The sequence below is a fragment of the Durio zibethinus genome, chromosome 21 (assembly GCF_047325235.1).
Source record: "Durio zibethinus cultivar Kanyao isolate XHJ-2024 chromosome 21, ASM4732523v1, whole genome shotgun sequence".
Lineage (NCBI taxonomy): Eukaryota > Viridiplantae > Streptophyta > Magnoliopsida > Malvales > Malvaceae > Durio > Durio zibethinus.
Window position 1 is genome coordinate 14,878,125 of NC_143182.1, and position 72,089 is coordinate 14,950,213.

At 31.7% G+C, this 72,089-nt stretch overlaps 1 long non-coding RNA gene and 1 pseudogene across 2 annotated transcripts in view; both read left to right on the forward strand.

The window, feature by feature from the left end:
• The first annotated feature begins 16,005 nt into the window (after positions 1 to 16,005).
• On the forward strand, positions 16,006 to 41,786 carry LOC149512935 (ribonucleoside-diphosphate reductase large subunit-like; annotated as a pseudogene).
• A 23,594-nt stretch (positions 41,787 to 65,380) lies between these two features.
• LOC149512936 (uncharacterized) overlaps positions 65,381 to 72,089 on the forward strand; it is a 12,867-nt gene continuing 6,158 nt past the window's right edge. Inside the window, exons 1-2 of one of the 2 annotated variants that reach the window (XR_016331441.1) lie at positions 65,381 to 65,539; positions 69,281 to 69,396. This is a non-coding gene — a long non-coding RNA (uncharacterized LOC149512936). The remainder of the gene's footprint in view (positions 65,540 to 69,280; positions 69,397 to 72,089) is intronic. The other variant, XR_016331440.1, reaches the window with a different exon arrangement.

Below are 72,089 nucleotides of genomic sequence, written 5' to 3' on the forward strand. Positions count from 1 at the left end.
GAAGAAAAAAAAATAAAAATAATACCAGATAGAAATTGAATTGGGCTTACCCTTTTAGGCCAGGCCCAATTGATCTGGGCCTGGACCCAATTGGGTGTCTACAATATAAAAAGAACCTTATTTGCTGAGAGGTAAATTTCTAATAAAATGAGTTCCCAAAAAGTTTTAAACTTAACAAATAAGAAGTGAATGTGTGCAAAAAAAAGAAAAAAGAGTAGAAATAAAAGGCAAGAAACAAAACAAATAAAAAAAAACACAAAAAATAATTGAATGGCAAGTGTGGAAAATGAAAAGAAAAAAATCCCAAAAGGAAACTTATACATGATATGGAATGATCCTTGGTTTGATTACCCTTAAACACATTTTGGACCTACTTATCCTTTCCTTCTATACCTTGAACCTAGCCTAGTTACATACTCTAAGAAGTCCATTTTGATTAAGCATAAATGCTTAAATTAAAGAGCTTTCCTTCATGGAATCACCATATAACCTATAAGTCTTTTGTCTTCTTTCACTATCCAGCTACATGTTTGAATCATTAACCCATTTTGGATAAAACTTGGATTATTAAGTGCATAATGAAACAATAAAAGAAAAAACAAAAAAAAATGAAGAAAGAATGTGGCTCTAAGGTGAAAATTTCAAACAAGGCAATTTAAAGCAAATTTGAAATTCAGAAAACTAATCTTGAGATATAAAATAGGAGAAGCCGGTATGAAGCCACCCAAAATTTTGAAAGATCCAAAAATGTTGATGTCCTAGAAGTTTAAATTCCATTAAAGGAATTGATGTTGAAATTTTAAGTCTTCTTCCCATTTTAAAATGACCTTCCAATATTTTAAGCCTACGATGCCTGCTCTTGACATTTATCAAAGTGCCAAACTTGGAAATTAAAAGAATGTTAAGGTTTGATTACACTTCAAAATGACTTCAAAAATTTAAATTTTTGATGAATTCATGGATGCAAAAATTTTAAATTTCATTCATAAGGCTAGATAAAGGCTAGATAAACCTTGATGTGATAAGCCATTCAATTTGTTTGAAAATGAGAAATTGTCACCCTTTTCATCCATAATAGATAACACCAATTCTCAAGAGACTTAAAAGTCATATTTTTTGAACATTTTATTTTCTTTGATCATGAAATTTAGTTATTAAGGGCAATTTTGTTTGTTAATTTTGAGTTAAATTGTTAAGCATTTTTGAAAAGAGTAAAGAAATTAAATTTGGTGTAAAAGAAAAATTACATTTGGTAAGGACTATGTCAATGCAATATGTGTTTTAATTTACAAAATAAAATATTTTTCATTGAAAAATCAGTCTTTTGAAAAAGTAGATTTTTCTTAAGAAAGAAAGAAAAAATATTAACCTTGGTGAGAACAATTGAAAGTATTTTGGGGCAAAAAAAAAGGTGAAAAAGAGAATTTTTTTTTCTGAAATGAGAAGATATGTTCCATTAGAAAGCACTCAGAGAGTAACAAGAACATAATGGCTTGTTTTCTTTAATTTGCTATAGGATATAGAGTTAGCACTGATCATATGCATAGTGCATGGTTTAAGTTTGAGAATTTTAATAAAAAGTGAAAGTGAAAGGAGAATGGAGAGAAAGACAGGATGAAGAAAAAAAGGAAAAATAAAAGAAAAAAAAAGAAAAATGAAGACTCAAATTGAAAAATACTTAGGTAGAAAAGTACTTTTGTTGAAAACAAAAACTAAGGCAAGGTAAATGAACTCAGCAAATAAACTCATAATGAAAGACCAATTGCATACAGAGATCTTACGAAACTAAGCTAAGGTTGGATGAACTCAAAATGATTTAGAAACTGATGGAATGAGTTATTGAAACAAAATTTTGAATAAGAATTCAACTTGAATGAAGAACATGAAATAAGGATCGGTACCCAAAGCTTATACATTAAAGATAGAACTTTTGATAGCACACTAATGTCACCATAGAGAAGAATCAGTTGATTATGAAGACGTGAGTGTTGAAAGTTGAAAGTGAAGGAACATAATGTGGTTACAAAAAGAAAGAGTCTTCACAGCTTTTTCTTTTTAACCACACTTAATGGGTGTATGACATTGATACTTGCATTCAGGACATGACATTGAGTTTCATCAATATTTGCATTTAAGACATTCATTGCATGTAGGAAGAATAGAAATATCAACTGTTGATTGAGAAAAAGGAAAAAAATTTTCAAAAAATAATTGAGATTTTTACTTCTTAGATAAAAAGAACTTCTTAAAATATGATTTTCGATACTCGCTTGAGAAAAATTTTTAGTATAAAGTTTTTAAACCTTGATCAAGGAAAAATTTATTGACTGATTAAACACTCAAAGTAGGAAAAATTGTTAAGATATGTTAAACATCAATCACGGAAAATGATGATTACGAAAAAATCATTAAGCCTTTTATTAAAAGAGCTCTTTCCAAGATAAAATTTTTATTTTTTATTGTGAATCTTTGAAATCTCAAAAACCTTTCGATTTGAATCCCAAACCTTAAATGTGAATCTTGAAGACTTTTGATATGACCCTCGATGTGAATCTCGATGACCTTTCATGTGACTCTTGAACTTTCAATGCGAATCTTAAGACTTTTGATGCGAATCTCGATGACCTTTTGGTGTGAATCCCAAGCCTTTGATGCAAATCTCAAAGATTTTTTATGCAACTCTTAATGTAAATCTCAAGGACCTTTTGATATAAATCTCAAATCTTTGACTTTTATTTTCTTCAATTGAGATCTTTTCAGATAAGACTTTTAAAGTTTCAATGCCTTTTATTAGAGGAGCTTTTTTCAAATAAGATTTTAAAGTTTCAATGCCTCTTATTAGATGATCGTTTTTAGATAAGATTTTTAAAGTTTCAATAGCTCTAACTAGAAGAGCCTCTTTAGATGATAGTTTGAAAGTTTCAATACCTTTGATTAGAGGAGCTTTTTCTAAATGAGAATTTTAAAGTTTCTTAGCCTTTTTTTAGAGAAGCATTCTTAAATATCAAGATTCGTAAGTCTTTCAAGTTGAGTGATTTTAGTATCGAGATTTATAAGACTTTTAGGCATAGTCTCTAAGTTGTTTAAGTGTAATTCGTAAGTTTTCTGAGTAAAATCCATTGGGATTTATAAGACAAATATGATATTAGTTAGAAATGTTTATTTTAACAAAAGAAAATGTTGAGAATTTTTAAGATTTTTAGATAAGAAAATTTCAAAGTCCTCCAAATAGGATTCTTAAGCCTTTCAAGCTAAATTTGTTTTAGCATCAAGATTTGTAAGACCTTCGAGCATAATTCTTAAAATCTCCAAGCAAATATAAGAATGATTTGTAAGACCTTCGAGTATTATCATCAAAGCCTTTTGGCATAATCTCTAAGCTATCGATTTATTTTCAAAAGTTATAGAGCATCTAATAAGAGTAGTCTTTCGATTTATTTTCAAAAGTTGAGGAGTCTCTAATGAGATGAGTTTTCAAGAAAAAAATCCAAACAAAACCAAAAACTCAAAATAAATTAAAATTTGAAAAAACAAAGAAAAAACAATAAAAAACTAAAAAAAAACAAAATTTGAAAAATTCCTGAATCGTTAACTCTAGAAAAAATTATTACCTGTGACTTTACCTTATTCTTGATTTTTAGTAAAATGCAAAGATAAGCAGTTGTAGACACCTAATTATGTCTGGTATGAGTCAATTATAATCCATTTTTGCATTTGATTTTGATGTTTAAATTTGCCCCATTTTGAATGGTTATTGAATTTATTTGATGTAAGTTTTACAAAAGTTTTATTTTAGATCTAGTTTTTAGGTCATTTTTATCAAATTAGTTTAACAAAATAAATTTTGAAGAGGACTATTCTATATGGGTCAACAGTTAATTTTAAGTCATTTTGTAACCTAAGGCCCAATTATAAATCCAAAGCCCAAAAAAAATCTAATTTTTTTTAAGGTCGAAGTTTTCTTTAAGATTAATTAATTAGAAAAATCAAAATAAAAATTGCAAATTAGAAAAAGAAAGTTGTTTGCCATGATTAAGCATGGTAGCAACTTTTTTTTTCCCGTACACCTCCCTCCAAATCACTTCTCATTTCTAGCTCCTTGTTTTTCCCTCCCTAATTGACCATTTAACTCAAACATCAATTCAACTTATTTCACCATCCAAGGCACAACAAAATCCATTGCCCCAAGCTAACAACACTCTAAAAAGCAAGTCCCCAAGCCAAATCCTCCATTTTTCCTCTATGAGTAATTAGGTTCTCTAAGGAACCAAAAACAAGAACACAAAAAGAGGGAGGGCCATTACCAATTCATGGTGATCATCATATTTACCACCATTAACAACCCATCTTCATCCACCCAAAAACCCTAGTTGAGATCCCTCATTCAAAAGCTATCTATTCAACCCTTAACCCCATTACCATCAACATCCAAAATCTCAAATTAAGCCCATTTTTAGCCACCACACAAACTATCATACCCTAGCACCAAGATCACCATCACCAAACTCCATTCTCCTCAAATAATACCACTGTGAACTACCCATGACAATAACCCACCACTAGCAACACCACACAGTCGTACCTCAAGCCCAAGCCCTCACTCCATCACCATCGATAACCCCTTACCAAACCCCTCACTACCTTCATTACCATCATAAAACTTTTTTCTCCATTGAAAAACACCTAAACCGAGCTAAAAAAAACCACCCATTTAGTCAAGAACCACCTACTGTCAACACTAAAAAAAAAAAACCAAGAAAACCAACACATCTCTTAGGTGTGGGGAATATAGTGCCAACACTAAATATATATTTTTAAACAAAAGTAAAGCAATTCAAAATCCTACAAAGAAAAGATTAAGGTTTAGGGAGATTTTGTAGTATATCTTTTGGACATCTGTTTCATCTCAGTTCAAGAAAGAGAAGAGGGTAAGAAATGACACCGATAATAGGTGGTAAAGTCGACATTAAAGGCAAGGGAGATATTTCAAGTTTCGTGATTTTTGTTAGGGTTTGGGGCTTGAAATTTAAAGGAAGGGAAAGCCAAAGAAAGAGGAAAGGCATATAAAAAGTCAAAGCTAGTGGCGTAGAGAAAGTGGATGGTTTAGAGTTTTAAAACCAAAACTTTCATGGTAGATCTAGGATGATTTAAAAAGTTTAATAGAAAACTAAGTTGAAAAATGGAAAAAATGCACTTCCTTTGTCAGCACACTAGCGTAAGACCATCTAATTTTGAAAGGGAACCACACAATAGGTATCTTGGTTCGTACCACCACATATCTTTCATACAATTAGTGGCTATTGAAAGGTAAGTCCACCACATACAACTACCCATACATCTAGAGGTAGTGAAGCCACCCATTGATCTTTTTAGCATATAAAGCGCGAGGATAACATTCACTGAGGGCATCCACTTCTTCAGCCCATAGTAGATGAAGTAAGTGACCATTATTGCCTAAGCATTCGATGTTATCGATAACGCTGTCAGATGTTATAATGGTTTTGGGGATCATTAGACAAAAAACTTAAAACTTTCAAAAATAGAAGGAGTCACTACCAATTTTTTTCAAAGATGTGATTAGTCACGTAAAAATTTATCTTTTTAATAAAATAATAAAACAAGTTTATAGTTGATTAAAAATATGTTTTAGTCTACGAAAATAATGTTGGGTTTAGAATTTGGTTATTTGTGGGGAATGATTAGCATCCTTACAGCATCCATTAAAAAATGGTACCAATTAATCATATATTATCCATACTATTGGTAAAAATGGTTTTAATTCTAATATTTAAAAATTATTTCTTTAAATTTGATTTTTTTCATGAAAATCCTTTTTCTTTTTTTTTTGAATAAATAAAATATTTTATTTAGGAATAAGATGAAAATCTTTAGTATCAAGACATTTTCTAATTCTCCAATATCTAGGTCGAGTTTCAAAAAATATTTCTCTGCTTGGGACTAGAGACGAATTTATAATGGGGACAATGGGGGCAACTGCCCCCATTGAAATCCTATAACCCTTTTTAAATATATTATTATATTTGACAAACATTTTAATATTCTTACATTTTGCCCCCACTAAATTAAAAAAAATAAAAATTTAAAAGGGAAGGATTTAAAAATATTATAAAGTATAGATATATTTTAGTAAAAAAACTAACTCATTTAAAAGAAAATAAAATATTATATGTAAATATTAATAAATTTTGACTTATAAATAATTATTTCATGTAAACTTTACTCTAGCTAACTTAAGTAACAACCTAATATTACTTTTCTCTCTTTTGCCCCTATCCGTATATTCTCCTCTCTTTCCATTTGTAGACTTTATTTTTGTTTACTTATATGAAATACCATTATATTATTGTAAAAGTATCCAAGTTTAAGTATAAAATAATAAAATATTTGCAAAAAGAAAGAAAAAAGCACAAATTAAAGTTAAACTAATCTTGCATAGTAAAATATAGATAACAAGTAAAATGAAACTATGACAAAATACTCATGATATAAAAATTTATTTTTAATATATCAGAGTACTTTCTTCTTTTGTTTTTCTTTTATATTGATAAAGTGATTTTTTTAACATTATTTAGAATTTTTAGTAATATGTATTTGATATTAATAATGTTGTAGAGATGTAACCAAACAAACTTGAAGAGATGTCATCAAATAAAATATAAAATTTAGAAAGAAAAAAAGCTAGTATCAATTTTAAATTTATTAAAAAAATTAAAAAATATATATAAATACCTTTTTGTTGCTCTTATTTTTCATTTTCATATCTTATCTTATTTCTTAAAAACTATAGAGAAATTAAATTAATATTTGATTAAAGTTAATCAAAGACAAATATCATTACTAAGAAAAAGTGAATTTTAAAGGAAATATTTGAAATTGAAAAAAGTTATATATATTGTAATATTGACAATAAAAAAAAATCTACATTTTCTACTTATGAAAACTATGTAAGTCAATTATATAGTATTATTTTCATTTGAAAAATGGCAATATTATGCGTTTGTTTTTATTTGATATTTAAAACTTTGATGTATTTAACATTATAAGTCTATGTTATGTTTGTGTTAATTTCTATTTAAACTTTTTATATATTTGATGTTGTAAAAAATATTTCAAATTCTTTTATTAAAACTTTGTTTTACATTTAGAAAACATTGCCTTTATATTAAATAAAAAATTTTAAGTAAATAAATTATATAATAAATTTGTCCCCATTGAATAAAAATCCTGGATCTATCCTTGCTTGAGACTTTTATATTAATTCGTTAAAAATCTCACATAATATTTATTTATAAAGAATAATTATTGAGAAGTCCTACAATATTTAATAAAATCTCAAGTATTATTTTTACGTAAGAATATTAGTTTTTTTTTTTAAACAACTCTTCCAAAAACTCATCATTTGTTAATTTTTGAAAGTAATGAAAATGCAGACAAGTATCATATGGAAAAGATGTATGATATGAATGCAGTTTAAATACAGGTAATCAATTGAATTCATCTAATACATATTTAATTTTATTCATCTTATTTAGGAATAAAACCTTTTATTTAGGAATAAGATAAAAATCGTAATATCGTAACATTTTTTAATTCTTTAGTATCTGGGTAAAATTTTAAAAAATATTTCTCTACTTAGAATTCTCATAATATTTCATAAAATTTTGCATAATATTCTTCCACAAAAAATAATTATTGAAAAACCTTCAAATATCTAGGTAAGGTCTCAACGATTATTTTTACGTTGGACTATTAACCATTATTTATTAAAAAAAACTAATTTTCAAAATTATCACTTAAAAATTCACACATTTTATTTCAGGATACAATGCAACATTAGATAAATAAACGATACAAGTACAAATAATTAACCAACTCAACCTATCTTATACGCATTTAGCCCTATTTTTTTCTCATGACTTTTTAAAGAAAATTAAGGGAGAAATAAATTTTATTATTTTTATTTACTTTATTTTTTGGTGTAAAAGAAATTTTTCTTTAATTCCCTAATATGTAGGTAGAATTTAAGAAAATTAATCATTTAAAAACATGATTTAGATTCCCATCAATATCTAGGCAAAGTTTTCAAGATCATCTTTTTATACAATTAAATACAATTCTATTTTTTAGAATAATTTTTGAAATTTCTACTTTATTATTGAACATTTGTTATTAATGTATAAAATACACAAGATAATATGAATATAAATTAAATGGTGCATGCAATTATATTTATCTTTTTTATCAAATTGATTAATTTAGGATGAAAATGACATTTTTGGCATTAAAACATTTATTTTTATCTTAAGATATTATCTCTTTTCTTTTAATAAAAATAATTTTCATATTTATCAATATATTAAAAATATGTGAATGCATATGACAACAATAATAGGTGCCAAGTTATGGGAGATATGTATACTTCACTTCGGCTTGAGTTAGAGCCCAAAAATATCAAATGACCCAAGTTAACCGAGCTTTTGGGCTAGGCTTGGAGTGGACCGGGTCGGATTAACATAGATACTGGGCCGGAGCAAGCGAGTTGGGTCCGGTGATGGGTCAACCTGACTCGTTTCTTTTCCCCGCTTTTTTTTTTTACACTATAAAACCAAGCTCTCTTTTTATTTTATTTCTTCATCTCATCAAACCAAACAAAAAAAAAAAAAAAAATCCTCTCCTTGAAAAACCCCCAAAACAAACCAATCCCCTCCCTTAACAAACCAGATTCCAGTTGTCGGAAGCACCGCACTGGCCATCGTGCGCCGCTGTTGGCGGTGACTATTCCATCTCCAAATTCCACCTACTTCTTCCTCTTGACCTCCACTTTCCCCCTATCAAGATGGATTCCCCCAAAAGTCCCCGAATTTCGCTAGATCTTCACCGAAAATTTTGGTTTAAAAGCTTTAAACCACCCACTTCCGCAGCTCCACTGGCTTCGGTTTTTCGCTATGCCCTTCCTCTTCCTTTGGCCTTCCCTTCCTCTAAATTTCAAGATCCAAATCTATCTAAACTACTCCCTAAACCTTAACTCCCTCTCCTTTTATTTTTGTTTTTCTTTATTGCCTTTATTCCTTGAATGAGGTTCCTTCCCCTAGGATGACTGTGGCTTTTTTTTTTTTTTTGTGATTTTGGGTTCTAGGTGTTAGAAAAAAAGAAGCAAGGTATTTTTGTTTTTTGGGTATGGTTTTTGGTTTTCAGAGAACAAAGGTTTTTTTTTTTTCTTTTTCTGTTTGGATGGTTGAGGGTGCGGCTTGACTGCTGGTAAGGACTTGGGGATTGTGTTCGGTTGTTTGTAATTTGGGCACAAGAGGTTTCGGCTAGAAGCAAAGGGTAGTGATGGATGTTAGGTTCGTTGCTGTTGGGCTTGTTCAGGGGGGTCTCGAAAGCTGCATAGGGAGGGTGCTCTCTTGCTTTTCAATTGTGGCAGAGATTGTTTTTTGTTGGTTTTTTTTTTTTTTTTGTAGTAATGGAAAAATGATTTCGGTTTTTCTAGGGTGGTAGGATTCTTACTCGGTGGTGGGGGTTGTTCGGTAGCAGGCAGTATCGATCACTAAAGGGAGCTAGTGAAGGTTCATTTCTTGGTTGAGGCCGAATCGGTATTTGCTCTGTATCGATTTTTGCTGTGAGGGGAGCTGTGTGTCAACCAAAGGGAGATATGGTGGTTCTCGGGCTATTGGCAGTGAGCGTTTAGGGATTTTTTTCTGTGAAAATTGTTCGATTCCTCTCGTTTGAATTTTCCCTTCTCTGTGTATTTTTTCTTTAGCTGAGTGTCCTTTCCAATCCTCTGCTTGTTGCCCCTATGTATGTATATCTATGAATTTGTGTAACAGGACACAAGAATTTAATGCTCCACAGAATCGCAGGAACAAAATTGCTGCATCAAATTGAAAATTTGGCTCGTTGTGGCATGAAGTAGGCAGGTGGCGCTATGTGCAATTGTTTGCCAACCGTTATCATCTGTCCTCTTTCTCTTTTTATCTTTTTTTCATTTTCTTTTCATAATTCAAATAAAAATGAAATTGGGCCTTAAGATGGATTTTGTGCTTTAATTATCATATTTGGGCTTCTTGAATTGGGTTTAAAATGGATTTTGGGCTTTTACTTCATATTTGGGTTTTTGAATTGGACCTTCAGATTTGGTTTTTAAATATTGATTTTGAACTTTAGGCTTTTAAGCTTATATGACTAATTTCAATTTGATCTAAATTGAATTAGATTGGATTTTGATCTATGTAAAATGAAAATAAAATTATTAATCTAAAAACAAGCTTAGACAAACTTAATTTAAATTTAAATGCTTAAGTTAGCTTAAATAAGAACATTTAAACCAAGTATAAAAATCAAGTAAAATTGCATCAATCTGAATAAAATTAAATGTTTACATCAAGTTGAAGGTGGTCAACACCAAGTCGAAGAACAAATGGGTAGGTGGAATCCATGCTTGAAGTTGTGTAGGTAGAACCTTACCATCCTTTTGTTGTCCCCAATTTGGGTTATGGAAAAGCTTGCCGGTGGCATGGAGACAATGTATATGGCCTTGTTAGGGTTAAAGGCCATACAATATAGCATTGGTTTTGCCATGGCCAATATTGCATTGAACCGATAAATGTTTGATTAGAGGTGTAAATGATACATTAATACTCGCAAGCTATTTGGGTTCGATTCGAAGAAAATTTTAATTCGATTCAATTATTATCGAGTTAAGCTCGAGCTCGAGTAGTTCGACTTATCGATCGAACCGAATTCGAGTATTCTTATATCAGGCTCGAGTAACTCGCGAGCTTAATCGAGCTTTTATATTTAAATATATTTTTATTATTTTAATTAATAAAATATTTCGAATTCGAATTCGAGCTCAAGCATAAATAATTGAACTCTTATTGAGTATACGAATTAAGCTTATTTTTACATATTAATCGAGCTTAATCGAGCGAACTCAAGTAGCTTGAATTCGATCACGAATCGAGCTCGAGCTTGAAAAATAAAACTCGATCGAGTTTAAGTCGAGTATCGAGCCGCGAGTTGTGAGTTGTGAGTCGAGCTTGAGCTCAAGCTTCTCACTGTATCAGCTCGATTCTGCTCGATTACACCCCTATGTTTGGCGACCATGTCTCTAAAGCCAAATCCTTGGGCTCTTCCACTACCATCTATTTACCTTTCCATTTCTTGCCTTTGCCCGTGTTGGTAGTGTAGACACCCATTTGTGTTTGGGCCCAATTAGGCCTAATCGATATCTGGGCCTGATTAAGTCCATTAACATCTAGGCCTGATTAGATCCGTTGACATCCGGGCCCGATTAAGCTCATTAGTCCTTGGGTTCAATTAAATAGTTTTTTAATTGTTATTGTTATATTACATTATTATTATCTTATCATATTATTATTATTATTTTGTTTTCTATTCTTTTTCTTCTTTGCTGCTTTCTTTTCCTGTTCCAATACACATACACAAATGATGGATTTGGGATCAGAATCCCTTGGTCAAACATAAAATCGAATTATTGAAATTTTAGACCAGAAATCTTGCTGGACAAAATGCAATCCCAGGATTCAAGCCTGGGATTGATTATGTCCGTTTCCTTAAGTTGATTTTAGGATTGCCTATAAATTGGATTAATTCTAACACTGAGAACACAGAAATTTAAAAAAAAAAAGAGTTTGGAGGAATTTTGGTAGTAAGGGTTTTTGATATTTGGAAGTTGGTATTCAAGGTTTAATTTGTAGTTCTGGGGTGATTTTGGGTTTCAAAAGGTGAATTTGAGGTTGCAAAGGGTTCATGGAAGGTTTAGAGCTATCTGAGAATTGTTTTGGATTTTTTTGGACTTTTTTTTAGTTTTTTTGGGTTTTTTAAAGAACCTTGAATTTTTTGGTGAAAGTTGAAGCTTCCGGCGAGATTTTCAGAAACTGATGCGTTTTTCAGAAACTGGTGAGTTTTTAGTTTTCGGTTTAATTTTTTGACGACATCTCCAGAAAATGGTGAAATTCTCAATTTCTGGTTGAATTTGCTTATGGGTTTTTTAGAGAGAAGGTAGAAGAAAAATCTATTAGAGAGAGAGAGAGGGAAAGAGCCTTTTAAGCAAAAAGGGACTGGGCTTAGCTTATATACCACATCTACACGCTATCGTTTTGGTCGTTTAGGATCCGCGTAAACTTGACTCAGTATCCGTGTGCTGACCTTGGTATCGACCAGACCCAATCGTAGATTTTTCTTTTTTCATTTTATTTTTATTTTTTGATTTTATTTTATTTTTTAATCCATTTTTTTACTATTTTTTGATTTTATTTTTTAAAAGGAAAAAATAAAATAAAATAAAATTATTTATGCCATTAGTATTTCTGAAAGAAGAAAAAAAATAAAATAATTAAAAATAATCCTTTAAAAAATCTTTGTAAATAATGTTTTCAAAATAATAAAAAAATAAAAAAATCGAGAGGTTTATTTTTTTTAGGGAATAAAAATTAATAAATCTGATAACGGAACCTCTTCAGAATAAGACACTAGTCTTCAAAAATACTCCTGAGGTAAGAAAATTATCCTAAATTACTACCAAACTATTGGGATAATTTTAGGGTTAATTTTCAATATTAAGTTATTTGGTAAATCATAAAAATGATTGAGGCTTGGATAATTTGAAATCAAAATTGATACTATCTTTGGATGGGTGTTATGGAGTGTTATAACATTTTTCATGCGTAATCGACTCCTGAACCTAATATCTATTTTACAGATTAAATTTAATCAGGTGACCAATCACACCTAACAAAAAAAAAATTGGTGGCAATTCCTTTTCATCCATGTCTAGCAATAGGTCTACGGATCTATACGTTATGACAGTTTGATGACTCTACTGGAGACAATGAAAGTCAAGCCAGTAAATGATTTTTTATTATCCAGGCCTTACTTAATAAATTTATCCTTTTTCATTGCTTATATCTTCTTTATTATTTATTTTCATTGCGTATACTTACCTAATTGTTTATTTTGTCTGTCTTTTTATTCATTACTTATATTTGCTTAAATATCTACTTATTATATATATCTATCATTCATTTGCATATGCATAACATAAGCCCTCTACTTGAGCTCTACCTTTAGGATGGAGTGAAGTACCTATGCCCTTGTGAGATTTCATGTCTCCACATGGGCCTGCAAAACACTTCCACTCAGATTGAACCCTTTTCATTTGTAGCCTATGATGGGTAAAAATTGGGATGTCTTACTAGTCTGTAATGGACTATGATGTACGGAACAATTTGGAAACCTTTTAAAAATAACTCAAACCACATATAGTTAACTTTAGAAGTCCAACCATAGATAGAACCTTATTTTTTCACCCTTTGCAAATAATCCAAAATTCTAGGTCATGTTGTTATCTTAATTGCTATGTGATGTTTACTCTATGTTTTATTGAAGTGACTAACTAATTTTTTTGTCTTCTTTTATTTCTTTCCCTTTTGTACACATTCATGAACATGTTTATAGATTGCATAGTATTTTTTCCTCGAAGCTATTTCAATAAAAACCCTCATAGATTCTACAAAACGTCAGGTTTACGCCTCATCTATACTGTTCAAATGTGACTCTCTCATAGAGGTGAAGATAGAATAAAAAAAAAGCAGCAAAAAGAAAGAGATTGTTTATCACTAGGTTATGTCTCATCACTATCAAAAGAAGTCCGCCTATTCCTCAAATATAATGATTTGAAAAGCTTATCAGACATATGGAATGGTATGACCCCTTCAAGGTAAGAGGCTTTTTGTGAGAAGTTTGGGCATATTGTATATCTATTATCAATGGAGGTTGATTACTCACTTATCAAGGTGATGGTACAATTTTAGGATCTTTCCTACCAATATTTCATCTTTAATGAGGTTAATTTAGTACCAACAATAGAGGAGTACTAAACTCTAGTGGGTATGTATCTATTGTATCCAAATAGAATATATATGAAGAAATACAAATCAGGAAGTCACAAGAAGCTGGGTTAGATCCTAGGAGTGGAAAAAGAGGCCATAGATTCATACATCCAAGAGAAAAAAAATCACAAAGGTATTCCATGAGAGGTGCTTCGAGATTTCATTGTCAAGCATCCTGATGATGATTAGAGAATGAATGTATTTGCTCTTGCCATATATGGGTTGGTAATTTTCCCCAAGGTTTTAGGCCACATTGAGATAGAAATGGTGGATTTATTTGAGCAAATCAAAAGAAGGTGTAATCTTTCACCAACTATCTTGGCAAAAACTATCAGATCTTTGAACTTTTATAGATGAAATGATAGAGCACGTTTCATGGGCTGCATACCTTTATTATATGTATGGATGAAAAGCCACTTTGAATGCAAGAAAAGTATTTTTATCAAACTTGATTTTTACACTTGGAGTCCGATTAGGGAGTTCTGTGAGAGCATTTGGCCAGAAGCAAAGACTCAGAAGGAGTGGAAATGTCTACTATAAGGGCTCACAGCTGCTCAGGTAAAATAGTTAGCTCCTTGGATGGATAGGGAATCTATGTTATATCGATATGGATATGAGACAAGAGTTCCATTTTTAGGTCTATGGGGGTCAATGAGCTATGCACCATTGATGGTAAGGAGATAGCATGAAGAGAACAATTTACTCCTATGACTTATAAGCTCAACTAGTTTGACTGTTCATATGGGGATCTTGAAACTTTCTAGAAGATTGATAGCATGATTAAGGCCTAAAAAAAGCCCAAAAGAGTAAGCCCAAGGCCATTCACTGATAAAGTCACTTAGGGATATCTGATTTGGAGAAATAAGAAGGGTCAAAATATCACATTTATGCCTCCGGATCATCACTTGCAAGTGAGCCAAGAGTTAGACAATAAGCTTTCTGAGTTAGAACATGAAATGGAGAAGGAGGAACTGAAGCAAGAAATTTTGAAGCTGCAGGAAAAAAAGGACTAGTGGCAAAATAAAGCAAAAAAATTAGAAATCTAAGTCCATAGGATCTCTGAAGAATACAACAAGGCCCAAAAAGTTTTTAGAGAATGGGATGATGCCCATAAGGAGTTGAAAAAGCTACGATAGGAGCATAAAAGGTTGTCCATACAAGTACAAGCTAAAGAAATAAACAACACAAAGTTGGCTCATGAGAATAAAGAATTGAAGGAAAGTGTGCCTAAATGAAAAATGCTTTTATAGAGGTTGAGTAGGAGAATCAATGGCTTTCAGACTACATTTTGACTTTGATATCAAAGTTGAGTGAACAAAAAAATCATGTAAGAATCCTCATGAAAAGCCACAGAGAGTTATCCTATCAGGTGTGATGCGATAAAAGAGAAAGATTGGAAAGATAAAAATACATAGAGCACCTCACAGCTCAGATAGGCAAGACCATGATCAAAGTAGGTGAGATGGCAAAAAAGACTGAGGCACTGAGAACTTTAGTTAACCAATAGAGGATATCGACAAAAACTGTTAGACTTCATTGAAGAGGCTAAAGACCAGTATGAGCAAGTTAGGTGTTTCTATAGAGGAACAATATTAGATTTGATGTAAAATAGACTTTTGTGGAATAAATAAAAGTTTTCTTTTGTTGAATTTCTTTTAATGGGCAAATATTTTCTTTTCTTTTCTCTTTTTTTCTTTTTTGTCATTTCCATGCATTTGCATCACATTCATTCATTCATTATCATAACATTATCATTGAATTCTTAATTATGATACTAAGGTGCAAGAATAGCTACACATCTATACAATACTCGGGCTAGAACCAAAATGATGGAATAGGATAATGTAAGTCACCTTGAAAAGATAGAAAAAGCTTAAAAGGCATTGAAAAAGAAATTAAGCAGGGTTTTAAAAGCCCTGAAAAAGGTAAATAGAGGAAAAGAAATAAGGAGGATGCCTCACTGGAAGCTACTGAATCAGTATATCCTTCAAGTTTTGATCCACAACAAACTCAAACTACCCTAATATTCCAACCTCAACAGGTAACTTTTTCAAAATACAAATACCCGGGAATGACTTATGCACCCAGTCATGAGAACATTCAAAGTTATGACAATCCTGTTTATGCTAAAAAGATAGCTGAACCCATTCAGCTCCCTATGGCAGATGAAGTGAAGGAGAAAGAAAGCTATAAACAGTTGTCTTTAGAGAGTTCTAAAACTGATCAAGTAATGAATAGGTTGGAAGAAAGATTACGAGCTGTAAAGGGCATTGATTTTTATAGATCCATGGATATAATGGCACTTTTTCTAGTATCAGACGTGGTGATGCCACCCAAGTTTAAAGTATAAAAGTTTGAGAAGTATGACAGTTCTAAGTGTCTTATTAGACATATCATCATGTACTATTACAAAAGAGCAGCACATGCTAGTAATGAGAAGCTGCTTATGTATGTATTTCAAGATAGCTTAATTGGATCCACAGTAAGGTGGCATGTCCAATTAGATGGGACTCGCATAAAGGTATGAAAGGTTTTGATCAGGTCTTCCATTAATCAGTATTGCCATATCATTAACATGGCTCTTGACCATCTTTTCCTGTAAGCAATAGAAAAGAAGACATTTGAATCCTTCAAGCAATATGCTCAAAGGTGGTGGGATGTAGCTGTCTAAGTACAACCTCCTTTAACAGAGAAAAAAATTATTGTATTGTTTGTGAGCACTCTAAAGTCGCCCTATTATAAGAGGATGATAAAAAATGTGACTAAAAATTTTGCTGATATGGTAATTTTGAGAGAGATCATATAAAATACCATAAAAAATGGTAAGTTTGAAAGATGTGAGTCTTTCAAAAAACCACCCAAAAAAAAAGAGAGTGAAACTCAAGCTGTGAGTCTTGAAAGGTAGCAATTCAAAACTATTCTCGACCTACTTACCCTATATACCACCACATGGTAAACCATACTTCTGTATCTTCTTACCAACCAATTGCTCGACCATCTTACCCATCTTCACCAAGGTCTCATGCTCATTCAGTCAACACTACCAGTAATACCAAAAAACCACAAACCAGGGAAAGACCCAATTTTGATCCTATACTCATAAGCTATATGAAACTATATCAAAAACTCCACAAGGACCACCTAATTGCTCCTATCCCTACTAAATAGTTTGAACCTCCTTATCCTAAATGGTATGATTTCAATGCTTATTGTGACTATCATTTTTGGAGTAATGGGACATTCTACTAAAAATTATGTCCCTTTCAAGCATAGGGTACAAAGTCTGATTAAAAAAAGATTGATAAGCTTTGACACTAGTAGGAATTCAGCACCCAATGTCAGTAGGAATCCCTTGCCCAGTCACATAGTCAATACTTTGGATGTAGGTGGAAAACATATGAAAAAAAGAGTATAGGAGCTTAAAATGCCATTTAGCCAGTTGTATGATGCCCTATATGAAGCAGGACTAGTACAGCCAGTAACTTCATGCTCTTACATGGGAAGACATGTCCCTAATTAAAGGTGTAAGTATTACAATAGAGCTCTAGGGCATTCTATTGAAAAATGTCAATAATTTCACCAAGAAGTGCAAAAATTAATAGACTCTTACCATATAGAGGTACATAAAAAGTCAGAAGCCTCTAAAAACATTAGGGTGACCATGACAGACAAGTGGGTACCAAAACCTATCACCATACGTTGCAAGGAGAAGCCACAATCTGGTGGGAATAAGTTTGTTCCCAAATCAGTAGCTCTTAAAATTTCATGCCCATTTTCTTATAAAGATGACAAGGTAATTTCTTGGAAGTATAAGAGTGAGGTGATAACTTAAGGGCAGCAAAAAGATATGCCAAAATCTGAAATTACCAATATAACAGATGTGGGAGGCATAACTAGAAGTGAAAAATGTTACACTCTAACAACTTTGGAAAAAGAAAAAGAGAAGCAGATTAAACTAGAGACTTCAAAAAAAGATACTTTGTCTCTGGATTTAGTAAGGCTGCTTGAACAAGAAGATAAATTCATTGAGCCTCATTAAAAAATTATTGAATTGATCAATTTGGGTGATTCTAACAATAAAAAAGAGGTCAAGATTGGCATTTCACTCCCAGTTGTTGATCAGCAACGGTTAAATGATTTGCTCCAAGAGTTTATGGATGTATTTGCCTAGTCCTACCAAGATGTGTATGGATTTAACACTAAAATAGTAGAGCATAGGCTACCATTAAAGCCAGAATGTAAATCGGTGTAGCAAAAACTAAGAAGAATGAAATCAAAGATGCTGTTGAAATTCAAAGAGAAAGTTAAAAAAAATTTGATACAGGCTTCTTGCAAGTAGTCAAGTGTCTTGAATGGGTGGTTAATATAGTATCTGTCCCTAAAAAAGATAAAAAAAGTACAAATGTGTGTAGACTACAGAGATATGAATAGAGCTAGCCTTAAAGATAATTTTTCTCTACCTCACATTGATACCTTAGTGGATAATACAGCCTGACATTCAGTATTCTCTTTCATGGATGGATTTTTTAGCTATAATCAAATAATAATAGCCCTAGATGACATGAAAAAGATCACTTTTATTATCATGTGAGGAACCCTCTACTACAAAGTTATGCCTTTCGGATTAAAGAATGGTAGGGCAACTTATCAAAGAGCTATGATAACCATCTTCCATGATATAATGCACTAAAAGATTGAAGTATATGTGGATGACATGATTACCAAGTCTTGAAAAAGAGAGGACTATGTGGTTAACCTCAAAAAATTATTTAAGAGGTTGAGAAAGTTTCAGCTCAAACTGAATCTAGCTAAATGTACATTCAGAGCTAAGTCGAAGAAGTTATTAAGATTTATAGTCAGTGAAAAATAGATAGAAGTGGATCCGACAAAATCTGATCTATCTAGAATTTATCTCCACCAAACATACAAAATGAGGTTTGAGATTTCTTAGGCAGATTGAATTATATATCCCGATTCATTTCTCAACTCACTCTCAAATGTGACCCTATTTTCAAACTCCTTCGGAAGAATAATCATGGGGAATGTAATGAATAATACCAAGAAGCCTTTAATAAAATTAAGCAGTACTTATCAAACCATCAAACACTAGCACCCTCTGTTCTGGGAAAACCATTGATTTTATACGTAATGGTACATGAGGGCTCAATAGGATGTGTGCTGGGCTAATAAGATGAATCTAACAAGAAAAAAAAAGCTATTTATTACTTGAGGAAGAAATTCATAGAGTATGAGTCCAAGTATTCATCCCTAGAGAAAATGTGTTGTGTTTTGGCTTGGATAGCTAAAAGACTCAAGTAGTACTTGCTTTACCATACAACTTGGCTCATAGCTAAAATGAATCCCATCAAATACATCTTTGAGAAGCCTTCACTATCAGGAAGAATCGTAAGATGGCAAGTGATGCTCTCGAAATATGACATAGTATATGTGAACCAAAAAGCAATCAAAAGAAGTATCATCGTTAAATTCTTGACAGATAGGGCCACTGATGATTATGAGCCCATATAGCTTAATTTTTCAGATGAAAAACTGATGGCCATTTCAGAGTTAGAAGAAAATGAAGATGATGAAGAGATATGAAGGATGCATTTTGATAGGGCCGTTAATGCCATGAGACATGAGATTGGAACGATTTTAATATCTCTAATAGAACATTATTACCCTGTTATGGTAAGATTGAATTTCAACTACACCAATAATGTAGCTGAATATGAGGCTTGTGTTATAGGATTGCATGCTGCTTTGGACAGAAAATTGAAACATTAAAGATGTTTGAGGATTCAACTTTAGTCATTTATCAACTAAAAGGTGAATGGGAAATAAGGGATTCAAAGCTTATTCTTTATCATAAGTACATCTTAGAGCTATGTAAACAATTCAAAGCAATCTAGTTTGAACACTTACCTTGTGAAAAAAATCAGATTGCAAATGCCTTGGCTATCTTGCTGTAATGGTATAGATTGGTGATACTATTAAAATTCAACCTATCAAATTAGATATCAAAGACATGCCAGCACATTATGCCAACTTGGAAGAAGATGAGGATGGTCGCCCTTGGTACCATGATATTATGCGATGTCTAAGGAATCAACAATACCTGGATCTAGCGATAAAAAATGACAAGAGAGTCTTACGAAGATTAGCTATGGAATTCTTTTTAGATAGAGAAATTTTATATAAAAAAGGCAAAGACCAAGTGTTATTACACTGTGTAGTGCCTCTGAAGCTATAAAGATTATTGAGAAAGTTCACAACGGTGTATATGGAGCACATGCAAATGGACATATAATGGCAAGACAAATCATGCGAGCTGGATATTATTGGATGACAATGGAAAAAAATTGCATTGATTATGCTCAAAAATATCACAAATGCCATATTTATGCTAATAAGATCTATGCTCCACCCAGTGCTTTACATGTTATAACACCACCTTGGCCATTTTTTATGTGGGGAATGGATGTCATTGGTCCCATCACACAAAGGCCTTAAATAGGAATAGATTCATTTTGTGATGATTGATTACTTCACTAAATGGGTTGAAGTTGCCTCTTTCATAACTGTGACTAGATCAGTGGTCTATAAATTCATCACAAGATAAACAATTTACAGATATGAGCTCTTAGAAAGAATCATCTCAAACAATGTCAAGAATTTGAATAGCAAAATGATGCAAGAAGTATGTGTTCAGTTCAAGATCAAACACCACAATTTAGCTCCATATCACCTAAAAATGAATAGGGCAATAGAAGCTACAAATAAAATATCAAAGGAATTCTAGAGAAGATGATTGAAACATACAAAGATTGGCACAAGAAGTTGGCTTTTGCTCAACATGTGTATCAAACTTTCGTACATTCCTCTATTAGGGTAATTTTTTTCCTTAGTTTATAGAATGGAAGTCGTATTGCCAGTAGAAGTAAAAATCCCATTGCTAAGAGTCTTAAAGAAAGTGAGATTAAAAGAAGCTGATTGGATTCAAAAATGCTATGAGCAATTGAACTTTATTAAGGATAAGAGATTGACGGCACTGTGCCATAGCCAATTATACCAAAAGAGAATAATGAGAGCTCATGACAAAATGGTCAAGCCTCGTCAGTTTCGAGAGGGAAGGTTGGTACTGAAAAGAATTCTTCTAAGTCAGCATGATGATAGAGGGAAATGGACCCCGAATTGAGAATGACATATCTTGTGAAAAGAGCCTTTTCGGGGGGAGCTTTAATTTTGTCAAAAATGGATAGAGATGAACTTTCTAGTCCTATTAATTTTGATACGGTGAAGAAGTACTTTGCTTGATTTCAAAAAAAAAAGAAAAGAAAAGAAGAGTTCAAGTTGAAAACCCGAAGGGGTAGCTTGAACCAAAAAGAAAACAAAAACAAAAAAAAAATGAAAAAAGGGTCAAGTTGAAAACTTAAAAGAATGGCTTAGATCTAAATAAAAAGGTTCGAATTGAAAACCTTGAAAGGCAATGTAAATTGAATTTGGGTTAATAGAATATGACATCACTTGGAAGCAAGCCAGGAATAGTGAATTTCAAAAAGCTTTGAAGTGTTAGGGCATCGTATCTTGATTGAGTTTTTGAAAGAGGTTCAAGATTTGTTGTCATGGTTATCTAATAATTTGTTTTGGGGCATTACTACCCCAAATAACCAATCCTGAATACTCTTTTTTTTTTTTTATCTTTATACCATCATTTATAATTTATTGCTTATCTAAATAAATGAAAACCGACTTATTGTTCTCTCTTAGTTTTATACATTTCCAATATATTTATCCTTTTTCTTTATACCTTGCCATGAATGAAAGAAAGGCATAATTTGTATCCCCCACTTTGAAATTGAGACAATGGTTAATAATTGAATGAAGTCATAAGAAATTGTGATTACTTTGAAGGATTAAAGAAGACAAAGACTAAAGATGAGCTCCTTCCAAATAAGAGCAAAATAGTTTCCATAGCCCTATTGGGGATAAAGATAAATATTCTGGCTAATGAAAAATGGTTTCTTTGTCAAAGACATGCATTTAGGATGGTTTCTTCACTAAAATGTGTAGTGAAGATAAATATTTAGAGTAAAGAAGGATGGTTTCTTTGCTAAGGAGGTGCAAAAATAAAAATACAGAGCCTTAGAACCATAATTGATGTTTCATTTACATTCTAGATAGGACATGCGCTTATTTAATCCTAGCATATTTTGAATCATTTGTTATGATTCGTGGTTTCATCCCGATCATTTATTTCTGACCTCGACTCGATCCTGGTCATTTTATTTTGATTCGTGGTTTTATCAAGGTCATATGATTCGTGATTTCATCTCGATCATTTATTTTCGACCTCAACTTAGTCCTAGTCGCTTTATTTTGACTGTGGCTTCGTCTCAGTCACATGATTCATGGTTTCATTATGATCATTTATTTCTAACCTCAACTTGATCCTAGTCACTTTATTTTGACTCGTGGTTTCATGCCGGTCACATGATTCGTGATTTTGTCTCGATTATTTATTTTTGACCTTAACTCGATCTTAGTCGCTTTATTTTGATTCGTGGTTTCGTCTCGGTCTCATGATTCATGGTTTCATCTTGACCATTTATTTTCGACCTTGACTCGATCTTAGTCACTTTATTTTGACTTGTGGTTTCATCCTGGTCCCTTGATCTTGGCTCAGTCCATATTTTGTCCTGATCATTTATTTTTGACATCGATCGATCTTGGTCACTTCATCTTGATTCGTGATTTCATCCCGATCATGTAATTTTAGTGCGGTCTAGGTTATTTTTCAGATTTATAGATCATTCCTGAATTGACTCGAATAAAGTGGGTGTCTAGGTCTTTGCAACATCTCTGTTTGATAAAGATATGCAAAGAGGGGTAGCTGCGGACACCCATTTGTTTTCGGGCCCGATTAGGCCTAATCAATGTCTGGGCCTGATTAAGCCCATTGACATCTAGGTCTGATTAGGTCCATTGACATCCAGGCCCGATTAGGCCCATTAGTGCTTAGGTCTGATTAAATAATTTTTTAATTGTTATTATTATAGTACATTAGTATTATCTTATCATATTATTATTATTATTATTATTATTATTATTATTATTATTATTATTATTATTATTATTATTATTATTATTATCATCATCATCATTATTATCATCATCATCATCATCATCATCATCATCATCATCATTATTATTATTATTATTATTCATTTTTTGTTCTTTGTTGCTTTCCTTTTCTGTTCCAATACACACGTGCACAAAGGATGGATTTGCGATTAGAATCCCTTGGTCAAACACATAATCAAATTGCTGAAATTTTAGACCAAAAATCATGCTAGATAGAATTCAATCCCAAGATTCAAGCTTGAGATTGATTCTGTCCATTTCTTTAAGTTGATCCTAGGATTGCCTATAAATTGGATAGATTCTAATACTATGAAACACATAGAAATTTTTTGAAAAAAGAGTTTGGAGGAATTTTGGTAGTAAGGGTTTCTAGGATTTGGAAGTTGGGATTCAGGGTTTAATTCATAGTTCTGGCGTGATTTTGGGTTTCAAAAGGTGAATTTGAGGTTGCAGAGGGTTCGAGGAAGGTTTAGAGCTATCTGGGAATTTTTCTAGATTGTTTTGGATTTTTTTGGGGTTTTTTAAAGAATTTTAAATTTTTCGATGGTATTTTTCAGTGAAAGTTGAAGTTTTCGACGAGATTCTGGCAAGATTTCCAGAATCTGGTGTGTTTTTCAAAAACTGATAGGTTTTTCAGCTTTTGATTGAATTTTTTGATGACATCCCTAAAAGTCGGTGAGATTTTTAGTTTTCAATTGAGTTTGCTGATTGGTTTTCTAAAGAGAAGGCATAGGAAAAATTGGCTGAAAAGAGATGGCAAGAGGCCTTGAAGTAGAAAGACGTTGGGCTTGGCTTATATACCGCCTCTACCCAATGTCGTTTCGATCACTTAGGATCCGCATGAACCCGACTCAAGATCAGCGTGCTGACCTTGGTATCGACCCGACCCAATTGCAGGTTTTTTCTTTTTTCTTTTATTTTTATTTTTTGATTTGATTTTATTTTTTTAATCCATTTTTTTACCTTTTTTGTTTTATTTTTTTAAAGGGGAAAAAAAAGAGAATTATTTTTAAAAAAATCCTTCAAAATAAATCTTTGTAAATAATGTTTTCAAAATAATAAAAAATAAAAAAAATTGAAAGGTTCATTATTTTCTTTAGGGAATAAAAATTAATAAATCTGACGACAGAGCTTATTCAGAGTGGGACACTATTCATAAATACTCATAAGGTGAGAAAATTATCCTAAATTGCTATCAAACTATTGAGACGATTTTAGGGTTAATTTTCAATATTAAGTTATTTGGTAAATCATAAAAATGATCGAGGCTTGGATAATTTAAAATTAAAACTGATACCATCCTTGAATGGGCGTTATAGGGGTGCTACAACCTTTCCATGCGTAACCGACTCCCAAATCTAACATCTATTTTACAGATTAGATTCAATTAGGTGACCAATCACACCTAACCAAAAAAGATTGGTGGCAACTCCTTTTCTTCCATCTTTAGCGGTAGGTCTACAGATTTATATGTCATGATAGGTAGCTGTGGCATTAACATCAAATAAGAGAGCCTTTACCTCTTTGATAGCCTCTATTTCCTTGACTCCCTTAGCCCTTATGACCTCAACCTTAGCCCCTTTCTCCTCTACTTTGGGCCATATCTCCTTTACCTTTTCTTCTTCCACCCCCACCTCAACCACCACAGTTTATAGCCAATACCTTAAAACCTTTGCATCACTAGCACTCTTAATGACAATCCTTCTTTTTAGTGTCATTTTTCTCATACAAACCAACAAATGACATGAAAAATATCAATCAAAAAGTTGCTTACCACAGAAAATTTTCCAATAACATAGAAAGACAATCAATGGCATAATGGCACTCAAACAACAAAGTCCATTCTTAACAGCAAATTGTAGAAGTGAGTTTGAAATTTTGAAAATTTTTTAACTTTCCTATTTATACCTACCCAAACAACATGAGTAAAATGGTAACAATTGGGACCATTTCAACATTGAACAACACCAGTGAAATGATATCAATTTGGAACATTTCAACCGATTACAAAATGGTCCAAATTAATCCCCTTTAAATCCAACCTTTTGGTTGCCCAATTTTTTAAAAAAGACATACCCATTCCCTCTTAAAAAATCGATTCAATTTAAAATTTAAACACATTAATTACATCTAACCACTCTTAAACTCCATTACACCACATGTCTTAAAAAGCTGTAACATTCAAAAACATAGGTGTGTGGCCTAGACTACCTCATCAAATGTGCTACACCTATGCGTGTTCATTCTAGTCAATTAGTATTTCACATCAAAATTTTCCTAAGTCCTCACCTATTGTTGTGCCTTGACAAAGCACACAACTTGCCAAAACAACACTTTTCACCTTATAACGGCACGTCATCAACACAACTTGTCAAAGAAGTACCCCTCACCTTGCAAAGACATGTCATCAACACAGCTTGCCAAAAGAGCACCTCTTGCCATGCTGGAACTTCCCACCAATATAGCTCGCTAACTTAAGATTGCCTTCCTACCAAGCACATTTTCTAAAGTCTTTTTAACAATTTAAAGACAGTCACTTTATAATCCTCCTTAGACCTAGGGGCCAATTTTTGAAGGAAATTATGCATCATTTTATAGAGTTAAAGTAGCAAAATTTTAAAAATTTTAATTCTCTAATGCCAAGATTAATCAAGAAAATTATAAAAACAACATATATATACAAGCATGCATAGTTTTGGCTAAAAGTGTTACCTTGAATGCCGAAAAATTTTTGGTTCAATTTGTTGACCTTTTAAATAGATTCCAAGCCAAAAACAGCTGTCTAAGTGTTTAGCCCCTAATAGTCATCCAAATGAACTCTTGTGAAAAAACCTTCTCTAAATTTTGGTAGAATTCAAAACTATACTCTAGCTAGTAAGTATTTGCAAGACCCCTTGTATTTTCTTAAGTGAAACTTTTTTCTCTTAGTTTTTCTTGTTTCTTCTCTAGATACTTAGTTATAAGACGGGGTTGCTTGATGTTCCATTTATAAGGGAAACATTCGGCCACAATAGGTTTAATGTTTGGAATGCAAACTTTCACAATTAACCTTATACTAGCCGAATGTACCAAATAAAAAAAACTCTTTATCTTGTTTTTATTTCCTTTAGTTTTGGTCATACCAAAATTAAATTAAGTCCAATTTAATTTATCCCAATTTTAATATTTTACAATCATCCTATTGTGTGTGACCCATTAGGTTTTTTAGCATATTGGCAATAAACACAAGCATCGTAAGCATTAGTATTTAGATATGGATGAGATATGGATGAAACAAACTTTTTTTCTTCATAACCAATTCTCCAACTAGCCAATCTTATGTTTGTAGATCATGATCAACATTAGCTTCATTGCCATCACCCCCAATTGCTAAAAAAAAGTTAATATGACTTGACGACCAGTCCGTGAATGGTCTTAGTGTATAATTAATATCCTTTCATCACATAGTATCTAAGTTTGAACATTGAGTATGGTTTAGTATCTACTCAATCTTGTTTAACTATGTTAACTCTTGTCTTTGATATTAACTCACAAATGAGCTTTGAAAAAATTCTAAGATACTTTTAAAATTATTTCACTATAACCAAAGATTTTTAAACTTAATTCAATCAAAACTAATTAAGATACTTTCTTGATCACATAAGGTAATTAATCATATCTTGATTACTTCATGCATCTTCATATGCCTCATGTTATTCCTAACAATACTTAACTAGAGTATTCTTGGTTAGAACATAAATAAAGTCAAAGTATAACATTTATCATATAAGATCATAAATAATCTCAAGTCAAAGGATCACTTATATAACTATTACATGAGAAAGTAGTGATAAACACTATGTAAGCTGCCATATAGTATTCTCATATCGGGTCTTATTCAACGAACTTATTCTTATAACAAGCACCCACATATTAGGTTAAATTTTTTCAAACTTCAACCTATAAGATTGATTCTTTGCTTCTTAAGCAAGAGCACAAACATGTGCTAGTCTCAACAACTTTTGTCAATGTCCTCTTATTGATAAAGCATAAACTAAGAATAATTTTTGAACATATAGCTTTCATGCAACGATGATCTCATAATTGCAATCTCATTATAATTCCCTTACAAAGCTTTATTTATTATAAATACTTTATCATATAAGCATCAACATTAAAATATATGTACATAAGCTCAATGATAAAGAAATAAGACCTTTATAAGATATCGAATATCAAAGTATTACAAATATGATAGTGTCTTAGCCAAAATATGATTTAACTTGAAGGGCAAATACCAATAATTTTTCACTTGCACTAAAGCCAATCAATCATGAATCTAATACCATATTTGATTGCATGTTTATCATATTTCTACTATGACATTGCTTTAGTAAGAAGATCAATAATGTTATCCTCAATAGGTACTCGTTCAATTTTAACATCACCTCTTAAAACAAAGTTTCTAATAAGATGATATTACCTCAATACATATTTACATATTTGATCAGACCTTGGTTTTTTAGCTTGAACGGTAGCTCCATTGTTGTCACAATAAATTGTTATTGGATAAAAAATGCTAGGACTTGATCCAAATAACCTCTTTTGCAGCCTCAAATATAGAGATGTATTTGGCTTCAATTGTAGAATTTGTATTGTACTTTACTTGAAACTTTTCCAACTCACTATTCCACCATTCAAATTAAAAACATAGCCACTTCAAAAGTTGTTATCATCCTTGTCAGATTGAAACCTTGCATCATAATAGCCCTTAACAAGTAGGTCGGCTCTATTATATATATGAAATACATCCTTAATTCTTCTTAAGTACTTAAGGATTATTTTTTCAGCCTTTCAGTGATATTCACCTAGATTTGCTTGATATCTACTTGCTATGCTTAAAGCATACGAGATAACAGTTTTTGTGCATAGTATTGCATACATAATGGATCCAATTACCGAAACATATGGAACCTATTTCATGCTATCTTTCTCAATTTGTGTCTTAAGACACATTTTTGAAAAGATTTATGCCATGCAACAATGGCAAGAATCTTCTTTTAGATTTTTCTATGCTAAACTTTTTTAACACTTTGTCTATATATTTGGATTGTAAGAGAATAAGCAACCTTTTTTATCTATCTCTATAAATTCTTATTCCCAATATATATGTTGCTTCTCTTAAATCTTTCATGGAGAACTTCTTTGATAACCAAATCTTGGTAGATTCTAGCATGCTTATCATTTCCTATAAGCAATATGTCATCCACATATAGCACTATGAAAACAATTGCACTCTCACTTGTATTCTTGTATACACAACATTCATGTAATTCTTTTATGAATCTAAATTTTATAATTGCTTCATCAAAATGTATATTCTAACTCCTTAATGCTTGTTTAAGTCTATAGATAGACCTTTGAAGCTTACACACCATGTCAACAATTTTTTTCGATTCCAAACCTTCGGGTTGTGTCGTGTACACATCCTCTTGTAAATTTCCATTAAGGAATACTATTTTGACATCCATTTTCCATATCTCATAGTCGTGGTATGCAACAATCGCAAGCAAAATGCTAATAGATTTTAACATGGCAATTGGTGAAAAAGTTTCATCAAAATCAACTTCTTGTTTTTTATTGCAACTCGTTTGACTTTGTACATTTGTACAATGCCATCCATGTTGGTTTTTTTCGTGAAAACCCACTTGCACCTTATGGGTTTTGTCCTTTTGTGCAATTCAACCGAAGTCCATACTTGGTTTACATACATGGATTCTGTTTCAGACTTCATGGCTTCATGTTATTTCTTAGAATCAATGTCCAAAATTGCTTTTTGATAAGTAGTAAAACCATCATCTATGATCAACTCATCCTTGCCCATAAAAAACTATATCTCTTAAAAGTGTGGTAAGTTTTACTTGACCTATGAAGTTTTTATGTACTTTGAGTTTTCAGTTGTGTATTTGATGCCCTAGCCATTAGCTTAAGTTCCATTCACATGTCAAATTGTGTTTCTTGAACTTCATCAAGTTTTATTTTACTCCTACTGTTCTCTTCAAGGATAAACTATTTTTTGCAAAAGACATCATGTATAAAGGCAAACACATTTTATTGCTCAAAGTTATAGAAATAATATCCAATAGTCTCTTTTGGATATCCAAAAAATTTACACTTAACCAATCTAGCTCCAAGCTTTTTGACTTGTGCATGTTTTACATAAGCATCATATCCTTAAATTTTTCTGTGTGACAAGTTAGGTCTTTTACCTTTCCACATCTTATATGATGTTTTGTCAACGGATTTAGATGGAACTATATTTAAAAGATAAGCGGTTGTTTCAAGTACATAATCCCAAAAGGATATGAGAAGATTTGAATTACTCATCATAGATCGAATCATGTCAACAAGGTTCTATTTCTCTTCTCAAAAACTTCATTATGTTGCAGTGTTCCAGGTGGAGTCCATTGTGAGAAAATCTCATTCTCTTTTAAATAACCTAGAAATTTATGGCTTAAGTATTCACCACCTCAATCAATCTAAGTGTCATGATACTTTTATCAAAAATTTTTTCAACCTCCATTCTAAATTCTTTGAACTTTTCAAAGGATTCAAACTTGTGTTTCATTAAATACACAACCATATCTTGTATGATCATTAATGAATGTAATGAAATGTAATGAAATAGGAGTATCTTTCTATACCATTTATGTTCATTGGGCCACATACATCCTTATGTATTAGTCCAAGAACCACACTAGCTTTTTCTCCTTTTCCAATAAAATGTGATTTGGTAATCTTTGCAAGCAAACATAATTCACAAGTTCCATATGATTTATAATAAAAAAGATTAAAGTATCCTTGTTTATGTACCTTTGTGATTCTTGTTTCATTGATGTGACCAAGCCTACAATGCCACAACTAAGATTGATTCAGTTTATCTAGTTTAGCTTTCTTGACATTTATATTAAGAACATCATTGTTTAATCTAAGAATGTATAAGCCATTATCATACATTCCCATGCCATAAAACACATCATTTAAAAAAAAAGAATAACAATTGGCTTTAATATTAAATGAGTATCCATCATTCATACTTAAATAAGAAACTAAAATGATGTTTTGAGTTATGATAGGAACATAATAACAATCTTTTAGTTCTAAAACTAAACCAAAAGGTAAAGGTAAATAATAAGTCCTCATGGCATAAGTAACAACACTTACGTCATTTCTAACATGCAAGGACACCTCTCCATTTTTTAGGTATCTACTCTTCTTTAGTCTCTATATGTCATTATATAAGTGAAAACCACATTCGGTATCCAATACCCAAAAAGATGTGTTAAGAAGAAATAGATTGATCTCAATCATAAACATACCTGAAGTAGAAGTTTCTTTAGACCTTTTCTCTTTCAAGCTTACCAAGTAAAGCTTACAATTCCTCTTCCAATAACCTTCCTTACCATAACGGTAATATGCACCTTTGTCATTCTTAATGTTGCTAGCAAGCTTGATAGCCTTGCTTATACCCCATTTCATATCAACTTTTCTTCTTTTTGGTTGAGCAAGCTTGATAACCTTGCTTGTACCCCATTTCATATAAACTTTTCTTCTTTTTGGTTGACTTATTTTTAGCCTTGGATAAAGAAACTAGAAGAGCCTCATGCTTTTGATTCTTAATGAACTTTTTAGTAGTATCAAGCATATTCATTAATTGTGGTAATGTTACTTCTATCTAATGCATATTAAAGTTCAATACAATTTGTGAAAAACTACTCAAAAGAGATGACAAGATCGAGTCATTACTTAACTCATGATCCATCACAAATCCTAATTGTCCAAGTTTCTCAATCCAGTTGATCATCTCAAAACAATGCACTTTGATCAAAGTAAAAAATGACTATTGGAGCATCCATATTCTCATATTGCCTTTACAACTCAAAGGTCATGCTAACCACCATGATACATATGAATTGATCAGTATGTTCTTTATGGGTTTCATAAATCCTCTACACTATATCGTTAGCACTAGCATCTAGTTCCAATGAAATCAGTTCATCAAGAATATAAAGTATTTTCTCTTGTCTTAGGACAAGCTTCAGATTGCAGTAGCAATCATTGAAGTTAGCCTTGTGAGCTTGTTAACATCAAGTATGCTATGAAGCAACAAGTTATTACTCATTTGTAACCTAAAAAATTGAACAACTATTAGTCATATTATTCAATACCAATATAGATAAGGTCCAAATCTATATATTGCTTGCTTTCACTATTTTAATCAAATCAATAGCCCTTACTATCAAATCAAAAAAATCATATTTTTTTAGTAGGTTAGGATCCTATTTAGTTTATCATAACCTTAAGGTTTTCCTCAACAAGTCATGATAAGAAAATTTGGTAGATAACTTGCTTATCAATCACAAACCCATGTGAGTCATAGATTAATTAGGTGACAACTCCTTGTCTAATTAAATCTTACGTGATTCACCCAATCATTGTCTCTATCATTATATGATCAAGTTTTTCACATCTGGATAATACAATGATAGTTAAGTAAGACCCATTAACCATAACACAACCTTGTTTTGAATAATAAGTGCCTTGAGTTTTGTCTCAACCAACCCCACTAGTAGAAAGTTCAGTTGTTTATATTAATAGAAAGTATCAAGACTTAATATTTTTCATGAGAGATTTTTGATTCATCACAGGTCTTATTAAGCATGCATAAAAATTCATCATATATCCAATACATGTAATCTTATCATGCATCTCATAATTATACATGCTGTTTATCACATATAAATTCTAGCATGTATAACAATAAATCAATATAGCATACATGATATTTATCTTATAATTAACATGCATACTACAATAATCATCATGTTTAATTTAAATTCCTGATCTTGCACATCTATTCTTTGCATCAAAATCAATATCCTATTTCAATCATCAATCCAACTCAGTGTGATGCAAGGCAAAGACATGTTTAGCTAACATGGTCAAATACATCTAACTATTATCTTAAGAACATGTAATTTGCAATTATAATTTCCTAAAAAATTAAGGAATTATTATTTCACTTGAATTTTAATGTAAAATTTTTGACATCATCTAAATGATTTAGGAATGCCAATCAATTAAAATCAAGTCAAATTACATGCATTAAGATTTTCCTAGTCCAACTAGGTGTTGTAGTGAAATAGTTTCTTGCTAATTAGAAGTTCTAAACAATTTAGAAAGTCCAAATCAATTTAGATTTTATATGAAATCTTATTTCTCAAACCCAAACTATTTAAGAATCCAAATTCAACAAAAATAGCACTAATCTAAGGCTTGGCTGAAAACCATGCAAGAAAGAAAGCAAATTGTGGCTAGGGTACTTTTTATGGAAACTAGGTAGTTTTGGCCATCTTTTGCAATGCCACTCCTACTAGCCACTATCCAAGAGTTCTAAACTCTTTCCCATTCTTTCTTATGCCTTTGGTTATGATTCTTGAATCACAAGTAACAATTACTTTGACTTTTATAAAAACAATCCACTAAACCTAATAATCAATAAAGCAAATCTTGAAATCTTAGTGAACAAGTTTTCTAAGATTCCCAATATTGATTACCAAGAAGATATTCATTAAAATCTTAGCAAGTTTTTAAAGTCTCTTAACTTTGAAAAACACCAGCTGCATCAAGAAAACCAATTACCATAATCATATTAGGATAACCATGCATAATTTGCATATATAATACATGCCCAGCTGCCACTAGCAAATTTTTGGGCTGAACTTTGTCATCAACTTTTGAATAACCAAATCAACTTAAAAAATTGTAAATTTGTTACACAATGATCATCAATATGTCTATTTTCATGTGTTAAAATTCCATAGCCAAATAATGTCTCTAGAGTGAGAAAAAATTTTTGTAATATCACTACAGCAAAATTTTCCTAATATGGATAGATTGCAAACAAAAAATTCATTAAGCATGCAAACAATATCCATGAATCATAAAATCCAAACCTAATCATCTTAAGCTATCATGCTTTGATATTCTAAAGGAATCCAAACAAAAAAATATATGGAAAATTTTAATTTTTCCTCCTCTACATCACAATAACAGATTATAATCAAAACAGTTTTAATATCATGAATAACCAAACAAACTTCTAATTTGTATAATTTATATTGACAAGGCTTTAATAACACTTGAAGGGAATTACACATCATTATACAAAGCTAAAGCAGTAGGATTTTTCAAATTTTAATTCTCTAAAGTCAAGATCAATCAATAAGATTATACAAATAGCATATATATACAAGCATTCCAAGCCAAAAAGCTACCTAAGTGTGCAGCCTATAATGGTGATTCACATGAACTCTTATGACCTTCTCTAAGGTCTGATACAACTCAAAGCCATACTCATGTTGGTAATATTTGCAAGACCTCTTGTATTTTCATGAGTGAAACTTTTTTCTCTTAGTTTTTCTTGTTTCTTATCGAGATACTTAGTTACAAAAAATGAGGCTTAATGTTCCTTTTAAAAGGGAAGCACTTGGCACATTAGGTTTAATGCTTGGAATGCAAATTTTCATAGTTAACCCTAAGCTAGCCGAATGTACTAAACAAGAAAAACTATTTCTCTTGTTTTTATTTCCTCTATTTTTGGTCATACTAAGATCAAATTAAGTCTAACTTAATTTGTCCCAATTTTCATCTTTCACAATCATCCTATTGTGTGTGTGACCCATTTGGCTCTTTAGCATGTTGGTAATAAACATAAGCAATGTAAGTTGTAGTAGTTGGCTAAGGATGAAACAAACTTTTTGTCTCCATCACCAATTCTCCAATTAGCCAATCTTATATTTATAGATCATAATCAATGCTAGCTTCATTGCCATCACCCCTAATTGCTAAAAAAAAGTCAATATGGCTTAACAACCTATCCATAAATGGTCTTAGTGTATAATTAATATCCTTTAATCACATAGTATCTCTGTTTGAAAATGAATTATGGTTTAGTGTTTACTCAATCCTAATCAACCATGTTAAGTCTTGTCCTTGACATTAACTCACAAATAAGCTTTAAAATAATTCTAAACTCCTATTTCACTTTGGCTAAAGATTTCTCAATTAATTCAATCAAGACTAGCTGAGATACTCTCTTGATCACATAAGGTGATGAATCCCATCTTGATTATTTCATGCATCTACATATGCCTTATGTTATACCCAACAATACTTGACTTGAGCACTCTTAATTAGAATCATAAGTAAAGTAAGGTCAAAGTATAACATTTATCATATAAGATTATAAATAATCTCAAGTCAAAGGATCAGTTTTATAACTATCACATGATAATGTAGCTATAGACACTACATGAACTACAATATAGCATTTTCATATCAAGTCATTTTGAATGAGCTTGTTCTTGTAACAAGCACACATATGTTAGCTTAAATTTATCCAAACTTCAACCTATGAGATCGATTGCTTACTTCATTAGCAAGAGCATAACTAGTGCTAGTCTTAACAACTTTTGTCAACATCCTCTTATTGATAAAGTATTGAGTAGAAACAATTTTAAACATATAGCTTTTAGGCAATGATGATCTTATAATTGCAATCTCATTGTGATTCGCTTGCAATGCTTTATTTATAATCTGAAAACTTTATAATAGAAACATCAACATTAAAATATATGTATACAAGCTCAATAATAAATAAATAAGACTTTTATAAGATAAATAATATCAAAGTACTACAAATATGACAATATTTTAGCCAAAATATGATTTGGCTTGAAGGGCAAATACCAATAATTATTATATCTATTTACTTAATCAACAAGATTAATTCTCTTGGCCACCTAGCCACAACACACCCAACTGCCACATCACCACCAGTAAAGGTCGACATCGGATCCTTCACCATAGAACTAGTTTGCTCAACACCTCCACTGACATTCTATCAAGGCTTCACTTTAAAACTAAATACTTGACCTCCAACTTGTTTGGGACCATTAAATGCAACCCATGTTGCCTAAGATCATTTGACACAATTTGTAACCACCCACGTAAACCCTCATCGAGCTCTATATAGACTCACCATCAACTATTAATGGCTCAGGTAAGTGATCACCTTTTGTCTCATATATAAAGTAAAAAAAAAGTTCTAAATACATACGACTCAAGCATTCCCTCTTTTTAATGCCTTCTTTGTGCTCTTAACCTTCTACCTCACCAAACCTATAGACATTTGTTACTGACTTGAATATTGGAATGTGTCTTGAAAAACCAATTTTGGCTTCCTTTGATTGTGTTTTCTGACTGCAAGTCCAAATTCCCTCACCTTCAACCTCCAACCAACATTTTTTTCAACTAAACATCCAAAAGCATCATCAATAAAAAAATTTTACTCTTATTTGAAGCTAATTTGCAATGTCGTCAGTGCATTGAGCTATCAAATTTCTAAACTATATTAGATTAAAAAGTATACTCATATGATCTTCAATTTCATAGAGAGTTACTGACATTGCTCCTTTTATAGATTATTAATGTTGACTTATGTATTTCATCTTATAAATTTCATCTTATTGGTTTTAAAATTTAAATTCAAATTATCTTTAATTTAGTAATCTCAAATTTTAACTCGGACACCTATTCCAAGCATTTTAACCCCCCAAACATTATGAAAACCCCACTACATAAAATCAAATAAGTAAGTTTCAATTTTGATTTGGATAAAGAAATTAACACAATCATTAAATCATTGTAAAAATAATAATGAGGAGTGTTTATAGTAGTGCATATATTAAAAAAACAACATTAAAAGGGAGTGTCTATAATAGGGAATGTCTATAGTAGTGTATATATTTGAAAAACAATGATCCCCAAGTTTAGCAAATCTATAACATTATATTAAAGCAATCCTTGTGCTGTAATTTTAAAACAAATTGGCTTTGGGTTAAATTATGATTTGAAAGGTAATGATGGAAGCACAATGGTTTGTAAGGTTAATTATGGAAAGAGATTTGATATGGCTGAAAATGTCATTAAGGTTAGTTGAATTAATTTAAAAGAAGCTTTTGGAGGCTTTATGACTAAACATGAACAACATATCTTTGGTTTGAATCTAAAAAATGAGAAAGCAAAATGTGAAACCCTCATAACATGTTTTACTCTAGAGGTGACTATCTCTCTATTTTATCCTTGAATGGGACCTTTAAAGTATTTCTTTATATCCTACTTACTTTTTTTTTTTTAGAAATTTTTTGTTTAGATTATTCTTTTTGAAAATAAAAATAAAAGTTTCTCGATTAAAAAAGTTATGGGCAAAAAATTGGTAGCCTTTAAAAGTTTTGCAAAACAATTATAGATCACTCTATCACAACCATTTCAAAAAGACTAAATTTGCTTTCATTCCTTTTTTTTTAAATGAAACTCCTACCTAGGTAAAAAAAAGATAGAAGAATTATTTTTTTAAACATCCTCTTCTTAGCCAAAATTTCTCAAAACTCTCACGGTCAAAGTTTATTATTATTATTGTTGTCCACCATAGAGACATTTTTACTAACTTGAGTATTGGAATGTGTCCCAAAGAACCAATTTTGATGTCCCTTGATTGTGTTCTCTAACTACAAGTCCAAATTCTTTCACCTTCAACCTCCAACCAACTTTCTTCTAACTAAGCATCGAAAAACATCATCAACAAAAAACTTTTCCTCTTTTACTTAAAGTTAATTTGCAGTGTTGTTAGTGCATTTGAGCTATCAAATTTCTAAACTATATTAGATTAAGAGGTATGTTCATATGATCTTCAATTTTATAGTGAGTTGTTGCCATTGCTCCTTTTATAGATTATTAATGTTTAGTTATATATTTCATCTTATAAATTTCATCTTATCAATTTTAAAATTTAAATTTGAAACATCCATAATTTAGTAATCTCAAATTTTAACTTAGACACTTATTCCAATTGTTTTAACCCCCCAAACATTATGAAAATCCCACTACATAATAATAATAATAATAATAATAATAATAATGACGAAAGCAGAATTGTTTTTAAGGTTAATTATGCAAAAAGATTTGATATGTGGGACTGAAAAAGTCATATAGGTTAGTTGAATTATTTTAAAAGAAGCTTCTGAAGGCTTTATGACTAAACAAGAACAACATAGCTTTGGTTTGAATCTAAAAAATGAGAAAGCAGAATGTGAAACCCCTCCTAACATGTTTTACTCCAAAATGTGACTACCTCTCTAATTTATCCCCAAATGGGACCTTCAAAATATTTCTTTATATCCTACTTACTTTTTCATTTTTTTTAGAAATTTTTTGTTTGGATTGTTCTTTTTGAAAATAAAAAGAGAAGTTTCTTGATTAAGAAGCTTATAGGCAAAAAATTGGTAGCCCTTAAAACTCTTGCAAAGCAATTGTAAATCACTTTATCACAACCATTTTAAAAAGAGTAAATTTTCTTTCATTTCTTTTTTTTTTTTTACTAGTGAAACTCCTACCTAAGTAAAAAGAGATAGAGGAATTTTTGTTTTTATACGTCCTCCTATTAGCCAAAATTTTTCAAAACTCTCTTCACTAAAGTTTACTGTTATTGTTGCTGTCCACCATAAAAAATGTTAGCATCATCTTTGTTTCCAGCCTTTTAGGTAATCCCACCCTATTATTTTTCTTTTATTGGCCTATTATTTAGCTTGTGGTAATAGTATATAACCTTTGTTGTTTAATTTTATTGATCTTGGTGTTCTTACTCCCTCTCATGAGAAAGTTGTCGAATCTTAATTTTAGAAAGCAGAAGAAAGTTAAGAACAAGACCAAAAACAAGAACTAAAAGAAAAACTTGAGGGCTAATTCTTACATTTGATATTTTATTATACTTAATAAAATTACTTTTGGTTTTCTTTTTTTTTTGTCGTCTAATTGTAATGGCATGTTATAGATCTTAGGATCCTTAGATAGTGTTTTAGTTTTACCATGTTGGATTAATTTACATTTATATTTCTGACTTATGTTTAATAACTTGCCCTATGAATGACAATTTTTTTTTTTTAAATATGAAGATGATGGAGAAGTTTTATCATTGATCTTGTCAATTTGCAAATTTTATCGTAAAATCTTGATGAAGTTATGTTCATTTTTTTTATATTAATATGGCTTTAGTTTCATATGGCTTTATAAATTTAATTCATTTTCTAAAAGAAATGTTTTACACTGATGTTTCAAAGAAATATATATTTTTAAGAATATAAATACTTCTCTTTTGTTTCTCATATGAAGTTGATCATATGAATACAAATAACCTCAACTCTCATGGCTTAAAGAACCTGAATATTTTTTATCATGAAAAGGTTGCTTTTGCAACTTGAACCCTTAACCCAACTCATCATCAATCAACCTCTCAATTTTACCAATACTTAAATGCTTCAAATAAGTGAATTTTATATCTCAAGCTTCAGCCACTTAGTATGCATTTGTTCATAGTATAAATGATGTTCGTATAGTATAATAACACTTAGTAGTTTCTTAATTTATCTATTTTTTTATAATTTCTCATATATGAAGACAGGATTTTTAAGTGCTTTTGAATATTTTGTATTTTATATCTCAAGCTTCAGCCACTTAATATGCATTTGTTCATAGTATAAATGATGTTGGTATAGTATTATTACACTTAGTAGTTTCTTAATTTATCTATTTTTTTTATAATTTCTCATATATACAGGATTTTTAAGTGCTTTTGAATATTTTTGTATCCATGTGATCAAGTACTGCTTTTTGAACTCTTTGTATTCAAGTAACTTAAGTCTAGGTTTTTTTTCAATTTCCATATTTTTTCAATTTTTAAAACTATTAGAACCAATCTCTAAACTCTTTATCTTGCTATGACAAATATTAAATATGTAATAGTGTAAAATTTAATTAATTTATTATTTTATGTTGATTATATAAAGTAATTCTCATTATTTATATAATTAACGTTTAAAACATTTTTCAAGTTGATTGCCATCTAGACACCATTAGCATAGTTACATGGATATTACAAGATTAAAGGTATTCACTAATCTTTTTACTTTTTCCCCTTTTGATCTTATTTATCTATAACATTCTATAAAAGTTATTCCTTACTTCTTTGCTTCTCAATTTATTATACACATAATCATTGTATTTAAAAATAATTAGAAGGGTAATTGATAGAGGGGAGAAAACATGGAGAGAAAAATGAGAGAACAAAAGGAAGATTCCATATATGCATGGAGATGCTTCACAGTTTGCTTTCCTCAATAACCAAATATGTGCAGCTTTTAAAGTCTTCCATAGATCCATTGGCTTACAACAATTTTTTCTCTTTTTTCTGTCTTTATTCCTTATTTTTTGTCATAATTAAGGTAATTTTTCTATTCTCATTCTCTCAATTTATTTATTTATTTAAGCTTCATTTTAGTTTTTAATTGTTTAATTGATTTATTTATTAACAATTTTTGGATTTGATCCCACATTTGGCCGTGAGTACTAATTTTCTCCCCTCAAATCCCTTTTTTATTTTCTAAGTTCTCTTTGGTTTTTCTTTTTCTTCAAGTTTCACTCTTCAAGAAAGATACCCAAAATGCTTACCAAAGTATGTTCCTTTTCTTAAGTTTTCAAGTCTAAGTTTTCAGTTTTTAATGTATTAGGAGAGAAAAGGGTTGATGGATATTTATTGCTTTGTCATTATATGGTATAAAGGTTAGATTTTTTTATTTTTAATTTTGTTTTGATGATTTTATTTGATATTGAAAGGAAGAAGAAGGTAGGGGGTTTTGAAATGGAGTGTGTTATAAAAATTGGATTCCATGACATCAATTTGGCTTCAAGAAAAGCTAAAGAAGTAGGTTGGTTTTCTTTTAATGTTAGCAAAATGAAGGAAAAAAAACAAGGAAGTAAACTTTCTATTTTTTCATTGCAAATAAAGTTTCATTGGAAATAAAGTCATTTTCAATAATATTAGCTTTTTACATTTATTTAAATAATTAGATAGTGCAATAGTGATTTGTCCTAGTAAACTTAAATCTTTATTAGTAAATATTAAATACCTTCTCATTGTGTATTTTTTATCCATTTTCTATTTGAAATATAAGCTATGTCTTTTTTTTTTTAATCTCCTGCTTCTATTTGATTTGTTAAAAATAATTTTAATAGGATGTTTGATAGAAATAATAAGTAATAAGTTTGTTAGAAAAATAACTATTTTTTCTTAAACTGTTCTTATATTATGCTTTAAAAGAATTATTTAAACAAGTAGGGCCTAAACTTATGTTTTGTTATGCATGAATATAGATGAATTTGAATTGAGATTGATAAAGTTTATGCCTTATTCAATCATTGATCTTAGAGGAAATAATCTCTAAGTGAAAATCCTAAATGAGATTGCTCTGTTCTTCTTTGAAAATAAGTGATTTTATTTATGTTTTGAATTTCAATTCTCAGAATAGATATTTTGATTCAACAATCTGGTAGAGATTTGGTTCTTTACCATGCAAATTAACTCATCCATTTATTGCAAGATAGAGTCCCATCCATCTAGCTTATCTTTGTGATGGAATGGATCTCGTTGTATTGTTACATGATGTCTCTATTAATATTATTAATAATGATTGTGTTTTCCATTTCTTAGGATGTTGGGACAAGTTATTGAAATTATTACAAGAAATCATGACAAAATAATTGATGTTTATTACTACCCTATTGAAACTGCCAAAAGATCAAATTTATGTCATAAACCCATTGGCATTGGAGTTTTGGGACTTGCAAACAAATTCATCTTACTTGGCATGACCTTTGATTTGCCTGAGGTATATTTGATTACAAATACATTGATTTGGTATAGTTTTTTAATCTAAATTAGTTTTGTCTCAATGTTTACTAGTTTAGAATTTCAAGCTCAATAGCTGAACAAGGAATTATTTGAGACCATATACTACCATGCTCTGAAAGCTTCTTCTGATATAGCTAAGAAAGAATGCCCTTATGAGACATAAAATCGAAGTTTTGTGAGTAAAGTAGGTGATTTTCATAATTTTTTTGAAATGCATGTAAGTATTTTGGATTTTAGTTATTTAATGTGATTACAATGTCTTAAATGCTCATATCTTGCTTATTTATTTTACTCACCATTGAGTTTCCTGTTAAATTGTAGGGTATTTTTTAGCTAGACGTAGGGTGTTACTCTTTTAGATCAGTGGAATTGAAATGCTTTTAGGGATATGATAGCTAAAAATAGAATAAAAAATTCACTTTTGTAAGCACCTATGCCTATTGTTTCAACTAGCCATATTCTTGGAAATAATAAATGCTTTGAGCCATATACTTCCAATATCTATAGTCATAGAGTTTTGATGTGATAATTCTTGGTTTCCTTTTATTCCTCTCATTTTTTTATTTGTTCTCCATTCCTTAAAACTTATTTCTATCTATCTTTAGTGGGAAGTTTGTGGTGGTGAATAAACACATTTTTCCTAACTAAACTGAAATGGTTCTTTGGCCTCTTATTGTTAAGAACAACTAATATATGAGGATGGTTTTGCTAAGAATATTCCAAAAATACCTCAAGAACTAAAAGTATTTACATGTATGAATTATTGTTTTCTCAATGGTCTTATTCTTAACTAGCGCCCAGACTTCTTTTTTTTTTTTTACCTTTAAATGTGAATTGTGAAGCTAAGGCTTATATTAATCTGTACATCTATTACTTATAATAACAGGAGTCCCTAACTCTAATTTTCTACACACGTATTGAATGTCTTAAAAATAAATTAGAAGATGGACAATAAAAATTCTTTACACTGTTTACTTTAACCAACCCAGGTTTTTAGAGAGTGAAGTTTCTACAATTTTAAAGGTGGATTCTTGAGCTTGAAGTCATCAAAGATATATCTTTAGTTTTCCATGTGATAAAAACTCTAAAAATCTGAATGTGGTTTGTTTTACTAGCTTTTTCTGGTTTTTAGTAGTCTTTTTTGAATTTTAATTCTATGTTTTGTTTTTTTTTTAAGGGGGTTGATTTTGAGGCTATATTTCTGGGATTATCAGAACAAAAGGGTAGGTTTATGTTTTTTCATATTTGCTGTTTTTTTTTTTTTTGGGTTATATTGTTCTTACGCTTTTTTTTATAGGGTTGCTTTGTGAAAGCTTATTCCTTTTTTATCCCTTCCGTAGTTATATGAATTATAAAAAGTTCTATGTATTTCTTTTAAGTGAAGAAAATGTTGTGTTCTTCTGTTACTATATTATTTTATTATTTATGGCTATTAAAGCTTCCATATTCTTCTATTCTTTAGGCAAAGTATTTTTGGAATTATTTTCCTTTCCATCAGTTAGAAAGAAGAAAGAAAGAATAAAGAAAATTTTTTAGGTATTTGAAAGTGTAATCTATTGTTGTTGGGGTTGGACGATTAAAAGGTTAAATTTGAAGCAAAGTTGAGAAAATGATAAGCTAAGTAATGTTGTTACTTTTTTAATGTTTTAGATGTTGAAAGTTCTATTTTTAAGGGGCTTGCTCATATTCTTTTAGAGAAATAGGTTTTGTCTTAGGTTGTCCTTCTTATCCTTTTATTTAAGAGGACTTTATGGTGGATATATGGTGACATCTTTAATAAAGTTTGTTATTTCCTTTTGTGTAGATTAATAGTCTTTATTTGATTAAAGAAAGGTTATGGTAGTATGTGGAAATTGGTAGTTGTCTTTGGAGAGATTTGATGCATGTTCATATGCAGGCTATATTTCCTCATATATTTGGCCATTAAGCATCAAGGTAACTACACCATTTCTAGTTTTAAATGTTCTTTGTAAATCTTTGTATTTATTTAAACTTCAAGCTAGTGCTCTATCTGTTCAAACAAATGTTCAAAAAAAAAAATTAAGTAAACCATAATAAAGATTTGATATACTACTGCTTGATGCACCACATAAGGTTTGCCATAGCAAACGAAATCAAATAGAGCTCTACAAAAATTTCTGAGATTTTAAAAACAAAGGATATCATTACTATTTTTCTTTATGATTATATTAGTTATCTTATGGTGTCATTACACAGTTGACAAAAGAAACTAAGATTAAAGTTTAGTGTTATTTTGCAGGATTGTGGAGAGTGTGAGCGAAAGAGTGGCTGAATGTGTGGAAGGGGACCATCTGCTTATAGTATTCACCAGAGAATGGAAGACATGCAAGCATTGTACATCTAATACGAGTAACATTCCTTGGTTTGGAAAGAAGAGGTGTAATGCACAATGATGAGAGGACAAGTTTCTCAATTAGAAGAAAACATGTTTATCATTATTATGGAGTTTTGAGTTTCAGTGAATACATAGTTATGTACCCTAGATGTGTTGCCAAAGTTAGTCGCATGCATCCTTGGACAAAATATGCCTACTGAATTATGGAGTAGTTACAAGTAAACAAATGTTTACTGTAATATTGCTAAAGTTATTGCGTAGCTTTATCTTTATGTTTCAAGGATGAAGTAGCAAGAATACATGTCGACACCTTTTTAAAAAGCTAATGCTTGAATAAAAGTACAAAAGTCTTTGCAGTTGCATGGGTTTCCTTAGCTAACTAATATACTCTTGAGCATTATAGCTAACAAACAAAAAATTTGTATCCTTGGCCAAGTAAGGGCAGCCCACTAGTGATGAAATAATGAAAGACCCACTAATAGTTTTTTGCTTGTGTGGACTTTGAACGGTTTATATAACAAATGTGTTTCTTTCAAACAAAGCTTCGCAGGCAACATAATTATTTGACTTCATAAGGTAACTATGATCTACCTAACCTTATATTACAAGCCCAAACACAAAATAATAATAATAATAAATTAAGAATTATTCTGATTTCAGAGTTTTTTTTTTTTAATTTCAATCTCTAATTAAATACTTTTTTATGAGTAAGATTAGTGAGTTAATACAATTTTCATTTATTGCCAACAGTTGTATAGTTTATTAATCAAATACTGAATTTTTAATTTTAATCAGTAAAATTCAATTTTTAATGGTTTTAAATACAAAAAAAAATTATTTATTTTTTATTTGAGAGAGAAAATATTCAAATCCATCTTTTTAAGTAGGAGACACAAACATTTATTATTGAATAAATCCTCAAATGGTTTTTTTTTTTAGCATTGTTATTTGGTTCGACTGTTTTAGTCTAAATGATAATGATGTAATTAAGTATAAACTTTAGGGGTTTTTTTTTTTGTTTCTAATTGAAGTTGAACACTTTGTCGGACTAAAAAAATTGGCAAGCAGTATTTTTCTTTTTCCTTTTTAAGAAAAAGAAATCTAAATGATTTTGAAAAAAAAATACAATCGAGAGGCTGTCATAACGTCTAGATCCGGGGATCTATCGCTAGACATTGACTTTTACGGAGTCGCCACCAATCTTTTTTTATCTAGGTGTGATTGGTCACCTAAAGAATCTGTCCTTTCAGGGGGCACCTAAGTTTAAGGGTCCTTAAAAGAATAGGTCCAGGTCTACAAACCAGAACAGAGTTCGGGAGTTTGGTTACGTGTGAGAAAGGTTATAGCACCCTCACAACGCCCATCAAAAGATGGTACCAGCTTAAATTTGTGTTATCGAAAAGCCTTAAAATTTTACCAAGTAATTAATTATTGAAAATTATTCTCAATTGACTCTAATACTTTTAGCAGAAAATTGAAAAAATTCTCTCACCTTAAGAGTATGCAAGAAAAACTACTGTTTCACTTGCAGAGGCTCCGTCGTCGGATTAATTAAAAAAAATCAAAATCAAAATCAAAATAGAACGGAAGGAAACGATGATTGTTCTTGTGTAGGGAAAATTGATACTTTCAACTTTTCCCCAAAAATTATTTTTTTGAAATTTATTTTTTAAGGAAAATTGATACTTTCAACTTTTCTCCAAAAATATTTTTTTTGAAACTTAGATTTCCAAGGAAAATTGATGCTTTCAACTTTTCCTCAAAAATCTTTTTTTTTTTGAAAATTCATTTTTAAGGAAAATTGATACTTTCAACTTTTCCCCAAAAATATTTTTTGAAAATTTATTTCTAAGGAAAATTGATACTTTCAACTTTTCCTAAAAAATCTTTTTTCTTTTTGAAAATTTATTTTTAAGGAAAATTGATACTTTCAACTTTTCCTCAAAAATATTTTTTTTTGAAACTTTGATTTCCAAGGAAAATTGATACTTTCAACTTTTCCCTAAAAATATTTTTTTTTGGAATTTTTTATTTTTATTTAAAGAAAAATAGAATAATAAAAAAGATAAATAAAAATAAAAATAAATAAAGAAAAGTAGAACAAAATTAAAAATAAAATAAAGATAAAAAAAATATTAAATAAACATAATCTAATAAATAAATAAATTAAAAAAAAAAAACCTGGAGCGGCTCGGCTATCGACTCAGCTCGGCTCGGCTCAAGGCAGGGAAACGGCTGGGGGGGAGCGGCTTGACAAGCTCGGCTCGGCTCGGTGGGGGGCAGGCACGCGCGGGTCAGAAGCGGGTTGACGCTCGGGTCGGGTCAGGTTTCGGCAAAACGCACGGATCCTCTGGTTACTTAAGGCCAAAACGACGTCGTTTTAAGCGGGTAGAAAAGGCACTTCCCTCTGTTTTTCGGTAGAACCCTTCTCCTCTCTCTCTCTCTTCTTCCTTTTTCCTCTCCCTTATCTCTAAAAACTGAAGAACACCGGTGGAATTTTCGCCGGATTTTGAAAAAAGTCATCGGAATCTGGAAATTTTTACAGGAAGTTGGCCGGAAGATCATCGGTTTCTGGGATTCTTTGCCGGAAACTAGGTTGGTCACCGGAAACTTCAAGTTGGCCGGAATTTTCACCGAAAAATTCAAACTTCGTCGAAATCTGGAAATTTCCCAGAAATTTCCAAAAAAATTTTTCACCAAAAATTTCTAAAAAATTATTTTCGATCCCTACAGCTATCCTAACTTTTCTCAACCTTCTTTAGCCTTCGAAAACTCTTCTATAAACCTCTTTTCTCTCAAATTCAATAGCTTTGCTCACTGTTTTCTTTGTGTTTTTCATCTGTTCCAGGATGGTGCCTTTTATAGGGGTTGATCAGGAGTTCCTAATCAATCCCAATTCCTCCTTGGACGAGGATTCAATCTTTGAATCCAATTGGACTCTTTTGATTGAATCTCCACTCCTAGTAGGATTCTTCAGCTTCAATCTCAACCTTTCAAAATAAAAATCAAATAAATATAAAAAATAATAGATAATTAGAACAGATAAATAAAAAAAATAGATATATTATAGGATAAATAATAAAAAAAATAGATATATAATTAGATAAATAAAAATACAAAAATAAATAAAATATAAAAATAATAATAATAATAATAATAATAATAATAATAAATATATAACTATATAAATAATATACATATAAATCTATTCTAAATAAAAAATAAATAAATACAGATATACATATATTAATAATAATAAATATAAAAATACATAAAATACAAAAGAAAAAAAAAAGAAAAAAAAAATACAGGATTGAATTGGGCTTTACCCATTTGGGCCAGGCCCAATTGATCTGGGCCAGGATCCAATTGGGTGTCTACAGCTGCCCCTCTTTGCACATTTTCTGTGAAACAGAAATTGCGCAAAGACGTAGACACCCAATCAAGACTCAACTCAACATTGTCATTTTTTTGTTTTTTGTGTTCTTTTTTTTTGTTTTTTTTGTGTTTTTTTGTTTCTTTGACCAAAGCTGCTCTAAACAGAGGCTGCACGACTTTGAAAAATAAATTGCTGCTCTAAACAGAGGCTCCACGACTTTGGAAAATAAATTGCTCCTCTAAACAGAGGCACCACGACTTTGAAAAATAAATTGCTCCTCTAAACAGAGGCACAACGACTTTGGAAAAATAAATTGCTCCTCTAAACAGAGGCACCACGACTTTGAAAAGTAAATTGCTCCTCTAAACAGAGGCACCACGACTTTGAAAAGTAAATTGCTCCTCTAAACAGAGGCACCACGACTTTTGAAAAGTAAATTGCTCCTCTAAACAGAGGCACCACGACTTTGGGAAAATAAATTACTCCTTGACAATCATGTCCAAAGGAGTTGAAAGTTGTGTTTGAAGGAATTTCAGGGGATTATGCCCAAAGGTCTTATAAATCAACCCTGATACCAGAAAACATCCTATTTCAAGGATCAGGAACTTACCTGACAAGCTTTTTTTTTTTTTTAATTTTGTAAAATATCTTCATATCTGTCTTCTCCATGTGGGATGTTGGAACACCCTTGCTTCTTGAATTTATACACTATACTTTCCTGAAAGTAGTGTATGCTATGCAATGTGCATGAATTTCAATGCATGCTATGCAAATGTTGGGCAATTAATTCCTATTCACTGTATGGTACTCAAGTTTCTCAAGCTCTTTTTCCTTTCTTGGGTGTCAAGCCCTTTGATTCCTCAAGGATCCAATGGCACTATTCTTCTAAGATCGAACCAGTGTAGCTCTTAATTATTTCTTCCATTCATATTCTTCCTGTAACAAAAATCTCTTCCCAAATTCAATGTCCTAATCAGGAGCTGAACATCTCGATTCTGCCTTTATCACTCTTGATTTATTCAATTTAATGTAAAAATCTTTTTATGTTGTTATTCATTCATCAATCATTATTTCAAACTCAAAAAGTGAGAATGCATTTGCACATTCCTTCCATGATGGGGTATTTAGAAGAAAGGGATATGAATGGTAGGGAAACAGTCATCAGAAAAAGGAGCAAAGAATGAAATAAAATGTTTCTTTATTAGCAAATGTTGGCAAACTTTGGCCAAGAAAGAATTACAAGGATAGGTATGGGGACAAAGCCTAAAATGAACAATCAGATAATCATGATAACACCTTTCAAAGTCTTTTTTAAAAACCCAACCCTCTGATGTATTTAACAACTTGGAACTCTTCCGAATTTGCTAACCTCCTTATCAACAGACTTTCAGATTCGATGCTGTATTCTCCTTATCTAAGCCGCCTTTTCAAGTTTTCAGCTTAGACAAACCCCCTATGACTCAAACCGCCCTTTTAGGATTTTCACCTTGAGTCCTCCCTTTTCAATCACTTTTTCATTTTTTTTCTTTTTTTTTTTCATCATTTTTCATTTTTTCATTTTTTTTTCTTTTTTTTCAAGCATAGTACTTCTTCACAGCATCAAAATTTATAGGATGGGGTAAATCATTTCCATCCATCTCAGTCAGTATCAACGCTTCACCCGAAAAAGCTCGTTTCATCACATACGGCCCTTCCCAATTCGGAGTCCATTTTTTTCTACTATCGTGCTGGATTGGGAGAATTCTTTTCAAAACCAACTCTCCTTCTCGAAAACAACGGGGCCGAATCTTCTTATCATGAGCCCTCATCATTCTTCTTTGATATAGCTGACCATGGCACAGTGCAGTCAATCTCTTCTCTTCTATGAAATTTAACTGCTCATAACGTTCTCGAATCCATTCAGCTTCTTCCAACTCAACTTCTTTTAAGACTCTCAGAAAGGGGATCTCTACTTCCACTGGTAGTATGGCTTCCATCCCATAAACCAAAGAAAATGGGGTTACCCCTGTAGAGGTGCGAACTGACGTTCGATATGCATGCAATGCAAATGGCAACTTCTCATGCCAATCTTTGTAAGTCTCGATCATCTTCTCTAAAATCCTCTTTATGTTCTTGTTGGCTGCCTCAACTGCCCCATTCATTTTCGGACGGTATGGTGTCGAGTTATGATGCTTGATCTTATATTGAGCACATATTTCTTGCATCATCTTACTATTTAGATTCTTGGCATTGTCTGAAATGATTTTCTTCGAAAGTCCATATCTACAGATAATCTCCTTTTTTATGAACTTGCAAACCACAGAGTGTGTCACGTTTGCATATGATGTTGTTTCTACCCATTTTGTGAAGTAATCTATCATCATAAAAATGAATCTATGCTTGTTAGAAGCCTTTGGGGTGATTGGACCAATGACATCCATGCCCCACATTAAAAATGGCCATGGTGGTGCCATAACATGTAAAACAGACGACGGAGCATGAATCTTATCAGCATATATCTGGCATTTATGGCATTTACGGGCATAGTCAATGTAATCATTCTCCATCGTCAACCAGTAATATCTCGCTCTCATAATCTGTCTTGCCATCATATGTCCACTAGTATGTGCCCCACATATTCCATCATGCACCTCTTCAATGATTTTTTTCACTTCAGTCTCATTTACACACCTCAATAGTACTTGATCCTTGCTTCTTTTGTAAAAGATATCCCCATCCAAGAAAAAGCTCATAACCAATCTTCGGATGACCTTTTTATCATTTTCTGTTGCATGAACTGGATACTGCTGATCCTTGACATACTGTAAGATGTCATAATACCAGGATTTTCCATCTTCTTCCCCTTCTATATTAGAACAATACGCTGGTATATCCTTAACATCTAACTTGATGGGTTGAATATCGATGTCATCATTAATTCGAATCATTGCAGCCAGAATAGCCAATGCATCAGCAATCACATTCTCTTCCCGAGGTAAGTGATCGAACTGGACATCTTCAAATTGTTTCGTCAACTCTAGAATATACTTATGATATGGAACGAGTTTTGAGTCTTTCGTCTCCCATTCTTCTTTCAACTGATATATGACTAGAGCTGAGTCTCCAAACACTTTTAGTACTTTCACTCTTCTATTTATAGCAGCTTGCAGGCCCATGACACATGCCTCATACTCAGCGATGTTATTTGTGCAATTAAAATTTAACCTCACTGTTACAGGGTAGTACTGTTCTTCTGGAGAAATCAAAATTACCCCAATTCCATGCCCCAAGGCATTGACAGCTCCATCAAAGTACATTCTCCAACATTTTTCTCCATGCTCCCTTTCTTCCAGTTGGGAAATAGTCATCAAGTCTTCATCAGGAAATTTTAGCTTCATCGGCTCATACTCTTCAGCAGCACGATCTGCAAGAAATTTTGCTATAGCACCCCTTTTATTGTTTTTTGGCTCACGTATACAATATCGTATTCTGATAGCATTACTTGCCATCTAGTAATTTTTCCAGACAAAGAAAGCTTCTCGAAGATATACTTAATGGGATCCAGTTTCGCTATGAGCCACGTAGTATGATAGAGCATGTACTGTTTGAGTCTTTTGGTAGTCCACGCTAATGCACAACACATTTTCTCCAATAAAGAATACTCGGATTCATACTCCGTGAACTTTTTATTCAGATAGGAAATAGCTCTCTCCTTTCGACTAGCCTCGTCTTGCTGCCCTAGCACACATCCCATCGAATTTTCACATACAGTTAAGTATAAGATTAAAGGTTTTCCTGGAACAGGTGGCACCAATACTGAAGGGTTTGATAAATATTGCTTAATTTTATCAAACGCCTCTTGACATTCTTCATTCCATTTTTCAGGATTATCTTTACGGAGAAGCTTAAAGATGGGATCACATTTGTAAGTAAGTTGAGAGATGAACCGAGAAATGTAATTCAATCTCCCTAGAAAACCTCAAACTTCTTTTGGTGTGCTAAGAGGTGACAAATTTTGGATGGCCCGTATCTTATCGGGATCAACTTCAATTCCTCTTTCACTGACTATGAAGCCTAGCAACTTCCCTGACTTTACCCCAAAGGTGCACTTGGCTGGGTTTAATTTTAGCTGAAATTTTCTTAACCTTTCAAATAATTTTCTGAGGCTGGTGACATGATCTTCATCCGCACAAGACTTTACAATCATATCATCTACATACACTTCAATCTCTTTGTGCATCATGTCATGGAAGAGTGTTACCATGGCCCTTTGATATGTTGCCCAGCATTTTTTAATCCAAAAGGCATGACTTTGTAGCAGAAAGTTTCTCACATGGTCACGAAAGTAGTCTTCTCCATATCATCTGCAGCCATCTTTATCTGATTATACCCCGAAAAACCATCCATAAAAGAGAAAATCGAATGCTTAGCCGTGTTATCTACTAGTGTGTCAATATGAGGCAAAGAAAAGTTATCCTTTGGGCTAGCCTTATTCAAATCCCAATAGTCCACACACATTCGTACTTTTTCATCTTTCTTAAGAACTGGGACTATATTGGCTATCCATTTTGGATACTTAGCCACTTGTAGAAAACCTGCATCGAATTGTTTTTTCACCTCCTCTTTAATCTTTAGTAGCATTTCGGGCTTCATCCGTCTCAGTTTCTGTTGAACTGGCTTACATTCTGGCTTTAGGGGCAATCTGTGCTCTACTATCTCTGTGCTTAGTCCTGGCATATCCTGGTAAGACCAAGCGAATATATCTACAAATTCTCAAAGCAGGTCTGCCAATCGTTGCCTATCTCCTGACGAAAGTGAAGTACCTACTCTGACCCCTTTCTTATTTTCTTCATCTCCCAGATTCACTAAGTCCACTACCTCTTGATGAGGCTCGATTGGCTTATTTTCTTGCTCAATCATCCTCATTAAGTCCGGAGGCATAACATATTCTTCAGAATTCTCTTCATTGTCAAGTTCATCAGTATTAATCAAATTCTCAAAGCTAACCTCTTGATTGTTATCATGATTATCTCTATATTCATTTAAAGACCTGAAATTGAATGAAATAGGATATGTTGGCAAGATGTGCCTGGAAAGATGGAAATAATGAAGGCATAAGAAGAAATGAATGAAAATGCATCCTTTCTATTTTTTATTAAAAATAATAAATGATGAATGGCCCAAAAAAAGGATCACCCCATAGCCTTGGGCAAAAGCTATTGAGATGTTACAATTACATTGTGTCAAAATCAAAAGTCAAAGGCATTTTGATGGCACTCCAATTGTTCAGCTCATAATCTGGTGGACAAAGGTGAACCCACTCCTCTTGATTAACCCTCCCTCCATCTTCAACAACATTAATGGCTAACTGGGCAAAATCATCTTCCACACTTTTCCTTGCATCTGGGTTCATGAATCCTCTAGGTCTGAAGGTTTCATATAAATGTGGGATAAACATCAGTCTTGGTGTCTTTCTTGATGGCCTCCTTTTGACTTCCCACTTTGCCATCTCATAGCCTAGGCCCACCCTGTTGCTATTGTCCGTTATTGTCGGAGGTTCTTTAATTCCTTGTAAATTTTTACCTAGCCCAAGTCTTGGATACCAGCCTTTGTTGATGATTTGGCTCACCACTATCTTTGAAAAGGCTGACTTTAAAATCCTTCACCTACAGTATTGACCAATTCAAAAGACCGATAGGAGCATTCCAATGCTTCTTCAGCAGCCTCTACATATGGAGTGTTTAATGGTTAAGTCACCAGCATGTCTTCCTCTCCAACTACTACTACCAATTGACCTTTTACATTGAACTTGATCTTTTGATGTAAAGTAGAGGGCACAGCTCCTGCCATGTGAATCTATGGTCTTCCTAATAAACAGCTGTAGGATGGAGAGATGTCCATCACTTGAAATTTTACATTGAAAGTGCATGGTCCAATTTGTAAGGGTATCTCAATATCTCCCAGGACTTCTTTTTTGATCCCGTCAAAGGCTCTCACAATCATTTGACTATCCCGCATATGAGAATAATCGATGGGTAACCTTGCCAAAGTTGACATAAGCATGACATTGATGGCAGAACCATTATCGATAAGGACTTTAGCTATGATATGGCTTTTGCACTTGACTGTGATATACAGAGCCTTAGCATTTCTCTTTCCCTCTAAAGAAATCTCATCATCACTGAATGAAATATGATTTGGCATGACTAAGTTTCCAGCCAGGTGATTCACATATTCGACAGACACGTTATGTGCCACGTATGCCTGATTCAACACTTTCAGCAAGGCATTTCGATGTGGCTCTGAGTTCAGCAACAATGATAACAATGAGATTCGAGCTGGCATTTTATTCAACTGTTCCACAACTGAATACTCACTATGTTTTACCAGCTTCAGGAATTCACAAACCTTCCTTTCTGATACTGGCTTTGGCTGATCTTCTTCAGGCTCTATCTCTGGATTATTCCATCTTTCTTCTTCTTTAGCCTTCTCCCTTCTAGCTTTTTCTAGCATTTTTAGGGTGTAACATCTCCCACTTCGAGTAATGCCTCATACACCAGTAATATTGGAAGCATCAATTTTGGAGACCTCTTCTTTTTGCCCCTGCACTACAGTGTCACATCCATATCTCCAAGGCACAGCTTTATCATCTTTGTATGGAAAAGGAGTTGAGACTTTAAAAGTTACCGGCCTAGGAAAGAACTTGTCTATGACTGATTTTGGTTTGTTTCCACACCGAATTGTCACTGGTTTGGGAAACAACTTTTTAGGCCTATCAGTCATGTACACCTCAGCATTCTTCAAGCCTTCTTTTTCTTCGTAGACCTCCATCTGATGTGAATCTAAGAGTTTTTGCACCTCTCGGTGAAACTGCTTACAGGTCTCAATAGAGTGGCCTCTTACCCCACTATGATACTTACAACTAGTACCAGCTATATATGCTCTATGATAGCTGTGTGGACTTACCAGTTGTATCATGTCTGCTTTTCGTAAGACATCAAACAATTGATCGAGAGGTGTCTTAATATCTACCACTTCCTTCTTCACATGGCACTCCCATTCTTCACCTATAGTATTCACATTATGATTTGGCAAAGGATTGCCACTAACATTTGGTGCAGCCATCCCTTCAGTATCAAAGCAAATCATCCCATCCTTAATCAACCATTGCACTTTATGTTTCAGGGTAGTGCAATTTTTGGTAGAGTGACTAGCAATCCCATAATGGTAGTCACAATGGGCAGTGGGATCATACCACTTGGGGTAAGGTGGCTTGAGGGGTTCCAATTTACTTGGAGCAATTAAGTGGCTATTGTAGAGCTCCTTATATAATTTCGTATAAGTCATCGAAATTGGGTCAAAAACAGGTTTTTCACGAGTGGTTCGTTGCTCCCACGAGCCACCAATGGGGTTTGTTGGGCGATTTTGAGGTCTTGGGGTAGGTTGAATGTTAGAACTGTACATGGTATTTTAGGGTCTACTAAAAGTTTGATATGTTTGGGGGTGTGGTGGTTGTGTAAATGGTTGGTATGGGTGAAAGAAAGCATTATTTACAGCAGGGTGATATGACAGATATTCGGGTGGGGGGTAGGGTGAATAACCTCTAGGTTGATGTCTATCAAAGCTCACAGCCTGAGCTTCAATTTCTTTTTTCTTCGGGACTCTTTTGCTAGATGCTTTGTTTCCTTCTAGCTTGCCATTCTTGATGACGTTTTCAATGATTTTTCCCGAGATTACCATATCGGTAAAATTCTTTGTTGCATTCCCTATCATCTTTTCATAATAGGGAGGTTTTAAAGTGCTAACAAATAGCACTGTAGTTTCTTTCTCGGTCAGAGGAGGCTGTACCTGAGAAGTAATATCTCTCCACCTCTAGGCATACTCTTTAAAAGATTCGTTTGCCTTTTTCTCCAGATTCTGTAAAGACAAACGATCTGGGGCCAAATCGATGATATGTCGGTATTGACTGATAAAGTCATGTGCCATATCGCTCCAAGAGCGAATGCGAGTCCTGTCCAGCTGAACATACCATCTGGCCACAGAGCCAGTAAGACTGTCTTGAAAAACATGCATTAAGAGTTTCTCATCCTGTGCATGAGCTGCCATCTTCCTGCAATACATTGTGATGTGGGTTTTGGGGCATTTTGTACCATCATATTTTTCAAATTTTGGTACCTTGAACTTATGGGGGATAACCACATCAGGAACTAGGCAGAGCCCAGCAGCATCAACTGACCCATAGAAGCTAAATCCTTCCACAGCCCTTAGCCTTTGCTCTAGCATGCTAATCTTGGAACTTTCCTCAGCTTCCACCCTTATCTTTTCCTTTTCCTTTTCTTTTAAATCATCTAGATCAGGAATTAGTTCTGCTGCCTTTTCAGTGAAGATAGGATTTATATAGCTGTTATACTGCCCTGGGTTGAAAGTCGATGGCATTCCAGGATATGTTAGATATGCGAAGTGTTGTGGCGGGACTTCTTGGGCAAACTGGGCTTGAGGTGGGCCAAAACTTGGAAGGTACAAAGGGTTAGCCACTTATTGCTGGCTTGTACTTCCTTCAACTCTTTTTCCTTTATTCATGTTATTAAGAGCTTCCAGAATCTTGCTTAGCTCACTTTCAATCTTCTCCTGGGCTTTTTCTATCTTTTCAAATCTTTGAGAGTTTTTCTGCTCCATTTGTCTTGCTCTGAATCTTGTGTGGAATTGATGGGCAGGGTTTTCGCTAGATGGAGCTATCCTGGGACCTTGAGTACCATATCTCAGAATTAGTAAATTTACATGATCATCACTTTGTTAAATGTAATGAATGAGAATGCAATGAATGAAAAATGCATGTATGCAAAGAACATTTGCCTTAAAACGGTATTCAACTAAAAAAATTTCATTTATTCCAAAAAACTTTGATCTACATTGAGTTTATCATCCTAGAATTATAGCCATAAAATTGTTTGATCTATTCATACTAGGCCTTGGCTTCTTCTATGAAGTTCAAAAGACGCTGTCCATGTTCTCCTACTGGGGCCACCACTTGTCTTAATGCCTCTGCCTCTTCTGCCATCTCTCTTACCTTAGGCACCCCTTTATGAATTTGGATTGTTAAGTGCTCAATGTATTTCTGCCTCCCTAGGTTCTCTCTTTTACCACACCAGACTTGGTATGATAATTCTCTATGTTCTCTAACCAATGCAGTAGTGTGGTCTCCTTGTTCATCCAACTTTTGACTTAGCCCGCTCAAATAACTGTTTAGCATGTTAATTTCTGCCTGTGCTTCAGTACTTTCTTCTTTCAACTCGGCATACTCTTGTTTCAATCTTGTGTTTTCCTCAGTCAGCTCGACAATGGTTATCTCTTTGGCCCTTTCTCTCACACATAGCCTCTTATGCTCCTGGTGTAACCTTGCTAGATCTTCAGTAGCTGTATCTCGTTCTCTAGCAATCTTATGAACTTTAACTTCATAATTTTCAGCTCTACCTTTCCACTGGGCTTTTTCTTCTTGAAGTTCTTGAATCTCTTTCTTTAACTTGATCTTTTCAAACTCAAATTCTTTTGTTGCCAGCTCTAACTCTGATGGTATCTCTTCAAGCTTTTCTTCTGTCGATGGTTGAGAGACTTCATAAGTGAATACCATTTCTTGTCTTCTCTTTGTTCTCCAAACCAAGTAACCTGGAGTGACTTTTTCAGTGAATGGTCCAGGACTCACTCTTTGAGGATTTTTCCATGCTTTGATCATCCCATTCATCCTCTGAAATGCTTTAGGCTGACTGTAAGAGAAATCTAACTGATGAAGCCATAAGTCATAGGAATAAACTGTTCTTCCCCCAATTGTCTCCTCACTAAGAGCGGTGCATAATTCGTCACTCCTCATAAACCCAGAAGTGGAACCACTGTACTATCTCCACATTGGTATAACATAGGCTCTCGATTCATCCATGGGGCTAACCATCTCACCCTGGCACCTTTTAACTTTTGCAAGAAAGTTATCCATTCTTGTTTAGACTTCTGCTTTGACCACCCACTTTCGTAGAAGTCTTTGATCGAAAAGCGATTACGGATATAAATCTTCGAGAAAGCACAATTTCCTTATTCAAAATGGTTTTTCATCCACACATACAATAGCTGTATGTATCCTATAAAGCGTCTTCCATTCCGACGATAATAACTCAAAGATCTGATAGTCTCTACTAATATTACCGTTGAAGGATTACAGCCATTGATCACACTCTCAAAGAAATCAACCACTGCTATCTCAATATGTCCCAAAACTTTTGGAAAGATCACCAGTTCGTATATAGCCAAGGCAAATATATCTAATCCCCGTTCTTCATTGGCATGTTGCATCAAAAACTCATGAAAGAACTTCCAAGGTAGGCAAACCTGTTCCTGTTTTTTCTTTGTATGAGAATCCATAACTTTTTTGTCTATCCCCATGAGTTGAGCCAGACTTTTACGAAATCCTGACTTATGTTTTTTGACATATATCTTGTCAGGAGTCTTTAGATGCAAACCTACCAAGATCGAATATTCTTCAATAGTGGGAGTCATATCAGCTTCATTAAAGATGAAACACTTGTATGCAGGATCCCAGAATTGTGTTGTAGCTCTGATTAGTTGATCATCAACAGTCACTGCTAGAAGGTGTGCTATATGCCCATGCTTCTGACAAAACTGCTCTTGTCTTGACGGACTCATCTTCTTCCAGATGTCAACCAAATCTTTCAAATTATTTTGTTTGAGGAGGATAGATGTTTCTTGAGACAGAGTAGACTCATACCCAATTGGCAAGCAATCTCCCATCTTCAATTGAGTCTTTTCTGACAGGGCCCTTACTTCATTAGGCGTCCTACAAGGTGCTAATACTGATGAAGAACAAACTAGGCGTTCATTGGTGTCCATGAAAAAAATTTGTTAAAGACCGTTTTTCAAGCAAATGTTCTTTTATGCAACTTTATGATATGCGTATGAACCAATGCAAAAGAAATAAGAAAAAGGTTAGTATACCCAGAAAAAGAATAAATAACTAAGTAATTTTACACATCACACATCACACAAAGTAAAAGGGATGAATCCTATGCTTTTGGTCAATTCTAAAAGGGAAGAGTGATGGCTCTATCTATAGGTTAGGCATTCTTAAAGTTCACTACATGCAGTTTTAAGGTCAGAGTCTAAAGGTTCTCAAATTGTTCCTTACATCCTTGTCCATCACAGACTAGTAAGGCACCCTAATCCTCACCCATTACAGGCTACAAGCGGAAAAGGTTCAATTTGAGTGGGAGTATTTCGCTAGCCACTGCGGAGGCATTAGACCTCACGAAAGCAATAGGTACTTTACTCCCTCCTAGAGGGACGGAGCTTGGGTGTAGAGCTCATATTATGCACATGCACATGAATGACATAATTAACAAAGTAAATAAACATGAATGAATAATAACACATATATACAGAAGGGTTCAATTTTATTAGGCTTTTGGATAACACAAATTATTTGCTGGCCTGACTCTCAAGGTCCCCAGCGGAGTCGCCAAGCTGTCATAACGTCTAGATCCGGGAATCTATCGCTAGACATTGACTTTTAGGGAGTCGCCACCAATCTTTTTTTATCTAGGTGCGATTGGTCACCTAAAGAATCTGTCCTTTCAGGGGGCACCTAAGTTTAAGGGTCCCTAAAAGAATAGGTCCAGGTCTACAAACCATAACAGAGTTCGGGAGTTCGGTTACGTGTGAGAAAGGTTATAGCACCCTCACAACGCCCATCAAAAGATGGTACCAGCTTAAATTTGTGTTATCGAAAAGCCTTAAAATTTTACCAAGTAATTAATTATTGAAAATTATTCTCAATTAACTCTAATACTTTTAGCAGAAAATTGAGAAAATTCCCTCACCTCAAGAGTATGCAAGAAAAACTATTGTTTCACTTGCAGAGGCTCCGTCGTCGGATTAATTAAAAAAAATGAAAATCAAAATCAAAATAGAACGGAAGGAAACGATGATTGTTCTTGTGTAGGAAAAATTGATACTTTCAACTTTTTCCCAAAAATATTTTTTTTGAAACTTTGATTTCCAAGGAAAATTGATGCTTTCAATTTTTCCTCAAAAATCTTTTTTTTTTTAAATTCATTTTTAAGGAAAATTGATACTTTCAACTTTTCCCCAAAAATATTTTTTGGAAATTTATTTCTAAGGAAAATTGATACTTTCAACTTTTCCTCAAAAATATTTTTTTTTGAAACTTTGATCTTCAAGGAAAATTGATACTTTCAACTTTTGCTAAAAAATCTTTTTTTTTTTGAAAATTTATTTTTAAGGAAAATTGATACTTTCAACTTTTCCCCAAAAATATTTTTCGGAAATTTATTTCTAAGGAAAATTGATACTTTCAACTTTTCCTCAAAAATATTTTTTTTTTGAAACTTTGATTTTCAAGGAAAATTGATACTTTCAACTTTTCCTAAAAAACCCTTTTTGAAATTTTATTTTTAAGGAAAATTGATACTTTCAACTTTTCCCTAAAAATATTTTTTTTTGGAATTTTTTATTTTTATTTAAAGAAAAATAGAATAATAAAAAAGATAAATAAAAATAAAAATAAATAAAGAAAAGTAGAACAAAAATAAAAATAAAATAAAGATAAAAAGAATATTAAATAAACCTAATCTAATAAATAAATAAATTAAAATAAAAAAAAAAACCTGGAGCGGTTCGGCTATCGGCTCGGCTCGGCTCAAGGCAGGGAAACGCTCGGGGGGAGCGGCTTGGCAAGCTCGGCTCAGCTTGGCTCGGAGGGGGGCAGGCACGCGTGGGTCAAAAGCGGGTCGACGCTCGGGTCGGGTCGGGTTTCGACAAAACACGCGGATCCTCTGGTTACTTAAGGCCAAAACGACGTCATTTTAAACGGGTATAAAAGGCACTTCCCTCTATTTTTCGGCAGAACCCTTCTCCTCTCTCTCTCTTCTTCTTTTTTCCTCTCCCTTCTCTCTAAAAACTGAAGAACACCAGTGGAATTTTTGTCGGATTCTGAAAAAAGTCACTGGAATCTGGAAATTTTTACCGAAAGTTGGCCGAAAGATCATCGGTTTCTGGGATTCTTCGTCGGAAACTGGGTTGGTCGCCGAAAACTTCAAGTTGGCTGGAATTTTCGTCGGAATCTGGAAATTTCCCAGAAATTTTCAAAAAAATTTTTCGCCAAAAATTTCTAAAAAATTATTTTCGATCTCTACAGCTATCCTAACTCTTCTCAACCTTCTTTAGCCTTCGAAAACTCTTCTATACACCTTTTTTCTCTCAAATTCAGTAGCTTTACTCACTGTTTTCTTTGTGTTTTTCATCTGTTCCAAGAGGGTGTCTTTTATAGGGGTTGATCAGGAGTTCCTGATCAATCCCAATTCTTCCTTGGACGGGGATTCAATCTTTGAATCCAATTAGACTCTTTTGATTGAATCCCCACTCCTAGTAGGATTCTTCAACTTCAATCTCAACCTTCCAAAATAAAAATCAAATAAATATAAAAAATAATAGATAATTAGAACAGATAAATAAAAAAAACAGATATATTATAGGATAAATAATAAAAAAAATAATAGATATATAATTAGATAAATAAAAATACAAAAATAAATAAAATATAAAAATAATAATAAAAATAATAATAATAATAATAAATATATAACTATATAAATAATATGCATATAAATCTATTCTAAATAAAAAATAAATAAATACAGATATACATATATTAATAATAATAAATATAAAAATACATAAAATACAAAAGAAAAAAAAATAATACAGGATTGAATTGGGCCTTACCCATTTGGGCTAGGCCCAATTGATCTGGGCCTGGACCAAATTGGGTGTCTACAGAGGTTGTAACACTTTTTTTTTTAAATTAAAAAATAATTTTCATTTAAAATTATCTTAGTAATGCCTCGGGAAAATAAATATATTTTTCACTAAACATAAGGGGTAAGAGGTCGTATTGCAAATTAAAAAGGGTAAGCGGAATTTTTTTTTATCAAATCTCAGAGATTTTATTTTGAAGTTTCTAATATATTTTGAAACTCTTATCTTATTATCTATTTGATTAAAAAAATTACATATAATTTTTTCAAATCAATAATTTTTAAATATTAACTCTAATAACATGTTAATTAATCCAAGTATCAATTAATAATTTTAAAAATACTTTCATTAAAATAGTAAAAGAGGAAAGAAACCAAAACTATAGTAGTCTCAACAGAATTAGTAGTCAATTACCGTTATGTGTCTTTGATATAGATACATTTAAAGTTCAGATCACAATTGATACCTCAAAACTCAAATCTTTTCCTTTTGCCTTTAAAAAGAAAAGCAAATGAAAAAATTTGAAAAGGCACCAAAATAAGGCTTGGAGTGAAGATTGAAAGTTCCTTTTTATCACTTTGCCTCTTTTTTTAGCATGAATATTGATGATTGATCAAAGCTACATTGATAAGTGTGAGATATACCCCATTGAATATTAAAGGTGACAGCTATAAATGAGTGCCAGTCCCATGAAATTTCCCCATCAACACAATTTAGAAGCTCCTTAGTAAATGCTGCAAAGAAAAACAAAAGAAGCCCATGTGAATGATATTTAAGGACTCTCCCAAAAAGATTTTTGCAACATTTTATTTCACTTCACCATGAATTTTAAACCACCAAAATAATAAATAAAATTTTACATAAATCATCAACGTCTGTTGGTCCAAATGATAAAAAGTTCGATTTTCTTTAAGTAAGATTCAGTTTCAAGTTTTGTAAATGAAAAAAACAGATTTGGAAGAACTTACTCCCCTTATGGGATCCTACTTAATTTGACTTCATATTAATCGAGATTTAAAGTGATTACCGGATATAGGAGGTCTCAAACTAAAAAAAAAAAATTTACATAAATCTTTCTTATTGTTGATATCTAAATTAGTCTTTGTGAGGAAAGACCTGCAAAATAAAAAAAAAAATCATAGAACGTCGGAATTGATATTTTGATGGTACTTCGACACTACAATCAATCTATTGTCAAAAAGTAATGAGAACGGCCTATTTGTCGTTGTGATGAAAAACCTGCAAAATAGAAACGATCATGGGGCCTCGGAATTGATATTTTGATATGTGCTTCAACATTAAAATTAATATATTGTCAAAAAGTAACGAAGTAAGGCCTATTTCATAATTTGTTTATTCATGGGGTCCCAAGAAAAGAAATGAGACCACACAAGAAATATTCACATTTGCTAATTCCTTGCAGTGAAGTGAAGGAAATTCTTTCATTATTGGGTATAATTTGTGGAGGCTGAAAGCTAGTATTCCACATGATTATACACATAGGACCTTGGGGTGGGGGGGCTAGCACTTTTTTCCCCCCTAAACAGTTCGGTGGAGTTGAAACGCAATGTAGACAAAAAGGGAGGATTACAGTAAATAATGAGTGATGGTCCTCACCCTAGAAGAATGATGCTGCCATTATTTTGCCTCTCAATTTTGTACGCTCGTTGCTTCTCCTTCATCCTTTATTTTGTTAGGGGATTTAACTCTACATATATCTATACATGCAATCTTTTCTTTTTCTACAATTCTTTTAGGAAATATATACTTATATATTTTATTTATACAAATTTCATTAGTGGGGTTAAAGGATTAATTTCAAGCACCCCTTAAAATATATTTAAAAAATCAATAAATTAATATAAAAATAATATTTAACAATCTTTTAATTCAATTTGTAGAATTCAAAATTTTCATTATCGGTGTATAAAATAAATCATATATATCACAATAAGTTGGATTTATGATTAAGTTGTCAAAAGCTTTTGCATAATAGAAAGGGAGTTTTCTTCTGTTTTTTTAGTTAAAATGGAATTAATTGTATTCTTATTTGTTTATGTTATTTCTTTCTTGATTTGTTTCACAATTGTAAATGAATTACTCAGTAGTTTTTCTTATAAATAATAACATTTAGATGAAAGGAGATTAAGTCATTCTAATGTCAATACATATCGCAGAGCTCAACGAAGACTTATTTTACACTTACAGCTCGTCGTCTATCAAGATAATTGTTTCAAGAAAATCTTATCTATTGGTTCTTGAAATATATTATCATACATAAAATATATTTTGTCTACAAAAGGATGAAAGAAAGTTTATTAAAAAATAAGGAATATAATTTATAGCGCTATTGAACGGGAGCATATAACCTTCAATTTTTTTTTTATTATAATCTTACAATTATATAATCGCAATAAAGAATTATGTAAGAATATGTAAGACTTTACTACTTATAAATGTGAGTGCAATATAAAATTTTGATAGATCTTAGATAATTCTAAATTATAATTGATTAATTATATTATAGCTCTTATTCATTCCAATCCTTACTACGTTACAAGAATTAAAAGCAAACACAATTAATTTAACAAATGAGTCTTTACAAATTAAAAGTTGCTTGCTTGTATCCAAGGACTTAAATTTAAACTTTTGTATGAGTTTCGTCAATTACATTTATATTTACATCTAATTTAAGAAATATTATTATAAAAAATAATAAAATAAATAAATATTGTTATTATTCTAATGTAAAGGATCGCAATGTAATGTTTTATAAATATTTATATATGAATTAGTACAAATTTTCCTTTGATAGGCTCCTAGACAAATAATCACGGGTGGGTTTGATTTTAGATTTATACAATTTGTCATGCCCATAAATACCAAAACATTATGTAGTATTAACTATACTATTATATTAAAAGTATCACGGACTAGTTTTCATTTAACATCTGTCTTTATTTTTTGACTCTGTGGACTATGAATATTTGTAATTTTAAAGTTATCTTAAGCAACTTTGAAACTCTCAACAAAGCGTTTTGGTGTGAAAGGTTTGGGTGACTTTTATTTGTTTTTTCAAATATTGTATTTTATTGGATTAGGTGTTGGTTTAAAAATGCCGGGACTTAGATTTATTTATAATTTACCGTACATACCATTTAAAGATGAAAAAAAAAGTGAGTAGTGTTAGAACTATGGAATTAAGAACTTAGAAGTATTTTTATTTCAAAAGCCTCAATTTTATATTTTATTTGTTTTTTATTTGTACCTTATTTTGTTTTGGTTGCTACAAGTTTTATTCATTAGTTACAACATTTTCATAGAAAAAGTTACAAGTTGTTTTAAATAATCTAGCTTATGGTATGATAACAAAATTTTTATACTTTTACTATCACTACTCTAATTTTATTTTATTTTTGAACTGATGTAATGTAAATTGCAATATACATATAGAAAACTAACATTTATAAACAAGAAAAACAATTTTGCGGTGAAGTGCAGGGACATTCTAGTTATAAAATAAAACTAATCACCTAGCTACCAATAGCATGTACTTCAATTGAAAAATTAATAAAGAAAAAAAAACCCAAATCTATTACTATATTAGGTATTAAACTAATATATGTATAGTGGTCGGTTTGGCAAATTAATGCTGTGTTTTCCATGGAGACACTGTTACCCTTTTTTATTGTGATATCTTAAAATATGATTGAAGGCTGAAATCTAACAAAAGATTGGCCCCATCACTTTTCCATGCGCATCAATTTCCGCTAAGCATCTGGTAAATTGATTACATGAACTTAAATCATCGACTTGTTAACTGTGAAAAAAAAAATCTTAATATTTGATTTACAACTAATAAGGGCATGTATCTTCTTATTCAAAAAGAAAGGGGGATTCGAATTCTTTTTAAAAAAATAATACAAAAAATTGGTTTGATTTTAAAAAAAAAATTGTTAAAAGAAGGGGTAAACTGCTAAATCACAAAGATCTGTTTAGTTTCTGTTCTCCAATTAGGATGATTTAGCTTTGACCAACCAGGCTGCAGGGCAAGTTATATTCATTAATTAGGCCTACAGCATGATAATTGAATATTGCATGATTTGTTGTCTTGGATATTTGATGTATTACCTTTTTCCAATTTTTACTACATTCCAAGGCTGGGGTGGCTTGAAGATTGACACAGATTTTTTTTTTTTTTTTTATAAATAAGATTTTTAGAACTATGCGGATGCAACATTTTGAACATCATTATTGAAAGTTTCGAGCATAAATTCTCAACGCATGAGGCGAGATTTACATGCAAATCCCAAAAAAAAAAAAAAAAAAAAAAAGCCTTGATATTGCATTCAATCTTCACTACAAGAAAATAAATGATTTGTGGTACTTTTTTAACGGCATTTCACTAAAAAATTCCATGAAGTTACTTTTTTTTCAAGTATAGTGGCATTTATATTAGAAATGCCACTAAATCTGTATTTAGCGGCATTTATAAAATAAAACGTCACTAATGATAAAAATTTTGTGACGTTTATAAAAAAAAAACCACTAAATAATTTTTAATGTTTTAATAATAGTAAATGTAATTTTTTAAAACACTTTCCAACTCAAACATTAAAATTTAGTAGTGTTAGTTTGTTGAAAATGCCTCTATTTGTCAAATTTAAGGGTGTTTGTCTACACAAATGCCACTAAAATTGTTTTCAAATTTAACAAATTTTGAATCCCCAACTTGAAGCTTTAGCTTCATTCAGCTTTTACTTTCCCTTTTCTTCAGCTTTTACCATTCATTTAGCTTCATTCTACTATTTCTTTTTCTAGCTTTTACTTTTTCTTTCCTTTTATTTTCCTTTTAATTTTTGGTTTAAAATTTTTCTTCAAAACCCATGTTCCTCAAATACCCATTTGGAACCCATTATTCCCTTCCCTTTCCTTTTTCTTCTTTTTCTTGGTTACCTCTGTTTGGGTTAGTAGCAAAGTTATCGTCATCGAAGTTCTCGGTTACCTTGGAGAAGACATTAGAGAAGACATCCTTAAAAGCTCTCACACCAACTGCTGTAACTCATGTATGTATTGAAATTTTTCTTATCCATTCAATTTTGATATGAACTAGAATGCCGAAACATATACATGAAATAGATAACCTATGTCCTCAAGGATCTTGAGTAGCTGATATTTCTAGGAATGAAAGCTTAAACAAGTGCTTATGTAAAGTTAGGGGTCATCTTTTTGCTAACTACATAAATACAATTTATCTCAGATAAACTATTCATTAAGCACCGTCATGTCAGGAAGAGATTCCTTTATATTAACAAGAGTAAAACATCATCTCTTTGGTCCTAGAATAATAATTTTAGCATAGCTTGAAAGCATTCGGGATTATAGCATAAAGTACAAGAACTTAATGGCTCTGTAGTCAACAATGAACAACATTATGATTTATTATTCATGTAGAAACAGATTGCATAAGTTGTATAACTAAAAATTAAACACCTAAAATTATAAATTGAAAAGTTGGTTCTAACTTCCACCTTAGGATTTGTTTAAAGTCCACTAAAATCATTTTTGAATGGTTATACTGTTTATGTTATTTTGTGAAAAAAAATAAGGAAACATATTTACATTGATCTCAAATTGCATCAATCCCTAGTTAGGAACCATTCATATATATATATATAGATATATACACACACACATATATTAGATAGGGGAACAGAGTTTCTAGAATCTAGCTAACCAATTTTAAAGGTACGGTTTATACATATATATATATATATATACATATAACTCTTTGCTACCCAAGATTTGAAGGAAATAATAATGGGATAGAAGCAAAACTCTCATTACTCATTTGTTAGATTGAAAGATTTTGCTTAACAAATATCAGATGTTTAAAAATCAAAACTAGCCAATATTCCAAATAATTAACATTTTATTACTCAATCTATATGTAGCTGTAATTAAATTGATTTTTAAATGAGAAACTTTAATTTCTCTTCTATTTTTATCTTATATGTGTTGCAAAAATAGGTCATCCTCTTATAACAAGCAAGCTAGATTTTTAAAACTAACATAGTAAACTGTGTTTATCTATGTTTATCTGTTGAAAGACAGAAGTGAGTTTCTTTGAAAAGGTAACTATCATGTATGGAATAGGATGGATTTTCACCTTACTGACTAGCCACTAATGCAGTATATATAATGCTGAAATCTTTGCATATTGAATGATCCTTTTTCAATTGCTCAAATCCAATTACTTGGACAGACATAGAATTAAAGATGTAGATCATTCTACTCAATTGCCTTTTTCTTTTTACTCTCTACTTAAAATTGCCTTTTGGATACCATGTTTAACATGTCTTTAATGGTTCAGTAATCTTAGTCCTTTTCTTCATATGCTTCTTAAGTTCTTTATCAGACACAGACTTCTTTAAGACTACTTTCTTATTATAGAATAAAAAATAGTAAGTATTGGCCTTCCTACTTGGTATACATCTTTGTCATATAACCATGGTCTACCAAGAAGAGTATAGGCACAATATCACACCAGATATAATCTTTATAGCTACCATAGAAATAGGAACAAGAGCAAGATGTGTTTTTGTAATGGTAGTTTTGTCAACCAAAGTGATCTTGTAAGGTTATGCATGTGATTATGCTTCAATTTGTAGACTATAATAGCTTGTTATCACATTCATAGTAGTGCCACCTTTAATTATGTGCTTATAAAACTTGTCGATGCTCTTGACTAGAGTATTTGAAGCCAATCTTCCTTATATTTCACCATATTTATTGCTAATAGTTGCCTTACCACACAAACTCTTTAGTACATTGATAAAGTTAGTTTCATGTCACTGTGGTCGTTGTCTTCATAATCTATGTATTTTTGAACGTCATGCTCACATCTTTCACTTTTTACTAGCTCAACACTATTTTTTTTTAATTCCCATGTTAAGATTCTTTCTTAGGCATTGGAAAACATAGTTGATCTTTGTTTCCACATCTAAAAACAATTAAAACTCATCCTTATTTATTGGATCAAAAGTAGAGGTTCCTTTAGAATAAAGAGCTCAAGCTGTATTTGACTCTCTAGGTTTAAAACTGTGTGCAGTTTTGCAAGTTATCTTAAAATAGTCACCTATGTTTGAAGGTTTTAGAGTTGCAAGCTTTTCCCTACTTTAAATTTTTTTTTGTTAAAAATATAGCTTGCTAGATTTGTAATAAGGTTAGATTTTTAAACCTAACCCATGTTTTTTTCTACTTTAAGAGGGTAGACTATGTGTAGTTAATTTTTTTTGTTACTTGTTGATGTATTTTGCATATTAAAAGGCTAAAACTAACACAGTACTAGTTTATTTGTTGCCTTATTTGCATACCAATAGTATTTTTTTCTTAATTACCATTAAGTAGTACATATTCTAAGAGAATGGTTGACAAGATGATGCTTGAGCCAGAGTACAACTCAATGACAAGGCTAACTGCTGGAAGTCCTATGCATTATGGGTAGACTTTTCCTTTTCACCATACTTCCCCTAGTTGAAGATGTATAGCTAAGGGTTTTTATCCTTAATATATCAACGCAACCAATGATTTATCTTTTCATAAGAAAGAAGGTATCACTATCCTATATCACTGGTTTTCTTCATATATATGTCTAATATTTAGCTAGCAATTTTAGGTTCATCAATACATGAAGCTTCCCACAATTAGATGAAAATAGGTAGAAAATATAAAACTAAAGTCCTAGCTCCCCAAGTCACTTTCCAAACAACTAACTATCTAAGCAAATGATATTCAAATAGCTAATTCATTCTATTGTCACTTTTTCTTTTGGAAACAACAAATTAATGTTTTCACAAACCCAATAAAAGAAAGTACAAAACCAATAAGGCCTCATTTCGACTCATTTTGTTCTTTTTTCTAAGAACTCATTAAAAAAATCCTTAAAATACTGATGCAAGTTATTGCACAGTGTGAATGGGATTTGGGACCTTGTGATTGTGGTAAATGTGTGAGTATTAGAGTTCAAATTGCTCAAGAAAAGTGTGGTACCTCACTTTTAGGCCAAATTTATTTGGACAACTATTTTATTAGCTATGGTTACTATCTAGATGGAATACTAGACAACTTAAATTAAGGTAAGCTTAAGACGATAAAGTGAAAATGAGATTGAAATGGAAAATTTTTCAAATTGTTTGATTTTATTACTATGATTGAGACAAGCAAAACATGGCCTTGCTATTATAAATTTGTTGGCTAACACTTATCAATTGTGAGATTACTATTTAATATATTATCAATATATTTTTTAAAATACACAATAAAATTAAAAGATTAATAGTTTTTATTTTTCAAAAAATAAGTGTTAAAAATATGATCTTGCCAATACTGTGACTTTGTCCATCCTTTTATTAATAATTAATTTTCGATAAAACAAAAATTATTAGAATAATTTTTCAATTGCTTATTGTAATAATTATTAGAACTATTAGAATGATCTATAAAATATGTAATATTCATATTACGGATGTTTGATGTTTTTGTGGAGCTCTTTAATTTTTTTATTAGTTTTTGTTATTATAATAGCTAAGCCCAATATAAATAAGTTTATTTAAACTAATTTTTTTATGAATATATTTTGCCTAGACTTTATTGTTACCTAAAATTTACTCATCTCATCTTGGCATTTGTTTTGTTTATTTATTTGAACTGATTTTCGATGAATATATTTTGCCTAGACTTTATTGTTACCTAAAATTTACTCATCTTATCTTGGCATTTGTTTTGTTTGTTTTTCCAAATTATAGTGTTTGATGAAACGACTTAATCTTACTTGAAAGGATTTGTTGTGCATAAAAACCATCAACAATAGAAGATAAAGAACCAAAACAAGGCAGCTATAGTCATTTGTGAATACTACAAGGTAAAGCATTTGCCACTACTTAATCTTTCTCTATTACACTGTGGGTTTCTAGATGTATAAATATTCAATTAAAAATTATATAAATTTTTTGTTGATGTTATCTCTATTCCTTTTCTGCATTGTTTAAGAAACATGATATCAACAAATGACACTTAATAGGTTCCCTTATTTTTATTTTTGCATTGTAATAGGTTATCTCTAATGTCATCTTGTTATTATTTTTGGTTTAATACTTAGTATAATTAAGTATGTTACAATTCATTTTCATATAATTTAATTATATAATATTGATATGATAATGGTAAGTACTAAATAGATAAAAGTTAGATGCAAAAGTCAAGATTAAGTTAAGAGTATCGAAATGGAGTGGAAAATTTTCTTAATTTTGTATTTGAGAATACAAGTGAAGATAATATAATATTATGCCCATGTTTGAAGTGTGTTAATATCGATTAGCAAATACATGAAGTTATTTTGGAACATTTAATTTGTACTGGATTTATCTCGGGATATGTTAATTGGTATTTTCATGAAAAGTTTGTACCGTCAAGGTCATCAACTAGAGTTTCTTCAACTTCAAGGACTCCTCAACACCAATATGATCCTATTAGACAAGATGACATTAAAGGCATGTTGCGAGATGCTTTTAACATTCATAACCAACATTTCCATAATTCGTCTCCCTAAAATGATGAATTTAATGAGTCAAATATTGAATGAATAAATTTGGTGAACATAGGATAGGTGTAGGTGACCAACAACCTAATGGAGAAGTATCAAAATTTTATAGGTTGCTTGAGGATATGAATGAAGAACTTTATAAGGGATCTAAGCATTCAAGGTTATCTTTCTATGTGCATCTTTTTCACTTAAAATGCTTATGTGGATGGAGAGAAAACTCTTTGACTTTATTATTGAAGTTTATGAAAGAAATATTTCATTTTGTAAAATTTCATGAATCTTGTAAGGATTTAAAGAAGATGATCAAAGATTTGGGTCTTAGATATGAGAAAATTTATAGTTGTCCCAATAATAACATGTTGCATTAGAATGAAAGAAAAAATTAAGAATATTGTCATGTGTGTGGTAATTCTCGTTGGTTGGACATAAATCTTGATGAAAGGTTGAATGAGGATGATGATAAAATCTATGTCAAAAATAAACCTGTAAAGATTTTATGGTATTTTTCATTAATACCAAGACTTCAATGACTCTTTATGTCTTCCAAAATTGTAAATTCTATGAGGTGGCATCATGATAAGTGGATGGATAATGGATCATTAAGGTATCCTACTAATATTTTGGCATGAAAATCATTTTATTCTAAGTTTCTAGACTTTGCTTTTGATCTTCAAAATGTTATGCTTGGACTAGCATCTGATGGATTCAACCTATTTAAAGTAATGAGTACTTTTTATAGTACTTGGCCAGTGGTATTGTTTCCATACAATTTGCCACCATGGATTACCGTGAAACAATAATCATTTATCTTGTCTAAGATAATTTCCAGGGAGAAAAGTCAGGCTAATGATAAAGACATGTACTTACAACCTCTTATTGAAGAGTTAAAGCAATTATAGGAGGGAGTTAAGACTTATGATGCATAAAAAAAATAACTTCAATATGCGTGCTACTTTATTATGGACTATCAACGATTTTTTTGCTTATGCGAATTTATCTGGTTGGAGCTCAAAAGGTCGTTATACTTGTCCATGTTATGCTGTGCAAACATGTTAGAAATTGTTACGTAATGGTAAGAAGTTCAGTTATATGGCACATCATCGATAGTTAGATGATAATCATTGATTTAGATTCCAAAAACGTCTCTTTGATGGAACTGAAGAGTTAAGGAGAATGCCCTTACCAATTAGTGGGTCTAATATCATGTCAAAGTTAAAAGATATCAATTTCAGTTATGAAAAAATGACTCAATCAAGAAAAAGAGTGAAAGAGATCTTTGAAGGTGTCTGACCTCTTATTACTTAAGTTAGTGAACTAATACTCAAGTTAGTGATATTGATATTCAAAGTAATGAGGAGAAAGATAAATAAATAACCCCAATAAGTTTGATTTATGGAAAAAAAAGTATTTTTTTGAGTTGTTTTATTGAGAATATAATTTATTATGTCGTAACCTTGATGTGATGCATTTAAAGAAGAATGCTTACGATAATTTTATTGAGATAATTTTCAATGTGAATAAAAGATCCAATGATGACTTAAAAAGTTAGCTTGACCTAGTTGATAAAAGGATTCGCCTTGACTTTCATCCGAAGTTGCTTCCTAATGACAAATCTTGATTGCCTTTTACCTGTTTTGGGATGTCTAAAGCTAAGAAAGATGTGTTTTTGCAAGGTTTTGAAAAATGTGAAAGTTTCAAATGGCTATGCATCAAATATATCGAGATATATGAATTTGAAATAGTAAAAACTTTCTTCATTGGAGTCACATGATTATCACATTTTGATGTAGGACTCAGTTGCCTTTACTTTACGTTCATCAAAGTCAAAGCAAGTCACTTTAATGGTAATTGAATTGAGTAACATATTTAAAGCTCTCTGTGGGAAAGTTTTTAATGGGAAAGAGCTTGACAAACTTCAAGATTGAGCCACGATTGCTTTATGCCATTTAGAGAAGATTTTTCATCCAAACTTCTTCACTATTATGATGTCTTTGGTTATCCACCTTCTATAT